The following is a 72,089-nucleotide window of genomic DNA, read 5'->3' as shown; positions in this document are numbered from 1 at the left end:
CTGAGAGAGATAAGAAGGACTTGAAGATACACAGCAACAAGAGAGAAAGGGGACCCTTTACACTCTCGTTGAAAACTGGAGAAATTGAACCCAGTCCAAGTAAATTTCCCTGTGTTTGAAATGGCAGGAGTGGGAAAGGAATCTCTCTCTTTCTCTGGGAATATTTCGGTAGGAATCTTGGCATTGACCGCAAAGGGGGAAAGCAGGTTTTGAAATGTCTAATTCTCCTATAGGGCGATGCATTTTCACCCCACTTTATCTGCCGGTGCTCAATGCTATGGAAGCCCGAGATTTAGGCCCCTTCCACACAGCTAAATAAAATCCCAAATTATCTGTTTTGAATTGGAATATATGGCAATGTGGACTTAGATAACCCAATTCAAAGCAGATATTGTGGGATTTTCTGGATTATAGAGCTGTGCGGAAGGGCCCTTATATGTAAAATGAAAACTCCCCGGATTCTTTAGCATTGGCCCACGAGAACTGAAGTGGTATGAAACTGTATTTAAATTCCGCAGTGTCGATTCGCCCACAGTGGATCCCGTGGGGTGTTGTTTCACCAAGGGCCCTTCCACCCAGCCTTATAACCCGGAATATCAATGTAGAAAATCCCACAATATCTGCTTTGAACTGGAGTAGCTGAGTCCACACTGCCATATATTCCAGTTCAAAACAGGTAATGTGGGATTTTATTCAGCTGTGTGGAAGGGACCAAATTCTTTAGCCTTCTCTGCTAAAGAGGACTAGTGCCTCAACAAACTACAACTCCCACGATCCCATACTGTATGTGTGTGAGAGAGAAGGGGGAGTAGACTTTGGACCCTTTTCTGTGCAAGTACCTTGACTCTGGATCCCAACTGAAAGGTCCTTCGACTGGAGGAGCCTGTTTTCCCTCTTCTCTCCACCCTTCGACCTCCTCTCTCTCTCTCTCTCTCTCTCTTTCCTTCTCCTCTCTCTTCCTCGACGAAGCGTGCAGGTCCTGAGCAAACACTCCCCTGTTTTCTCTGGGAGGGAGGGAGGGAGGCCGGAGGTGGGCCCCGCCGCCAGCGTTTCCAAAAGGAGCAACAAAAAGGTTACTGTCCGTCCACAGCGTGCTCTCAGCCCCAGCGAGACTCGGGTTGTTTGAACGTCGGTTTGGGGCCCGCAAATAGAGCAACTTGCGGTTCTCCCCTCCCTGAAAAGCTGGAGAAGGGCAGACCTTCCAGGAGAAGAATGTCTCAAAACAACACACTCTGCAATATCTAAAATAATAATAACACGCTCTCCTAGAAAGCGGGGAATAGTGTCATTTCCTCCCACGCTTTGGCCTCTGAACATCACAACTTTCTCCCGCAACAAACACACCCCTCTCTATGCCTTCCACTCTTCTCTTCAAGAGTGAAGGATCCTGACCATGAACTTTGGCTGGACTTTGGAGCCACACAGGGATAGACACACACCCATGGGACACCTTGGCCCTATCTGCACTGGCTATTTAATGCAGTTCAGAAGGAGCTTCACATTGCAGCGGCCAGATAACGAAACCGCCCGCAAAAAGGGCGCCAAAGAAAGCCCTTAACGCGCATCAGGCTCTGTGGTTTTGCCGACTAGACATCCCGACCTCCTCCAACCAGTTCCAGGATTTCCTATGGACTCTTCTGCACAGCGACGCTACTTTCTTCAAGATGGTTTCAAACTCCATAAAATACTTCAGGGGTCCTCAAACTAAGGCCGGATACGGCCCTCAAAGGTCATTTACCCGGCCCTCGCTCAGGGTCAACCTAAGTCTGAAACAAAAGCACACAACAACAACAACAACAACAACAACAACAATCCTATCTCATCAGCCAAAAGCAGGTCCACACTTCCCACTGAAATACTAATAAGTTTATATTTGTCAGAATTGTTCTTTATTTTAATTATGGTATTGTTTTAAGTGTTTTTTGCACTACAAATAAGATATGTGCAGTGTGCATAGGAACTAATTTATGTTTTTTTCAAATTAGAATCCGGCCCTCCAACAGTTTGAGGGACTGTGACCTGGCCGTCTGTTTAAAAAGTTTGAGGACCCCTGAAATACTCCATGTTTAAGGGGCCCTGGAGCCTGCTTCCTTTGAAGACCCAAAACGCATCCTTAATCCAGATCTTTCCCAAAACGCATCCTCAATTCAGATCAATCGTTAGCGACTAAGGCTGGATCTACACCAGGGGTTCTCAAACGTTTTTAACAGAGGGCCAGATCACAGTCCCTCAAACTGTTGGAGGGCCGCATTATAATTTGAAAAAAAAACATGAATGAATTCCTGTGCACACTGCATATATCTTATATGTAGTGCAAAAAACACTTAAAAACAATACAATAATTAAAATTAAGAACAATTTTAACAAATATAAACTTATTAGTATTTCATTGGGAAGTGTGGGCCTGCTTTTGGCTGATGAGATAGAATTGTTGTTGTGAGCGAGGGCCAGGTAAATGACCTTGGAGGGCTATATCCGGCCCTCCGGCCTTAGTTTAAGAACCCCTGATCTACACTATAGATCCAGCTTATATCCCAGTATATGATCTCAGATTATCTTATTAGAAGTGGATTAAATGAGTCTACACTGCCAGAAAGTCTGGGATAAGCAGATAACCCGAGGGCCCTTCCACACAGCCCTATATCCCAGGATATCAAGGCAGAAAATCCCACATTATCTGACTGTGGGCTCAAATAACCCAGTTCAAAGCAGATACTGTAGGATTGTCTGCCTTGATATCCTGGGATATAGGGTTGTGCAGAAGGGCCCTGGGATCAGATCCTGGGACATAACACAGTGTAGATCCAGCCTCATAACGCAGGACTTTCTGAAGGCAAGGAAATCTACTGCAATATATTACCAGCTCCTTTTCCATTCCAGCAGTTTTTGCTCTCCTGACTCTTTTCTGTCCATTGATCTATTCACTCATCTAGCCATCCATCTATCCATGCAAGACATCCTCCAACTCTCTTCAAAGCAATTAAGGCAACTCTAGTCTAACCAGTGTTTTGGACTGTCACTCCCAGGCACCCCAGTCAGCTTGGCCAACAGTCAGGAATTCTGGGAGTGGAAGTCCACATGAAGAATCAATGTTTGGGAGCCACTGGGAGAAGAGACCACTGCAAACCTGGAAGGCAGGATTTGAATCCCCGGGAATCAACTACACTGCCATATACAATGCAGATTATTTTCTTTGAACAGGATTGTATGGCAGTGTAGGCTCACAAAATTACTAGTTCAAAGCAGATAATGTGCATTATTCTGTTTGGATAATCTGGATTCTATGGTAGTGTAGAAGGGGCCTGAGTGACCCTGAGCAAGTCACACTCTCTCAACTTCAGTGGAGCTCAAGAACAAACCCCTTTTGAGCAAAGCTAGGAACTCAGACGACAAATGTCTTGAAAGCAGGCAACAAGAATGCACAAGAAGATCTAGATTTGCATCCCACCAATCTCGGCTACTTCTAATGAATCCATTGGGGTCAATGAATTCACTTGAATGTATGGATTGGAGTCGTTTCTCTTACAGCTTCATCACACTAGAGAAAAAATCCACTTAAAATCCGGTTTCTGCCTCCTGCAGGATTCTGGGGTTTGTAGTTTAGGGAGGAGCCTTTAACAGCCTCACTAAACTACAAACCTCAGAATTCTGCAGGAGGCAGAAACCGGATTTTAAGTGGATTTTTTCCTCTAGTGTGATGAAAAGCTTAGAATGTATTGAAAGAGAGCGCTCCCGAATTTCCTACACAGGATACACGTTTTCTCCTAAATCAACCATCTCCCCTTTCAACAAAATTATGTTTCCTCTCACTGTCAGAAATCACAGCCGAATTGTGTATATCTCCGTTAATCTCAGAAGTGCTGACATTGATCAACTTCCCTCTTTTTCAATAGAGTCAAGACAAGGAAAAAGTTTACTCCGTGGCCTACTGTTTATCTTCCTTTAACCTGATGTATAAGTCGATACCTTCCTCATATGAAACCGTTATAAAACAACACTGAAGTAGACGCAGATTAATTTACCTGTGAAAATATCCAAACACTTTGCAGGATTCTGCGGCTAACTGGTTTCCTCTGTAGGTCTGCACACTTAGTAGAAAAGGCAGAAAATAATCATAATAACAATAACAATAATATAAAAGCGATAGGGCCAAATAGCCTAAAAGCACCATATCCGGTATGATCTTGGAAGCCAAGGAGGTTTAGCCCTGGTTAGTATTTGGATGGGAGACCATCAATATATTGCTGTGAGTTTTCTTGGCTGTATGGACATGTTCCAGAAGCATTCTCTCCTGTCATTTCGCCCACAACTATGGCAGGCATTCTCAGAGGTTGTGAGATCAAGGTGGACAATTGCAACATTCACACTTGCATCACACAGATAAGAGTTGTATTGTGGAAGACTTTCATGACCGGAATCACTGGGTTGTTGTGAATTTTCAGGGCTGTGGACAAGCCCATACACCCCAGAAAACTCACAACAACCCAGACAAGAGTTCTTTCTCCCACCCTGGAGATTCCAAAGATATATTAACCCCACTTGCCTATTTTCCGGCAGACCTCACAACCTCTGAGGATGCTTGCCATAGATGTGGGTGAAGATTAGGAGAGAATGCTTCTGGAACATGGCCATACAGCCCAGAAAACTCACAGAAACCCAGTGATTCCGGCCATGAAAGCCTTTGACATCAATAAATTCCCGGATATGTAGGCTCTTTCGAAGGAACTGGCTAAACCAGAGTACTCCTTGCCTAAGAAAACCCTATAAAATACCTGGGTTCACCATAAGTCGACAGAAGACACATATCAATGCGATATAGATGGAAAAGGGAGACTAAAGCTCAGCTCTATTGGGAAAAGGGAAAAGAAAAGGCCAGAAGAAAACGTTGGGTGGACGGCGGGCGGAATATCAAGGCAGAAAATCCCACAATATCTGTTTTGAACTGGGTTATCTGAGTCCACACTGCCATATATTCCAGTTCAAAGCAGATAATGTGGGATTTTATTTAGCTGTGTGGAACAAATAGGCAGCACCGTGTTTCTCTTCCTGCCAGTCTCCTGTCGACTTATGGAAACCCCTGGAAAATAGGTTTCTATTCTAAATCTTGGCTAGTAGAGTGAGATCACATTTTGATCTACTATTTCCCAGACCAATGCAGTTGAACTGCATTATATAGCAATGTAGATGGGGTCTCAAAAATGGGAACGACTTTCGCTCCATCCATATGTTTGGAATTGCTGTTCCCGATATTATTCGGGTTTTCTGCAAGTAAGGAGAGAGAAAGTGAGCTCAAGAAGTGGGTCCCGAATATTTGCCTATGAAAATAAAAGTTGTCACGCCATATCTCGAAGCCACCAAGAGGCAAATTGGTGTAGTCATCGCCGAGCCACCCTTGAGGTGCCTTTCCTCAGGAGTGAGCCCCTCGGAGTTGAGCCGGACTAACTCCCAGGGAAGTGAACCAGGAAAGGGCCACCTTCAGCGCAAACACAGCTTTTCAAAGGAAACACACACTCGCACACACACGCACACAGAGCCTCCCCTTGCCATCCATCCCGAGCTGTAATTAAATGGCAAGGCCGCCTTGTAATTCTCCAATGGCTTTTGCAGAAGTTGCAGCGATCCAAAGTCAGGTTGCTGTGTCAGAGTGGCTCTTTTATTAATGAGAATACAAAAAAAAAAAAAAAAAAAAAAGGCTCGCATATTCTTAGCCCTGCTTCAATCCCGTTGCTTAGCAACCCGCTTCGGGTAATTCATCCGCGAAATTTAAATCTCGGAGAAAAGGGATCCTGCGTTGGGCTAAAGAAGAAAGAGGGAGAGGGGGAAGTACAGCCCCAAACAAAGCACCCGACACGCACAAAATAGCCCACAGCCCACGATGGGGAGAGAAAGAGCAGCTGGGAGGGTGGTCAAGGGGGTTCTCTGGGGTCTTGTGGAATCCTCAGCCCTACACGCGCTTGAGAAGGCGCTTCCTTGGTCCTTCTCCCCCTCCAGAGCCTCCGCAGCCCGGCTTCAGCTCTGGCAGCACCTTCCTTTCCTTTCCTTTCCTCTCCTTTCCTTTCCTCTCCATGGCGTCTCCTTCCGCTCCTCCTCCTCCCGCTCCGCGAGCGCCAAGGCCCATTACACCTCCAAGCAGCGCCATTCATCCCCTGATCGGAGCCGCCCATTACTCAAACGGCGGTGGAGGGGAATTCCTGCCGCCACCGCCGGTCCTCCAGGCCTGCCTCCCTCCCTCCCTCCCTCCTTTCCTTCCTCTCTCTCTTTCTGTTTCAGTCTCTCGGGGGCTTCCACACACTCCCACCTCGGGAGAGAAAGGAGAGGAGGATCCGGCAGACAGGCGCAAAGAAAGAAACCCCTTTCCTTCGGGAAGGAGGTTAATCCCGATTCAGAACCGCCCTGGGTCCTAGTCACAAAGGCCACCCGAGCTGGAAACTGGGAAGGCCCGCTCTTTCCGTTTGTGTGGCCCACAATGTGGCCAAAAGCCAGGAGAAAGGAAAATAAAGTCTCCTCACTCAGCTACACATTGCCATCCTAAATAATAAATCATTTCCCTTCAAAGAACTCCCTCCTAGCATTCCACAGAGCTTACCAATCACCGCACACCTGCCTGGCTTCATTTAAACTCAACACGACTGGGTTGCTGTGAGTTTTCCGGGCTGTATGGCCATCTTCCAGAAGCATCCTCTCCTGACGTCTTCAGGCATCCTCAGAGATTGTGAGGTCAAGGTCGTCAATTGCGACACAAGAGTTCTTTCTCCCACTCTGGACTTTCCACAGATAAATAAACCACAGATATATAAACAGAGGTTGTGAAGTCTAGTTTCCAACAGACTTCACAACCTCTGAGGATGCCTGCCATAGATGTGGGTGAAAGGTCAGGAGAGAATGCTTCTGGGGCATGCTCAGAAAACTCACAGCAACCCAGTGATTCCGGACATGAAAGCTTTCGAAAAAACCCTCAACACGACTGGTTTCTCCCAACTGGTGAGAACATTGGGTCAACAGAGTCAATCCCATAGAACTGAGACCAACTGATTCGAGGGGTTTGTTTTGTTTTCCAGTGGAAGGATCTCTTGAGAGATCCTGATTCTTATTGATGTTTATTAGGAGGAGGAAGGAGCAGCATGTTGCGCAACTTCGCCACTGAATTAAAGACAGGAAGGGACTCTGTCTTTATGGGTGGATGCCTCCAGTTAGCTACCATGCTAAGGGTTCATCGACACTATCGAATGAATGCAGTGTGGCTCCGCTTTCCAGGGCGCTATGCTATGGAGTTAGGGGTGTTGTGTTTTCTCAAGGCCTTCTCAGCCAAGGAGTGCCAAACTACAGACCTCAGGAGACTCTATAGCATTAAGCTGCCCAGTTCAAGCCATGTCCTGCTGTACTCATTCTACGGCGTGGAGGCACCCTCAACCTCTCCAGTTCCCGGATGAGAGGACTTCTGGAAGTCTTGGGAGTCGAGTGACGTCACCTCCGGACGTGGCCGGCGGGGGCTGCCCTTGCCTTTCGGGTCATGGCTCCAACTCTCCCGGGAGGTTTTGGTTCAGGAGAAGACTCTGAAGAGAAAGGTCCAACAAAGCCAAGAGGCTTCAAACTTCCCCTTTCCTACTGCTTTTGGGGTATCTGGGAGAGGGTGATGACCTGCCCTTCCTCAATCTGCTCAGCCTTTGGGTCGAGCAGGACGACTGCCTGGTTGATGACCTGCCTCTCAGCTATCTTAGGGTCTCCCTCCATCACCACCACCATAATCATCATCACATGAGATTTGCTTGGAAGGAGCGCATCCTTTTCAGCCTTCCTAGCAGCATCTCTTCCTCCTAATTTCCTTGCCTTTTTAGTCCTGCTTTTTGCCTCTGCCGCCCAATTTTCTTGGACCAGGAGTGAAGACAACGGGTCCTTCTCCTCAACCCTCCATTCTCAGCCTACTTGTTGCATCTCTTTTGGAAATTGATTAATCGCCTTGCAACTCATGCAAGCTGAACTGCGCGCTGCTCATGCTGCCGCCAGAAAGGAGGTCCCGGCTTTATCTCTACGAGGTGCCAGGCACAGATTTATTTTCTTCTTCTTCTATTTATATGCAAATACGGCCCGAATCTTAATACAAAGATACAACATATATATGTATATACATATCTGCAAAAATATAGGAGTGTCGCCTTGGCTTTCGTTTGAAGAGGCTGGTCATTTAATACAAAAATAAACGAAATAATACAACAATATACTGTTGCTTCCGACAGGATCCATATTTTACAAATATATCACCCCCTTAAAAAATAACACCAAACGTAAAAGTATGGAAAATATGACACGCATGGAGAAAAAGATTAAGAATAATAATAATAATACACACTGCATTTCTTATCAGAGCCGAAGGGCCAGCTGAAAACCACCCACACAAAACAAGTTTCAACCCTTGCAAGATGCAAAATCACTTTATATTACCATTGGAGGTAATCTCTTTAAAAAGGAAAAGGCCGAAGGGCTGCGATTTAAATAAAGGCAGGCTGGAGATTTTGGTTCCAGTTCTGAAAAATGACATTGAGATACTTGGAGAATTATGGAATGGCTGGGATTTGGATGAGAAGTTAGCTAGACAACTCCAAAGGTGGGAGAAGATTTGGGAAAAGACTGGGAAATATAGAAGGAGAGGGATGCAAAGGTGAAATGGTTAAAGACAACGCTGTAAAAATATTTTCCTTGCCTTTTCTACTTTCACCCAGAAAGGAAGACGGGGAAAATTACCAACAGTGCTATGCAATACATGTTTAGGAGAAATACACGAGGTTTACTTTCAGGTCAGTTTGGACAGAATGGCACACTAAATGGCCAGTCACAAAACACTGGGTTGATACTTATTTACACTGCTCAGAGTCATGAAGTGATATGGTGACACAGAATATGACTTCTCTTATCGACATGTTAGAAGCAATATATTGTCGAAGGCTTTCAAGGCCGGAATCACTGGGCTGTTGTGAGTTTTCCGGGCTGTATGGCCATGTTCCAGAAGCATATGTTTCGCCTGCATCTATGGCAGGCATCCCCAGAGGTTGTGAAACCTCACAACCCAGTCACAAACTCACAACAACCTAGTCTCACAATCTCTGAGGATGCCTGCCATAGATGCAGGCGAAACGTCAGAAGAAAATGCTTCTGGAACATGGCCATACAGCCCGGAAAACAACAAGCAAGCTTCTCCTCTAGGTGTATAAAAAGGTAATTCTTATAGCAACACCAGAGGCACTCCAAGTGCCCATCCACTGATCCAAGGACATTTAGTATAATGCCAATTTTTAAAACTTTGTGTTTTTAAATACATTCCAACTGTACCCTCAATTTGCTTCTGACATGATAAATAAATAATCTAGGTATATTTCGATGCCTGTTCTCATGGACTTGCAACCCTGAAACACATATTCTGAAGGATCGAGGAAGGGGTTGGGCTGAAGGAAAGGCAATGACCTCCTTGGCTTCACCTTTCGGTGCCAGAAGGACACAAAGGTGGGCTCATCTCGCAAACAGTTGCTTTCCAAAGTGGCGACCTAAAACTCAACCACCAAAGGTTACCTTAGCAAACAAAACAAAAGGGAGTTTGTGGTTTGCTGCTAGCTCTCTGTCGTCACCCACATCCTCAAGACAATAAACCTTATATTTTTGAAAGGGGAAAAAAAGATTTTTGTATTGTTCCCACCCTTCTTTTAGGGTGAAAAACAATAGCCTCCCACGTGCTAGGAGTCTCCAAAGCAATTTCATGACCCCAACACTGGAAAGCCTGCTTTCTTAGTTCACTTACAGAGAACAACAATTGTTGGTGCCTTTTCTCTTCTGGTGAGCAAATCCAAGCCTAGCTGGAAGAGCTAAAACAATGGCTCAAAGGAAAGAATGGCTCAGAGAAAAGAAACCCTGGGTTGCTGTTATGGCCATGTTCCAGAAGCATTCTCTCCTGAGGTTTCACCTGCATCTATGGCAGGCATCTCATAGATTCTGCGGGAAACTAGGAAAATGGTCTGTTGGAAGCATTTTCCTACTATCTAACAAACCTCACAACCTCTGAGGATGCTTGCCACAGATGCAGGCGAAATGCCAGGGGAGAATGCTTCTGGAACATGGCCACATAACCCGGAAAACTCACAACAACCCAGTGATTCCGGCCACGAAAGCCTTCGACAACACAAAAGAAGCCTTGCTCTGGCTTCCCTCCACACCTTTCCCCATCCCTCCCTCTTTGGATGCTGCCTCTCAACCTGGGGGTGGCATTTTTCTACTTTCATCTGGAGCAAGACGTCTGGTGAAGGAATTAAAATGGTTTCCTTGTTTCAAACCACGAGCCCACAGCATCAAGGGAAAGAAAAGGAGCTTAGCCGCCCATTGAAACCTTATATCCATCATCATTATCAGATTCACCGGCTCCTCCTTCCCACTGGGGTTTGTCGGGCTTGTTTTCCTGCCTGGACACCACAACATTGCCAAGGTGGCTTCAGAGCCCCCTTTCTGTGCCTTCCCAGGATTATTACGACGACAACAAAACAGTTAGGGACCCCACTTCTTGGAAGCAGGGCATCTATTTGCGCCCTTGATATAACAAACACTCACATTAAAATAAGAGGAGAGAAAACACGGAAAGATCTGCACACATACTACACACCAGTCCCTAAAGCCACACACCAGCTGCAAACTACCAGAGCCTTGACTAACACTGGGAATACTTTCTTCTCTGGATACACATCAACTTAGCAGCAAGCACCGTTTGTGAAACCACAGTGACGAATTAAATACATTTTGGGTGGTTGTCTATTCCCCCGAACGGTATGGCCATGTTCCAGAAGCATTCTCTCCTGATGTTTCGCCTGTATCTATGGCAGGCATCCTCGAAGGTGGTAAGGTCCTCTGAGGATGCCTGCCATAGATGCAGGTGAAACGTCAGGAGGGAATGCTTCTGGAACATGGTTACACAGCCCGGAAAACACACAACAACTCAGTGATTCCGGCCATGAAAGCCTTCGAGAATAAATAAATTTTGATAAGGCATAACTATCAAAGGTATTAAAGCAATCTATTGTCTTAAAACAGAATGGGTTACATTTTGGGGAAGCAGGGGAGAAAGAAAGGGGATAGATGGATGGATGGATAGATAGATAGATTCTCACCTGGATGGGAATTGTGCTAAATCTGGATCTCGAATAAGGAATTCGACAGTGTATTGTTGAAAGCTTTCATGTCAGGAATCACTGGGTTGTTGTAAGTTTTTCGGGCTGTATGGCCATGTTCCAGAAGCATTCTCTCCTGACGTTTCGCCTGCATCTATGGCAGGCATCCTCAGGGGTTGTGAGGTCTATTCTGCTTTATCTTCCCGTTATACACGCTCAGGACATTGATCTAGGTTGTGGAATTGAATATGGATTGCTACTTCCAAAAAAGCTACCCTGGATAATACCAGGAGAAGTGGGGATTCCCTCTCTTTCCCCTCGCACACAAGCACAGGCCAAAACACCATAAACAGGCCACAGAAAGCAGGTTTCTTCTCCTCTCTCGGTGATCCCAGGACCGAGAAGGTTTCCAGGATCTTCAGGAGGGAACTTATTGGACAGACACCATTTGTGTTTCGTAGGCACCAGACAAAAGACTATTTCATTCTAACAAATTTATTTTTTCTCAATCAGCTCTTACGGAATCACTACTCAAATTAAATTACAATCAAATTATCACATCAAAAGATACCCTTATTACCTAATAGCTGTCCGTAGTGTTTTTTTTTAATTTCATTTTTTTAAATTTGTGCTCGTCTGAAAAAAACACGTAATACAAGATCTGGGGAAAAAATAAATTACCGTTTTGCAGCAGTTCATAGGTATTCTGAATAAAATATTAAAAGAAGTCATTTAATGAAAATATAAAGCAAATATTTTTTTTAGATCAACAACGGATCTAAACATTTTCTCTATTGCCGTCTTTTTTTCTTTTTTCTTTTTTTTTGTTTGCTGAAAAGTTCTGTTTATTAAAACCTACCAAAAACACTGCGAGGAAATGGCAGTATTAGAGACTCCCCCTCCACCGCAGCAGCACCCATTCAATCAAGTTGGCAAACGGAGCGAGGGGAGGAGGAGGAGGAGGAGGAGAAGTTCAGAGAAGTGCAGCTGCAGGAGCCCAGTCCTTGGGAAACCCCCCCCCCCTCTCTCTCTCTCGGATTAGTCCAGAAATTAAAAAAAATAATTGAAAAATTAGCAGTAAACTCTTTTTTGGGGGAAATTAATCTTCCAGGATGACTGGCAGCCTTCAGAAGCATAACTGGGACAGCCCTGAATTATGACTCCTTTTCTGTTGCTCTTTCTCTTAATTCCTGCCAATCCTACAGGGCTCTCGCTTTTAAAATCAACCACCTCGCTTTGTTTACCCTCTCTCACACTTTTTTATATTTTTTTCTATTTGCAGAGGTTTCTTTCTCCCCCCCTTTCTTTTTTCTTACTTTCTCCTCTCTTTCTCCTTTCCCCCCTAATTCGTCACAGTTTTGCTTTTTCTTGGTTTGTTTTGTGTATGTTGTATTTCAGTGCTGCTAACCTGACTTTTCCTTCCTTTCCTATCTTGCAAAAATAAAATAAAATAAAAAATAAAATGGAGCCCTTTCCTTTTGGCAGAACCCTGCTTCTTTTTGATTTATTTATTGTTCCCTCTCCAAAGGAGAGAGGCCGCCTTCTTCTCTACCAAAACAATGCAGTTTGGCCAAAGCAGTGGGGAAAGGAGGAATAAAAGGACAACTAAAGTTCAGGAAAGGAGCAAGTGTAAAAACAAGGTAATGCTTTTGCTTCCCTCTTTGACCCTTCTGGCACCGAGTGCGTGCGAGTGTGAGACTTGAGGCTATCTATGGGAGACAGAAACCTTTCTAGGGATTTGTAGGGCGATCCATTTGCGGGTGGCGAGTGGGTGGGTGGGTGGCTGGTGGGTGGGAGTAGGTCTGAGCAGAGACAGAGATGGAGAGGGAAGAGAAAGCGAGAGAGAGAGTTTGTGAGAGAGGAGAGGTAGCTGCTCCTTCATGGCGGCAATCCCAGCCACTGTAGGGCATCCGTGGGGAGAGTGTTTGGTCAGGGTGCTGCAAGGGGGAAGAGCTATGGATCTGCGTGTGTAGGAAGGCAAACTGGACTGGGCAACTCCAATGTGGTCCGGATCTGGGGGCATTACAAGTGTTGGGGAATCTGAGCGGTTAGGCTCAACATAACCCTCAGTTGGGGTGATTCCCCCATAGATCTAGCAGAGTACCAGAAGTAAACAAGGCAGTGGGGAAGCCGGTGCGTGCGGGTGTGGGCCGGAGGGATGTGTGCATGGCGTGGCCGTGTGGCGCTGGGTCGTTGCCTGCCTCCTTCTCCTTTTCCCTCTCTCCCTTCTTTCCCTTTGGTGCCTGCCTGCCTGCCTGCCCCTTTCTCCCTCTCTCTCTCTCCCTGCCTCCCTCTCACTGCACGCCGCCCTGGAGTCCATGGTGCGGGGGCGGCGTGTCCGCGCTGACGTTCCCGACCTGGGAGTAGACGTCGTCGGGCGCCTGCTGCGGGATGCCCGGCGGGGTCATGCGCTTCTCCTTCTGCCGCCGGTTGCAGAACCAGACGCGGACGACCTCCTTCTCCAGCTGGAGGCTGTCGGCCAGCGAGGTGATCTCCTGGGCCGAGGGCTTGGGGCACTTGAGGAAGTGGCTCTCCAGGGCGCCCTTGACACTCACCTCGATGGAGGTCCGCTTCTTGCGCTTCCGGCCCTGAGCCGCGATCTTGTCGATGCTGGTGGGGCTGCCCGTGGAGGAGTCGGCCTCCTCCAGCCACTTGTTCAGCAGCGGCTTCAGCTTGCACATGTTCTTGAAGCTCAGCTGCAGGGCCTCGAAGCGGCAGATGGTGGTCTGCGAGAAGACGTTGCCGTAGAGCGTCCCCAGCGCCAGGCCCACGTCGGCCTGCGTGAAGCCCAGCTTGATGCGCCGCTGCTTGAACTGCTTGGCGAACTGCTCCAGGTCGTCGGAGGTCGGCGTGTCCTCGTCGGAGTGCGGGTCGTGGCTGTTGAGGCCCCCTCCCCCGCCGCCGCCGCCGCCTCCCCCGCCTCCGCCGTGGTGCGCGTGCGGGTGGTGGTGGTGGTGCTGGTGGTGGTGATGGTGGCCCGGGTGCTCGCCCAGCTCCGGCGTGTCTCCGCGCACCAAGCCCGGGTGCACGCCAAGGCCCTGGCTGCCCGGCGGAGGGCTCAGCATGCCGTTCACCGTGAAGCCGCCGGGCTGCGAGTAGAGGAGCGGCGCCTGCTGCGGTTGCTGCTGCTGCTGCTGCCCGGCCATGGCGCCCCAGTGGCCCTGGTGGGGGGGCGGCGGCGGTGGCGGGCCCAGGTGGGGCGGGCGGTGGTGCAGCAAGTCCTCCCGCCCGCCGCCGCCACCCTTCACGTCGGGCTGCTGTTGTTGCTGTTGTTGCTGTTGCTGTTGCGGGCTGCCGCTCATGCTGGACCACGGCGACCCGGCTTCGGCGGCGGCGGCGGCTGCGGCGGCTGCAGCGGCGGCGGCAGCGTGGGGCAAGGCGGTGACCCACTGGTGGGCATGGCTCAGCATATGGCCGCCATTGCTCTGGACCATGAAGTCGCTCTGGACCATCTTCACCGAGGAAGGGTCGCCCCGGTATCCGTTGTTGCCGTTGTTCGCGCCGCCGTTGCCCCCTCCGCCCCCGCCGCCTCCTCCTCCTCCGCCTCCTCCTCCCCCTCCGCCGGCGACGGAGGTGACGGCCACGCTGCCCGGCTGCATGCCCGCGGCGTCCGAGTGGACGATGGCGCCGGCCGCCGAGAGGAGGCTGTTGCTGGGCAGGTAGGGGTTGGAGGCCGCCGTGGCCATGCTCGCCACCGTCGACGCCGCCGCCGCCGCTGCTGGCCTTCCGGCGCCCCCTCCACCGCGCCCTCCGCCAGCCTCCGCCGCCCAGAAATGCGTGAGGAGAATCCTCGCCCCTCCGCCCGGCCGCCTGCCAGCCTCCCTCGGCCGGCGGGCGACGGGCGAGACCTCCGACGAGGCGCCCTCCGAAGAGAGGATGGGTGGCCGGCGCTCACGCCGCCGCGGGAAAGGGCGCCCTCGCCCTCGCCCTCGCTGCTGCTGCTGCTCCTGATGCCTCCGCCGCCGCTGCCTTCAGTCCCATTCACCTGCTCGGCATGGCAGGGGAGGCCGGGCAGAGGAAAGAGCGCCAAGCCGGAGAGGAGCTTCCAGTCCAGTCCGAGGGGGTCTCTCCCTCTCTTTCCCTTTCTCTCTTTCTTCTTTTCCGCCACAGAGAAACTTTCTCCCCCTCCTTCCCCTCCTTGGAAGGCTTTGTATGGCGTGAATGAGGTGCGTGTGGGCTCCTTTTCTTTCGCCCCTCTCTCTCTCTCACTCGCGCGCACTGCCTCTCTCTCTCTCTCTCTGACTCTCTTCCCCCCTTCCCCCCCCCCTCTCGCTTTAAGCGCGCAAGTTTTGTTTACGTCCTAAGAAAACTTCTGGCGAAAGAGTCGGCGGAGAGAGAGCTGCGAGGGAAGCAGAAGCGTCGCTCTTCAAAGTTGCCGGGTTCCCTTCGGAGAGGGGAGTCCTCCGGGAGCCGCCTTGGGGAGCAGCCGGCCTGAAGAAGAAGGCATGCCCATGCTTGGGGGAAGGCTCCTCTCTTCCTCCCCGCCTCGCCTTCCGAGCCCCAGCTCACATGGCTTGCTTGAGGGGGAAGAAACCCCAAAGAAGGAGGAGAGCAGCAAATGTCCACGGAAAAGTTGAGAAGGCTCCGCTCTGCAAACAGGACGAAGAAGAGGGTGAGAGAGCGAGAGAGCCTGGCTGGAAGGCTGTGGGCGCGCAGAGATGGTTCTCCTCAAGTAGCGCTTCCTCTGCCCTGGCGCTGCCTCCTCTGTTGCCGCCTCCTCCTCCTTCTCCTCTTCCTCCTCTCCTCCCCCTCCTCGCTTCCTTTCTCTCTCTCTCTCTTCTCTCTCTCTCTCTCCTTCTGACAGTTCTGCCTCTGTGTCCCTCCCTCTCGGAGCGGGGACTGGCGAGCGAGTGTTTACCCTCCGCCGAGGGCGCGCGCACCACCGCCGCCGCCACCCCACTTTCCCAAATACAAGGAAGTCGAGCGCGAGGGCCCCCGCTGATTGGCTGCCTGCTGCGTGATTGGCAGGCCCGGAATGACTGGCTCAGGACCGGAGGCCCCCCCTTCCGGCCGTTCCGATTGGTTGCTTTTTAATTTAGGCGAAAGCGTCAAAAGTGGAGGCTGGAAAAGATGCCCTGCCTCTCCCGCGCCCCCTCCTCCCCCTCCCTCCCTCGTCATGTTAACTCTTCGCAGCCCGCGTCCCCTCCGCGCTGAAGCTGAGCTGGCCAGAGGGAGGCGGGAGAGCGTGTGTGTATATGTGTATATGTTGTGGAGGGAGGGAGGGAGAGGAAACACGCGGGGATGCCCGCCAGGAGGGTGGGCGGTGGTCACCGAGGAAGGCCTTTTCCGGAAAGCCTTGGGCTCGCCTCGATTGCCTCTGAGGGGCCCTTTCCGGAGGGAGGCGAGACGCGCGGAAAGGAGCGCGCTCAAACTTCGTCCCCCTTTTCCTTTATTCTCCCCTTTAGCCTGGGTGAGCAAAGATGTGAAGGCCAAGGCCCTCCCACGAGAGAAACCCGCCCTGAGAGGAGGCCATGAGGTAGCATGGGTGAGCGGCAGAGTGACTTCTCCCACTGGCCTTTGTTTGGCTGCCCTCCGCTCATCCATCTCTCTCTGTGCGCCTCTTTCCTCGCCTCGGAAAGAAAATAAGAATAAATTGGTTGTGGTAGGTTTTTCGGGCTGTATGGCCGTATTCCAGAAGCACTCTCTCCTGACGTTTCGCCTGCACCTACGGCAGGCATCCTCAGAGGTTGTGAGACCTCATCCTCAGAGGTTGTGAGACCTCACAACTTCTGAGGATGCCTGCCATAGATGCAGGCGAAACGTCAAGAGAGAATGCTTCTGGAACATGAACATGCAGCTCGGAAAACTCACAACAACCCAGTCTCACAACGTCTGAGGATGCCTGCCATAGATGCAGGCGAAATGTCAGGAGAGAATGCTTCTAAAACATAGCTATCTAACACCCCCCCCCCCCCCAAAAAAACCCCACAACAACCCTGTGATTCCGACCACGAAAGCCTTCGACGATACAATAATAAGAATACAAATAAGCCCAATTCGGGACGCTCTGGGGTTTCTCTGTGCCACACCAAAACTTAGTCAAGCATCTGCCCCTTATTGTTTCTAATTATGTCAAGGCACGGTTGTTTTTTCCCCCTCCTTCCTTCCCTGGTTTCAAAACACCTTTGAATGAGTCTGATTTCCAACCAATAAATATTAAAGCAGGAGTCCACGCGCGATCGCGATCTGGCGGCATCCTTGTGCGTGGCTCTCTCTCTCTCTAGCGGCGTGGAAGCTTGGATGGCTGGCTGCTAGTCCGGCGGAAAAGAGTTAAGGTGGGCGGGAGGGAGAGGGAGGAGAATGGGAGAGGGAGAGAGAAAGAGAAGGAGGGAGAGAAGGAGAGAGGAAGGGGGAGGGAGAGAAAACGAGGCGCCCAAGCGGAAACGCAGCACAGAGGCAACCTCAGTGAACCAAGGAAAAAGAGAAAGTGGCAACCCAAACAAGGGCAAATTGAACACTCCGGGGGGATTTCGAAGGAAAGAGCTCCGTTCGGACCTTCAGGGGAGACACCTTGGCTCACCCTCTCTGCCTCTGTGTGCGCTGTGTGTGTTGAGATATCTGGACCAAGCCTCCTTTCCCATTTCAGAAGGCGCTTCCTGCATCTCCCCCTCTCCACCCCTTTGGGTCACAATCTTCTCCGGTGTGTGTGTGTGTGTGTGTGTTTACACGCAGCCTTGCAACGCACCGCCTTCCTGCTCCCCCCCCCTCCCCACCGCAGAAAAGGGCATTTCGGGGAAGGTGTGGGGGGCAGGCAGGCAGGCAGGCAGGCGCGATGGGGAGCTTTAGAGCGCATTTGTTTAGGACCCGGTCCAGCGCCTGCTTCCTCAGTCCAAAGATACCATCTCTGGTGGGTTTAGAGAAAGGAGCTGGAGCTGGAGAGACGCCTCCCTCTCCCTCTCCAACCTCCCCCTTCGTTTTGTTTCCCCTGACAGAGGTTCCCCCTTTTTTGGAGGGGGGGGGGGCTCACGAAGGATCGAACACAAATTGCACTGAATAGTAATAGTAATAATAATAATAATAATAATAATAATAATAATAATAATAATAATAATATATAAAGAAAGCCCCGAGATCTCCAGGTGCAGCCGCTTGAACGGCCCCGGTGCCAGAAACCCCATGTTTTCTTTTCCAGCCGATTTTGCTTGGATCAGGCTCAAAATCCGAGTGAGTCTCGTGGTTTTGTTTACACTGAATGGGGAGGATAGGAAGGCTGCCATGGGGCCGTCTTTCATTAATATACAGTGAGGATTTTGTCTAAATTACTGCTATGAATTTCACAGTGCACGCTTTCAAAAGCCGTCTCAGGTGGCCTGAGGAAACGTGATCGCTCCTCTTCCCAGAGCCACCGAGGTAGCAGCAGCAGAAGAAGAAGAAGAAAAAATCAGAACAACAACAAATACATCAATAATAATAAATAATAATAATACTAATATGGGAGTTCAAAGCCTGCTCCTGGAATACGGTGTATGTATCCACAAAACAAAGCCGCCTTACAAGCAGAGTGTGGCGTTTTTATCCCACCCCTGATTTTAATTTTTTTTAATAAAGGCAAACTTAATCCTTGCCCCCATCCCCCAATGATCCATTTCCATTCCCATTCCCCCCCACATCCCACCCCGCTTTCCTGTAGAATGTGATTGCTTTGTCTGGGGGGAAAAATCCAAAGTATAACAAGGGGAGAACAGTTAGTGCTGATTTTCATTTGCATAAATTTTCATATATTTTGGTGAAAATAATAGACTAGTGGAGAGCTGGGCTTCGTGGAGTCAGTGCAAAGGGAAATCTTACCCTGGATCGGTTGGGGCTGCAGAGGAGGACCCGAACTCTCCTCTCCCTCCAACTTTAGCGGCAGTAAAACACTTTGAGAAATAATAATAATCCGAATTCTCTCAAGCCAGGACCTCCTTTGGGTAAGTGCTTTTATTTTTTTCCCCCTTTCCCCTCCCTGCATTTAATTTTTATTATAGTGAGTGTGTCCGTCCGCAGGAAACTGTTTGAAAAGGGAGAATAATAATAATAATAATAATAATAATAATAATAATAATAATAATAATAATAATGCCAGCATAGTGATCTTGTTTGTTGTGTACTAATCTGGCTCTGTGTCAAATAATAATTTATTATTATTATTATTATTATTATTATTATTAATCCACCACCCTTTCTTCTCACATGGAGGTGAAAGATGAACTTGGGAATCATTCCAAGGAGTTCTTAGGTGCCAGTTTGGGGCAACATTTTCGACAATTTTGGTTTGGAAGGGATGAATAAGAGACTGGGAAAGGGAGATTTAGGAACCTAGATTGGAAGATGAGCCAGCTATTAGCAATGTTTACTGTATTGTGGAAGGCTTTCATGGGCGGAATCACTGAGTTGTGAGTTTTCCGGGCTGTGTGGTCATGCTCCAGGAGCATTCTCTTCTGACATTTCGCCTGCATCTGTGGCAGGCACCTTCAGAGGTTGTGAGATCTGTTTCATAGCTTCCAACAGACCTCACAACCCCTGAGGATGCCTGCCATAGATGCAGGCGAAACGTCAGGAGAGAATGCTTCTGGAGCATGGCCATACAGTCCGGAAAACTCACAACTACCCAATGTTTATTGTTTCTCCATGATCTTCAGGACGAGGAGGTGGTAGTCCTCCTCCCTCCTTTTGCACAGTCACCTAGTTTTTAAGCATTGCATTAAAAGAGTGATAGTTGTGGAGGGAAAGGAAAGGGTGATATAGTGAAATTGGGGGGTGTTTTTTTGGAGGGGGGGCAACAAGGTCAGTTGTTAGGGTAGGGCTGGACCCAGGGGGTTAATGTTGCAACCAAAGTGCAGACAGTGAAGCCAAACATCCCCAGCTCTGAAGGGAAAGTGGCTCATCCATCAAAACTAAGCAGGACACCCTTTCCTTTTATTGTCCAAGAAGGCGAAGGGGTCGAGGCCTTTCGAAGGGCACTGTGCTTCTCCCCATGTTGTCTGAACCCCACTTCGCCTTTTCTTTGCACCCAAACAACAGCAGCAACAACAACGCATGGTGGTGTGGCGGTGGAGGAAAAAACTTTAGGTGGAAAGGGAGGGTTTTTTCTCTCCCTCCCTCCCTCCCCCTCACGCCTCTTTCAGGGAGAATAGATGTATGTATCTCTCTTCTTTCCTGGTCAGTTTGGAGGGTCGGATTTCTCCCCCTTCCTTCTCCCTCGGCCTCCCAAAGAAGTGTGCAAGGAGGCGGCGAGGGGCGAGGGAAGGCGTCCCGGGCAGGCGGGTTTGTCCCGTGGGGGTTTGGCCCGCTTTTCCCGCGCGGCTTCCCTCGGCAAGGAGGAGGGCCCTCCCGGGTTCACTCTGCCTGCTCCCTTGGAACAGATGCCGCCCCAAGCTGCTCCCTCCCTCCCCATCATTTGTTTCCTTGATGGGGGAACATTGCTGAGCGGAACCTCTCGGTTGCCATAGCGAGGGGAAGAAAGGGGAGAACACTAGTCACATTAAGCTATATGTTTGTGCACTGGGCTTTAGATAAAAGGGCCCGGGCACGGAGGGGACAAGCCAAATGGCAGCCAAGCCCAGGCCCAGGCCCAGGCACAGGCACAGGCAGGCGCGCGCATTCAAAAACCCGCGCTTGATTGGCCGCCTGCGCGGGAAGAAAGCTTTTGTTTTGCATTATTATTGCGCAGGAGATGGACTTTTAGAGCCCTAACCTCGGCGCGGAATATTTTTTATGGGGCGTCGTTAATTGTATCCTGAGCAAAATGCAACTTTTCTCCAAGGTTTCGAGGAGAGCGCGGCTCTGGCCGGCAGGGGGCGCTCTGGCGCGGCTCTGAGAGAGAGAGAGAGAGAGAGAGAGAGAGAGAGAGAGGAGGCGCTTTGGAAAAGTAGTTGTGTCCCTCCAAAAGTTGTTAGGAAAGAGGGGAGGGAAAGGGAAATAAAACTAGGTAGTCCCCACATTCGGTGTGTATTTTGATGCCCCTTTATTTCCTCTCCCTGGGCGCACGGGGGAAAGAGTTAGGACAGCCAAAGGAAAGGCCAGGGGAACATGCCTTGTCTAAATCACCCTAACCTTTGGGTGCATTTATAGTGCAGTTCTGAGGACACTTCAACTGCCAAGCCTCCATGCAATGGGATCCTGGGGGTTGTCGTCTGGTGAGGCCTCAGCAAGAAAGGCTAAAGACCTTGCAAAATTACAATTCCCAGGATCCCATAGCATCCAGCAGTTGAAGTGGTGTCAAGCTGCACTGATTCTACAGAGTGGATCAGGCATCCTCAAACTGCGGCCCTCCAGTTGTTTTGCCCCCAACTTCCAGAATTTCTGACCATTGAACACGCTGGCTGGGGCTTCTGGGAGTTGGAGGCCCAAACAGCTGGAGGGCAACGGTTTGAGGACGCCTGGGATAGATGTACCTCTAGACTGTTGATGGGACCTTCCTAACTTAAGTAGTTCCTGGTCAAAGTGGTCCCTCGTGAAAAAAAGGTTGGGAACCACTGGTGTGCACAGTTCAAAGTGCATGATAGGACAGTGTAGATCCATCCACATAGTGCATTGCAAGTCAATATGCTGGGCTGGGCCACCTCTCGCTTCCAAACTGCGTTAGGATTGTGTTGTCGAAGGATTTCGCAACCGGAAACACTGGGTTGCTGTGAGTTTTCCGGGTTGTGTGGCCATGTTTCAGAAGCATTCTCCCCCTTTCAGTGCTAATGAAGGTGATCAATTTCAGCATCCACACTTGCCTCAAGCAGACAAGAGTTCTTTCTCCCACCCTGGACCTTCCACAGATATATAAACACTACTTGCCTAGTTTCTAATAGACCCCTGAACATCTGAGGATGCCTGCCATAGATGTGGGCGAAAACGTCAGGAGAGAACGCTTCTGGAACATGGCCACACAGCCCAGAAAACACAGCAACCCAACAGCAGAACTGCAGCCGAAATGGGAAAGTTGTGGGGAGCTTCTCAGAGCTTTCTTGAAGGCGAAGATTTGGGTTTTGCGGTTCCTTTCACCCAATTCAAGGAGGCCAGCTGAAATGTTCAGGAGGTACACGGGGAAAGGTGTGCCAACGTCCTATAAATGACCTCGGAAATAAAACAAATCTTAAGTATTTTTATTTTACGTTCATGACTTGCTATTGCAACCCTCTTCCCGCCCTCGAAGTCGAAAGGTTTCCTAAGTAGCGAAAGGATGATGGAGATGGGGGGAAGGGGGGAGGAGAAGAGGCTGAAGGTCCGGGCGGAGAAAGGGACATCCCTCCCGCAGACTTCAAGGGAGTTTGAGAAGTGACCCTTAACTTCTCGGGGGCGCGGAGTCCTTTTGTGGCTTGGAAAGGGCCTCAAAGGCTGCCCCGCTCCGCTCCGCTGCCTGGATCCGTGCCTCGGAGGATCGATACTTTCCCACAAGGGCCTTGGAGCTGAACCTCCAGCCGCCACGCCGTTTGAAACTCTCCCAAGGGCCCAATTGGGGACTGGCTTGAGATTTCACGGGGGGAATTTAACCCAGGACCCCCAAAATGACCCAAGACGAAGCAAGGACTGTGGACTATCGCCGTTGTTGTTGAGCCGCTAAGTCCTTGCTTCATCTTGGGCCGTGTTGCCCTTCTGGCCCCTCTTCAGACACCTGCCAAATTGTCAGAGACCCTGAGATCTCTTGGGGATCCCCCTTCCCTTTGCACACCCACACAGCAAGGTCTTCTGTGGGCCCACAACAGCCTCCCAGGCCTCTCAATCTCGTCTCCTAAACCTCTCGCCAGACTTTCTAGGCAGGAGCGAATGTGTGTGTGTGTAGTGTTTCTTTTGCTTTACATCCCATTGAACAGTCGGCGTTGGACAGAAGCGAAATGACACCCACTGAGACCTGATTGCACCACATTAGAGTCTCTAAAATGGCCACATGATGCAGTCCCAAACTGCATTATGTGGCAGTGTAGACAGAGCCTTAGGCCTGAGGCAAATTCAGACCTAATCTCTTGGCGTTTCAAAGCGACCAAGTCAAGGTGAAGACTTCTTAGAAGGGCGCGTTAGGAAGAAATACTTGGGGTTCAGTTACAAACCGGGATTGAAGAAAGTGCTTGTGCGGATGATTCCATAGGAAATTCTAGAACCAGTTGGAGGCCTGAGTGGCAATGGCACAAACCACAGAGCACTGACTCGCATTACAGACTTGCTTTCACGCGTTTTTGTGGGAGTTTGTTTGTGTCTCGCTGCCACAGTTTGAAGCCAGCTTCGAACTGCATTAACTGGTCAGTGCAGCTGGGGCCGTAGACTGAGCCACTAGAGAATCTCGCTAGAGAATGAATCGGGTTTCCGCCTCCTGCAGAATTGTGGGGTTTGTAGTTTAGTGAGACTGTCAAAGACTCCTTCCTAAACTACAAACCCCACAATTCTGCAGGAGGCGGAAACCGGATTTAAAGTGGATTCATTCTCTAGTGTGATGAGGTCTGCAGGAGTCGAGTCCCCACTTGGATACTGAAGCCCACCTTGGCAAGTCACAAACTCTCAGCTCCAGAGGAAAGCAAGGGCAAACTCTTGGGAAGACACCACGGGGAGAGATTCCCCTTCAGGTCGCCCAAAAGCCGGAAAGGACTAGTAAGGCAGGCAACCTGTGCAGGCAACTGAAAACTGCCACATGGATGAGTTGGCTGGGAAAGCAAGGACAAGGCCCCAGACAATTGTGGTCTGTTTCCAGAGCGCCCGTGGGGTTCCCAGCCCCTCCTCATCATTACCACATCATATTTCATCTATCGTTAATTATGCATTCTGGAGTGAGTGCCATTCTGGGCATGCAATTGTGAAAGGGAGATTTTTTTTAATTTTTTTAAAAAATAGAATATACATATCTCTGAGCTCTGGAAAACGCAGGCCTCTCTTCCATTTCTGCCCCCCCCCCCTTCCACTCTTGTCACTCTTCTTCCCCCTTCTGCTTTGCCGCCATCCAGTGAAACTTGAGGGTTTTTTAATTTTAGGAAGGGAGAGAGGAGAACCCACAAATCCTTTAGTTTTTGGCTGTTGATCTCAGAAAAGAGGGAGACTTTAAAAAGGAGCAACAAGTATAAATGTGCATTTACACCTCTACCGGGTTAACGCTTCAAGTGCCGGTGTTTGTGATTTTTTGATCCCTTTGCGAGACCAATAGTTGGAAGGATATCTGTGGCATTTAGTATCCGCCTAGTTCTATATTTCAGCTCCCTCAGTGGCACGGAAGGGATCAATGGCGCAAAAAGGATTCCGGAAAAACAGTGACTCATCAGTGTCTGTTTTCAAGAATATTTTTTGCGCCATTGGAGGTTGACCGAGGCCAGCGGGTCTTGTGGCTCCGCTTCCCAACTCTGGAGCCCATTCTTGTGAAAGGCCTTTTCTTCCTGGGCCTTCCATGAGATCCCTAGGAGAATCGGAAAGAGGGGGGCGCTGGGAGAGAAAGCCTATGTGTCTCCGTGTGGCTCAGGCCCCCTCAGAGGACAACTGTGGGGGAAGGCCCTCTTCTTCCCCTCCCCCCATTGCATGGTGAGGGCCTCCAAGCTCGGCTTTGTTTATTGTTTGGAGGCGAACAAAAGCCTTTCGGGTCGACTCATAAATTAGGAGTAGGGAGGCAAGAGCAGAGCAAGGCCACCTCAGCTTAGGCCTGGAGAGGAGGAGGAGAGGCGGAAGAAGAAGAGGAAGAGGAAGAAGAATAGGAGGAGGATGAAGAGGAGTATGAAGAAGAAGAGGAAGGAAGGAGAGGAGTAAGAAGAAGAAGAGAAGGAGGAGGAAGAAGAAAAATAGGAAGAGGAGGATGAAGAGAAAGAGAGGAAGGAGAGGAGGAGAGAAGTAAGAAGGAGGAGGAGGAGGAGAGGAGTAAGAAGAAGAAGAGGGGGAGGAGGAAGAAATGGAGGAGAAGGAGGAGGAGAGGAGTAAGAAGAAGGAGAGGAGGAGGAGATGGAGGAGGAGGAAGCATTTTGGGGGAGATGGCCGCTCTTCTTCCTGACGACTATTGTTCTAGGGGAGGAGGGTTGGAGGGGGAGGAAGAAGGGAAAGGAAAAGGAGGAGAAGGGCAGGAAGACTTTCGCTTTTGAAGCGGGGCAAAGTGAAGGCAGGGACCTTTTTCTGCTTCTGCCCAAAATCTAGAGGGTGAACGAGGAGCGGATTTGGGAGTATCCATATCTATCTGAAACCTTGTCAGGGTCGAGGGCAATGGTGGTTTACGAGCCCTATATAACACGACTGCATTTTGAAGAGGTTGTTTTGTAAAGGGGCAGGCAAGCCAGTAGTCCGAAATGTAGTTCTGAGCAGGGTCTCCCTCCCTCCCTCCCTCCCTCCTCCTCCTCCTTGAGTCAGGCTAGAAAACAGAGACACGGAGGAGCAGGGAGGCAGCTCCGCTTGCTATTCTTCGATTTTTTTTTAATTTGACATTTGAACTTGTCTATTGTCTGAGCGCCTCGGTGCAGATTGCAGTAGGTCAAGCCAAAGGCTGCTCTTTTTGGATTTTCACACCAACAGCGCCCAGGCCAACGCCGACGCCTCGAGCAAAGGCGGTCGCGCTGCTCTTGCGGGGATATTGGGGGTGGGTGGGATGAGGGTCCCCCTTTTTTCAACCCCTGGAATTACCCGATAACACGGGGATATTCTGAATGCTGCCCTTTGCCCTGCTCTTCTCCCTCTCTCCTTGCCTCGGCGGGGCTGGTGGCGCTCCCCTTTCTTCGCCCGCCCCACATCCTCCCTCCCGCTCTTTGTATCTTCCCCGAGAAAGGCGAGAGAGAGAGAGACATGGATATGATAAACCTCCACGAAGCTTACTCGCTCAACGAGAGGAGGACTTGGGGAAAAAGGCAGAGGGAGAGGATATAGTAGTGACTGGAGGCCTTTCCCACTACGTAGTGATAGAGAGAGATGTATGTATACCCCAGTGAATGTATTGACCATCAATAAAAGCGACCTTAAGGTGTGAGCACAAAATCACAACAAGAAACCGGCGATTAGCAGGAGGTTTGATGATTTTCTAATGTATGTAAGAGTGGCAACATCCAACCCCCTAAGGCTTGCATCGTGGCTCCTATTTAATGATATATTTATATATTATTCCTAACCATTCATCAGTCCAGATGCCAGTGTAAAGGTGAGCAGGAGTGTGAGTGGGGCTTTTGAGAGCAGAGGTTGAGGCCTACTAGGCCTCTTCTCTCTCCAGCCCTCTTCGCTTCCCTCCGAACTGCTCTCTTCTGCTTCTTCCCTTCGGGCCACGTCTCCATCTTTCTTTCAGGCCCGCCATTTTGATCCCATTAGGCGAGTGTTGTCTTTGGTGTGGAAGACTAGAGAGAGAGAGAGAGAGAGAGAGAGAGAGAGGGAAGACTGCAAGGGGCGAGGAAAATGTATTGTCGAAGGCTTCCAAGGCCGGAATCGCTGGGTTGCTGAGAGTTTTCCAGGCTGTATGGTCAGGAGAGAATGCTTCTGGAACATGGCCATACAGCCCGGAAAACTCTCAGCAACCCGAGCGAGGAAAACCCAGGGCGCATCAGACCAAGTCTTTCCCAGGGAATCATTCCTGGCGGCAGGAAGGAAGGCAACAAACAATACCAGCTTGCCTTGCTAGGCCACCTTTGGGGCCCATTAATTCCAAGTTGGGGGATTTTACCGATTGGATAGGCCGGCCTCCATGGATGGCAACTTTGAGACTTCCCTGCTCTTGGATTGTGTGCCTCTGAGGTTGAGCCTGTAAAACCTTATATTCGTGTCAGGATATATTCGTGTCAGGAGCGACTTGAGAAACTGCAAGTTTTTAATGTTTTACCATCCTTGTGGGAGGCTTCTCTCATGTCCCCGCACGGGGAGCTGGAGCTGACAGAGGGAGCTCATCCGCGCTCTCCCAGGATTCGAACCTTTGACCTGTTGTCTTCAGTCCTACCGGCACAAGGGTTTAACCCATTGTGCTACCGAGGGCTTCTTTAAAAATAGATGTGTGCGAGAAAAAGAAGAACGAATTGGCTGCTCCTCTTAACATGTTTTGTCCTCACTTTCCACTCCCTGAGTGTACTCTCCCAGCTGGAGTGGAAGGCATCGACTTTTCTTCATGCAAGATGGCCATGGCTCGTGGTCCTTTTCTGGGCTAGGAAGGAGGGCTGTGATCCTTCCGTGGGGCTTGTCTGGAGGGGGAGGGACCCACTGGGGAATGGGCCGGAGACAGGCCGGGGGCAAGGCAGGGGGAGGCACTTTGGGGGTCACAGTTCTTGGGGTCGCCGCCTGGCTGCGCTGATGGCCACTTGCCTGAGTCGCCAGAAGGGCCAGGCGGGCTTGCTCCAGACCCCTGCCCCGAGCTCTAAGCCTTTCCCTGCCTCTCTTCCCCGTTTCCCGAAGGCGGGGAGGGCAGATTGCAAGAGTTGCGGCTCTGCTTGGTGCCCCCTCCCTCTTCCCTTTCCCCTTCCCCTTCCCCTTCGGTCGGGTTTGTTTGTCAAACAGGAGGCTCCTCCTGGGAGAGAGGCATTTGTGGCGGATCCCAGCCCAGGATTACGTTAATCAAGGCCTTATTTCCCTAGGGAGGCGGGCCACAAATGAGAGTAAATCCTAATAAAATTGGATCGCCAGCCTCCCAGTCGCCTGCTCCTCCTGCGCTTTCCTTTCTTTGTGTTTTGTTTTGTTTGGAAGGACCGGCCCAAAAGGTTGGTTCCTCGTGATTTGTGGAGAGAGGCTGTCCTCTTGTTCTTTCTGAGCCTCCAGTTGGAAGGCAGCTCCACTTCTTCACATGGAGAGCCATCAGCTCTGCCTCCTTTCTCTCGGCTTCCAGTCGAGCCCTTTCCCCTCTCCAGGAGTGCATCTCTACACCGGGGAATGAATGGATGCAGCCTCCGCCTGGCAGCCCTTTGCTTGCCTTGCCTCCGCGCTATGGGATCCTGGATCCTGTAGTTTGGCCAGGTACCAGCAACGGGGGCTGGAGACCTTTCCAAAATGCAGCGCCGGTGGTTCCAAAGCGTCAGGCCTTGGCAGGTGTCGAGGGCTCAGGCGGCGTTTATCCCATGGCTAAGGAGAGCAAGGGCCGCAGAAGCCAGCCAAGGCCAAGGCGCTCCTTGGCCTCAGAGTTCAGAGCAGCAGTGGAGGCGGGGAAGGAGGACTCCGCCTGGGCTTCCCTTGATAAGAGAGGGGAGCGCCTCGTCTTCCTATTGGGGGGGGGGGGGGGGCTTGATTTCTGTGGCCGGAGGAGGGAGAAGGGTCGGAGGCTGACTCCGGGGCGTGTGTATGTTGATGTGTGGGGCATCATCTTAGTGCTCCAACCCCAGAGAAAAGGGGAGGAAGGGAAGGAAGGAATCGGCAACCCCAGAGAAGGAAGGGAGGAAGGGACCTCGGGGAGCTGGTACTGCCCAGACCTCCTCCTCCTCCTCCTCCTCCCCCTCCTCCTCCTCTTCCTCTTCCTCGGAGGGGCGGCAGATGCGGCTCTAATTGCTTTCCTAGACCCTTCCTGGAGGCTTTGGGGTTGAGGCGGAGAAAGAGGGAAGGAAGGAAGGAGGGGAAGGAAAAGGAGGAGGAGGAGTGGCAGGCTGGCTAGTCCCGTCCACTCCACACCACCTCAGCGGAGGGAGGGGAAAGTCGTCCATACACACACACACACACACACACACACACACACACACACAGAGCCAGGTAGCCTCTCCCAATCCCGCGCCAGCCCTTCCTCCTCCCTCCTCCGCCATTCCGACGTGTGGCGTGTTTCCCTGGCATCCCTTCCCTCCCACGCAACCCATTGGCCAAGCTGAGTCTCCCACTTGGGCTGGTTGACTTTCCAGAGTTCAGGTCTCTCCCACCTTCCTTCCTTCTTTGCCATACCACCCCCCCCCCTTCATAACACTCCTGCCCCCTCCTCTTTCCTGCCTCCCTCCCTCCCTCCCTCCCTGGCCCTTCTCTCCATCTACCCATCCATCCCTTCCAGCCCTCTCCCCTTCGCTCCCCACCTGTCCCTCTGGCGAGCCTAATTCCCTCCCGACGAGGCAAAAACACGGCCGCGGGTGGGGAGAGGAAGAGTCTTTGAATGTTCAAAGAGAGGGCAGCAAGGGGTGTATGTGTGTGTATGTGTGAGTGTGTTGGGGAGGGGAGGAAGGCTCGGCGAAGAGTGAGTGAGTGAGTGCCTGGAGGAAGCTCCCTCGCCCACGCCGCCCTCCCGCCTTCCCTCCGCTCAGTCGCCGAAGGACAGCAGTTCTGCTTGCCTGGCTGGTTGGCTGGCTGGAGGCTTCCTTCCTTGCCTCCCGATATACTCAGCCGGGAGAGCCTGCCGATGCCGTTTACGAGCTCATCTAGAAGGGGAGCCCTGAGCAGACAGTCGCCCAGCCATGGCCCCGGAGAAAGGGACTCTCCGTCCCCTTCTTTGGTCTCTTTCTCTTCCTTCCTCAGAGGATGGGGGGGGGGGGGGGGTGAGAGGGAGGGAGGGAGGGAGGGAGGGGGTGGGTGGGTGAGTGGATGCATGAGATGATGGCGATTGAGTCTCTCCTCGGCAAGACCAAAAAAATGGGCTCACACTGGAGGGTAGAATTCCCTTCCTTCCTTCCTTCCTTCCTTCCTTCCTTCCTTCCTTCCTTCCTTCCTTCCTTCCTTCCTTCCTTCCCTCCCCCCCTCTCCCAGCCCCCTTGCCCCCCTCTTTTCCACCCCCGCCCCTCAACCCCACTCCTTGCTCCCCAGCTGCGTGGATCAAAAATATCAAAGGAGACTTCTTCACTTGTCTCCCCTTGACAGGGCTGATCCCTTCACCCGCGAACACTGAGGAGGCTGGAAAACTCTTCCCTGCCTAGGCGAGCAGTAAGTTTTTCTTCTATCTAAAGCACCCCCTTCCTCTCAGTTCATTCTACCTTGATGTGTTTGTTTTGATGCTGAGGTATGGCAACATATATATGTATATATAGCCAATATATATATGCATATATAGTCAATTTATATGTATCTATGTATACAAACACACACACATATATATCTATATCGAGAGAGTTGTTAAAACCTCACAATAAAGCAGCATTGTTTTTTTTTTACTAAACTATGGTGTAATTGGTGGTAACCTGCATTTTTTTGTTTATTTCATTTCAAATTAAATCGTTGACTATATTTTCAATTTTGTGGCATTTGCAGATTGCATTCTCTACTCTGGGTCTAGCTAGTCCTATTAAAAACACTCTCAGCCTTTTGCAATGAAATATATAATTTCCTTACTCTCTAAACCTCAATTTGTGTTGCTTATGGATATATATGTGGATGCATGATCTGTGTAGTTTTGAGTCATTGCAAAAAAAAATATGCTGGCTTACCTGAGACACATTTAATACAATTGATTTTTTATTATTATTTAATACAATTTAATATAATTGATGTTGAGCCAAATCAAAGATATACATATTTGTAATACTATTTGCATGACACTTTCTAGCAACAATGGACAGATAGATTGATAATTTATCTATTGTTCAGTTGTAACAATACTTAGTGAACAGCTATGTGTTTTTGCTGGCACATGTTCACAGGTGATTTTGTAGGTGTTTGCTGTTGTATGTGATTTTCAGTGTGTTGCTGAACCAACATAACTTTTTATCACTCATTTTTTCCCATCTGGTAGTATGTCAAGGAATCTTACTCTCTTGATATCTATTTTCTTATCACTTTATTTAGAAATTTAGTATTATTTACCTTCAATGCATCATCAACAAAGATCTTAACTGAATTGCTATTGAATTATTAAAAACCTTATTCTGTTTTGGAGTTCTATATTTGAGGCATGAGCTACAACTGAACAGTTCTGGGGGAGAGACGTAGTAATGCATGCAACAATCTGCTCATTTAGTAAACTAAGTGGAAATGAGAGGAGGACATTCATATTTATAAGTAGTTGACTCATTCATATCAAGTGGTTCACTCATAGAAGGTTTCTTCAAAAATGTGTTTCCTACTTCCACCTAAACACATTTAAAATTATTATAGCTGGATTAGTAATATTGAGGAGGGAGGAAATGAAGTATAAGACAATAATTCATTCATTCATTGTTTTTCTGGAATAAGACATTTGGTAGTATTCTATCTGTTGGAACCATGAGATATTTTATGAAATACATTAATTGAATAGTTAGTTGCACAAAGAGAAATGCATTTCCCCTTTGAATTATAAAGTGTGAGTGAGTTGAAATGACACATGAACGTCACTGAATAAATTATGGGCCATATTAATATTTGAAAATATGTATTATGCACTAATAGATGTTTAAAATTAATCTGATCTTCTGTCTCATCTTAGCTATGCTTTTTTTTAAAAAATCGGTAAATAAGTAACCTTACAATTTATTTTCACATTTTGTCACATATTGAAGCTAGGATCTTGACACCCTGATCCTAGCACTTTGAATTGGAAGCAGTCTCCTTGGATGTAAATGAAATATTTTTGTAAGTCAATTGACTAAAATCAACAACTTCTTAAAAAATAAATAAAACCCCAAAGTATTTGAAATTCAGAATGTGATTTGCAGTTCTAGAAACAATAAAAAATTCTGGCCACAGTCCAGCACAGAGCTTGGCAGACTGAAATCAACAGGGGAAAAATCCCAGTTGGATAGTGAGTAGAAGATTTCCTTTACATTTTATTGGGAGGAAAAGAAGTTAGAGCAGCTGCTTATCAGGAAGAAGCAAATGAAAGCACATTTTCTTAAAGATCTGTATTCTATTTGTGACATAAATGATAATCGTTGTATTTCAGGTATATTACACAATTATGGGGAAAGGATAGAAGTGTATTTGTTTGTGTAATCCATTATATCCCCTTCAATGTGTTGTACATTATATATAGTTGTGCATGATGTATGTAGCACATTATGCATGTATACCATTGGGATGCTGTCTGCCTTTGTATTACAACTGTCTCCAAGAAATGTAAAACTTGAGGATTTTATTTCCATTAATGTATGTTATTTTTATGTGGGGTTATTCTGGACTTGTTCTTGTTGTTATTGAAGCAGTGCATGTTTGCCCTTTTGTTGTTGGAATCTGCTCTGAGTCCCCCAGGGGAGATAAAGCGGAATATAAATAAAATTATTATTATTATTATTATTATTATTATTATTATTATTATTATTTCACACCAAATGTAAAAAAAATCATATAAGTTTTATTGCTTTCAATGAGTTGAACATTTTTCCTATTACAAAAAAACTAACATAACTATGTACAAATAAAAAAAAATCCAAGTTTCCATTCCGCCATCCGAATGGCAACTAATATTTTTGCCATTGGTCCCAATAGGACAGAGAACGAGGCCTTGGTTCTTTTTAAAAAATATGCAATTCTTACCTATTTCAACATTTTCTGGCCTCCTTGGTCCTGCAGAATGTAACCTTTTTAAACCTCTCTTTTGTATGTATACATTCATTCGGCAGGACCAGGTTCCTCTGCCTTTGACTATTGAAAGCAACATGATACTTCTTTGAACAGTCAGGAAAACTTTTGGTTTCACTCAGCACTGTGGCCAAAATGTTTCCATAAGGTCGCAGCTGGGGCCTTATCTTTACACTGCTGCTTTCTGTAAGAAATGTGTCTTGTGATATGGCAAAATCAGTTATAAACATATGTATCTCAAAACTAAGCAGTACAGATTTTAATTCTAAGCATTTCTGGTATTTCATGTGTTAAGGCTACACATTAAGAACTCATGGCCGTGTTCACTCTGAGTTATTTGCACATATAATACTAGTCTGCTGTGTTTACTTAATTCACATAATAATGTGACTTTTTAAAAAGCAGAAATAAAAAATGGGAACACAGGCAAAAGTCTTCAAAAGAAATACAAATGCATATGCAAAAAATATAGGCAGTGTGTTATGTGAGATGCCCTCTAAGAAAAGCATACTTTTATAAAATCATTTATGGTATGGATAAAAATAGTGAATATTATAGTATTTTATATTTCAGGTTGCTGGGACCAATGACCCATATTTAGAAAACATAGATTTAATTAATACAATTGATTTAAATGGGATTTGGCTTAACTGGATTGTTAAAACTGGGATATTTTTAAAAAGTTCAAGCGTATCTTTATTTTTTTCTTATTGGCCTTGCTATGAAATCAAACTAAACATTTCGAATGTTTAAATGTATAGATTCATGATAGGTATTTAAACATTTATTATTGCAATTCTGGCAAAGAGAATTCATGCAGACTTTTAAAAATGTGCGCGCAATCCTGTTAACTAGAATTGGAATTAAAATGGTAGGCCATAAGATAATAACAATAAGACTCTACAGTATTTTTTCTGTCTTTCCATCAATGTGATTATAGACGTATTCCCATATGTATGCACACATAGATTTGTAAACTAGGATTTTTTATTGTGATTTGCTGTATGTTCTTAAAATTAATATATTAAAATAATATCTATAAGACATTCTGGACAAACCCTGTTGAGAAGTAGGGAAATAATAATTTATTCCAAACCAATGAGTAAAAAGAGAATTCACATTCTAACACTTTAACACCTGGAAAAAAAATTTAAGCTGCATACATTAAGGAAGGAAAATCCATAGGAACTTTGTCAACTGACATCCAAAACTTCAGTTTATATTCACCTATATTGTTCAAATGAGAAAAGTATTGTATGAATTAAAATGATAGAAAATATGATTTAAACAGAAGTTCTGTTTCCATTTGCCAATCCATAACTGAAAACAAAAAAAAAAATCCATCCTGTATTAGACTTTTTGTGCAGAAAAATAAAACAGTAATATAAGAAAACAATCTATTTGAAAGCTATTCTATGTTAAGGTAATTTCTCTTCTGGTACTCATCAATGCCCAGCTACATTAATTTCAAGCTCCTGGCTTTAACTTACAACAGTTTGAGAGCTATATTCCTTTGGGTTTATCTTTTTCCATCTGATTATCGAGCTCTGTAGAGGTAGATCTCAATAATCATAAGCCTCATATATTTGTGGGAGGGCATGAAATTAATGAAAGGGCTACTGTTTAAAGGCATTTGGTTGGCTTCTGTAGCAAGTGAATACTGGACCAGACTGGTCTTCAGATGGATCCAGCACAGCATTTCTTATGTTCTCTATTAGGGTCCAACTGAGGAATTCCTTCCTTGGGTAACTAACCGAGTTCAGTGGCCTTAATATTCAGAAATTTGAAAATGCACTAAATTGGTATAGCTGTTGTTAACTTGTTATGGATTTGTGTTTTTAGTGTATTATCTATTTTCTGCTAGCATTATTATTACCATAATGTTTACAGTTGGTTAGTAAGCCTGGGTATAATATAAATCGCACAAACACCCTGTAGTTCAAACGTTCCAGTTATGAAGAATTTCCCCAAAATTCAGAATCCCTGCATTAATGTATAGACTGAGTAAACATTGGTTAGCTTAATTTCTTGCTTGTACCAGTGCAATTCAGAATTTCCAAAGAGGACAAACAAATGCCAAATATGAATATTGTAATCTAATATTATGTACTTTTGTTTACAGGATGACGGCTTAGAAATCCTATTTAGTATTTCCAGCTTGGTTCTAGATAATGTTAACTTGAAGGCATGTCTTAGGTTGCAATTCTGGATCCCTTTACCTGGGATAAGTCACACTGACCTTAGTGGGTCTTACTTCTGAGGAGATGGGTTGCGGACTAAAGTGTTCATACTTTTAGTGGATCATGTTTCTAAAGAAAAGTAAAGAAGCTGCTTAGCTTAGGACAACTGAAGTAAGTCCCACTGAGTTGAACTGAAATTGTACCTAAGAAAATACATGTAGGTCTGCCAGTTGGTTCAGAGCAACAGCATAATAATAATAATAATAATAATAATAATAATAATAATAATAAAACTCGACAAATAATAAATAAGTTGTGTTATAATAAATAAGTTGTGTTAAATTCATCTTGACACTTTTAAAGCCAAATGTTTTATTTCTCTGATAAAGTAACAAAGGTAAAATTGCATATGAAATTTTTGATACTTACCTCAATTTTCTGGAGAGTTTTCCGGACTGTATGGCCGTGTTCCAGAAACATTCATTCCTGATATTTCATTCTGAGGATGCCTGCCATAGATGTGGGCAAAATGTCAGGAGAGAATGCTTCTGGAACATGGCCATATAGCCTGGAAAACTCACAACAACCCAGTGATTCCAGCCATGAAGCCTTTGACAACACATTGGATTGAAGATTGTTAGCTGTGTTTTAAAATGCCACCCACGCCCCCAAATTATGCCAGAGTTTTGTCCTGTTAATAAATATCCAATAATAAGCATTCCGCTAGGAATCTAAAACTGGAAAAATAAAGTTTTATAATTAATGTTGCATAGATAATTCTTATTTGTTTAGGCGATAATCTCAGTACCTCCTACTTGAGAGCACTGAACTCAATAGGACTTACTTTGGAGTACATACACATACAAGTCCACAGCAATGTTATAATTCTGTACAAACATGGAATGTTTACATCCTACACAAGAGAAGGATGGCAAAACATCTGGGTGTCTCCAGGGCAACATCCTTGCAGATGGCCAATTCTCTCACATCAGAAGCAACTTGCAGTTTCTCAAGTCATTCCTGACATTTTTTTTAAAAAAATTCTATCAAAATACTGGTCTTCAACCAGTCTTTATCTGAAAAAATTGCAGGCCTTGTAGCTTTTTATTTTAGTTAGATGCTTCAGCTCTGAGTTTCTGTACATGTACATGTTTACGGGAGAGCTAAGAAATGTGAAGAAAAAAGTCATGCATCACATAGTATATGGTATATGGTTGGACTTAAACTATGAATATTCAAAGAATAGCTTTATGAAATACTGTTTAATTCATAAAGCTATGAAATACTGTTTAAGTGTTTGGGTTTATAGAAGTATATTTTAAACAATTGCCACTGAATAGGTACTAAGACCTGAAATGTGCTTATCGTCTTCAGAAAAATCTGAAAAAAAAACCCCACCCTGCTACTTCAGTACAGGTTTTTTATGAAGCCAGTTGTGCATTCTGGGCCTCCTCTCAAATCTTGTCAAAATGTCTTGTTCAAAACAAAACTGATCAGTGTGATCCATCAGTTATTCTTCATTGCTAGGTTGCCTGGAAAACCATGCTTCTGCAAAAATCCTGAGACCAGATTCGAATGTATTATCGAAGGCCTTGTGTTTTCCCAGCATGATCTGGGATCCCACCTCCCCGCTCCTTTGAAGAGAAAAGCCATGTGCAATATGCCAAGTACAGTAGCTTCACCAGTGGGCTTGAGTCATGATAGCTAAATCAATCTTGAGCTACAGGTCTAATACCTCAGACATCTGTGCAGAGTTTGGAAAGTTTCTCTAAAAAAGAAACAAAAAAGTAATTTGTCAATTGACTATGGTATGAGTCAATGCTAATGATCAAGGCTTTCCTCTGAAGAAGTCCAGAATCTTGGACGTTATTTAGAAACTAAACTTCAGATATCCTGTTTGTATAAGACATGTATTATTTATTAAATGCTGAAAAGTAACTTCTTGCATTGGTTGATGCATTTGTTATTTTTTTTTAAAATTGAAACACAACAACTTAGGACTGCTAGGAGAATGGAATAAAAGTTGAAAAATCACTGACAACGTTTCCCCAAATTCCCTTAAAAATCTCCTTTAAAAGTAACAAGAAAACCTTGTTACAGAGCTAGAGATTGAGATCCTGTAGGCATTTTCCTGGGCATGAGCACACTTACCAACAGGACTTACAAATAAAATTACATAGACTTATACCAACAACAATATTTATTATGGTCCATAGACTCAGTAAAAGCAACAGTCATTATAATATTACATATTATTGTTGTTGTTGCTGTTGTTGACTTACACTGTAAATCACCAAATGCTAAATCATATTAACTTGTGGGTAATTGTTGCTCAGTTACTGGACATTATTTTCAAGTTAATGGTAAGAGGCTTGTTGTCCTCCTAACTAGGAGGGCTATCTACATGTTAGAGGACTGCAGTTCCCAGCATAGTCTATAGTGTGGAATGATGGGTGCTGCAGTTCAACAATATCTGGAGGGTATATTTGCCTACATCTGATATTCATATATTTAAAACAGTTTCAGGGTATAAAGTATATTCAGTTCTGGGCAGTATATTGAAGTGAAGATCCTCAACAAAGTTTATGCATTAAAAGAAGAAAAATATAAACATCAGGACAGTAAATAAAGAACAACACTATAAAAGCAGGGGGATTCCAGACAAGAAATGATCAGGGCCAGCTAACGTCTCCCAACAAAGGATCCCCCCAGGCAGGAAGCAACCAGGCTTTGAAGTTGCAAGGCCATTCAAAATTAATCAAGCTGGGCAATTGCAACATTCACACTTGCCTCAACCAGACAAGAGTTCTTTCTCCCATCCTGGAGAGAAAGTGGGGTTTATTTATCTGTGGAACGTCCAGGGTGGGAGAAAGAACTCTTGTCTGCCTGAGGCAAGTGCAAATGTTGCAATTGGCCACCTTGATTAGTACTGAATAGCCTTATAGCTTCAAAGTCTGGCTGGTTGCTGCCTGGGGGAATCCTTTGTTGGGAGGTAATAGCTGGCCCTGATTGTTTCATGTCAGAAAGTCCCCTGTTTTATTTTAGTATCCCTCTTTATTTACTGTCCTGATTTTAGAGTTTTTTAAATACTGGTAAACTCCCACCCTGGACATTCCACAGACATATAAACCCCACTTGCCTAGTTTCCAACAGATCTCATAACCTCTGGGAATGCCTGCTATAGATGTGGGTGAAACGTCAGGAGAGAACATGGCCAAACAGTCCGGAAAACTCACAACAACCTATTCCCTGTTTTTTTTTTTTTTCATTTTTGAAGATTTGCATTTATGAATGGGGGCAGAAATGACTCTCCATCTGAAACATACATTTACCAAGTGTTCACTGCAAACAAACTCATCAAGTCTAGAATTTCTCTCTCTCTCAAATTCCTTTGGCTGAAGAAGTCACTTATTACTTTTCACATCAGTGGGATTTCTACAAAACGAGACATAAATATAATTTTAACGCTGGTACTTTTTAACATGATGTTTGAAGAATTGTCTTGACGAAAAATGCATGCAGCACATTGTTCTTTCCTGATACATTATTTTTAGTAATGTAACTTGTCCTTTTTGCATTCAAAGTCCATACAATTGCTCCTTTTTATTGTAATAATAACAACTGTCAAACAGAGTTGCTTTCTGTCCATTTTACTGATGAGAAACTAAACCTGAGAAGTCATGATTTCCCCAGTGCTACTCTGGATCTTTAGCTGAAATGAAATTGGAACTCACATTTTCTAATACACCTAATACTGTGTCCTTTGTAACAGATACACTGATATTTCTGCTCCATAATTTGATTTATATTAGTTATATTTGGGGTTTGGAGGTGCCAAACAAATATGAAATATTCAGAAGAAATATCATATCCACCAAAAATTATTCTAACTTGAGATAAAATAGGGTAAAACCACAAGTTACTTATTTTAAACAGATCTCATATTGTAGTTGTTTTAAAATAAAATGGTTTAAAGCTGCTCTGTGTGATATTTTACAATGGAGGTCAATCTACATGTGATAAAATTATGGTCTTGTATGAAATGCAATGTAAAGAATGAATTGTATCTACTGTTGTATTAGTCAGTCTAATCTATTTACTAGTTTCATACATGCATATGCTTTATCACTATTTGGAAAGCATGATGTAAGTGAAAGTGAAGAGGTCTTGAGCTTTTTGAACATTACATTTCTTTTAGCTATTTATATTGATATTTTCTGTGGTTTTTTTCACCAAAAGCCCTTGAAACAGACATGCAACACAAAATTTTGAACAGAAGCAGCAAAACATACTGTGGAAAATAATCTAAAAAAAATAATGCAAATGTATGACTCAGATCAGATCCACTGAAATAAGTATGATTTACATTAATTATATAAACATATGTCCCAAGGATGACAAAGTATGGATCTAATGGTGTGTGTATATCTGTAGGTATTTGTGTACATATGGATATAACTCTTGTGTATACACACAAACACAGATGAATTATACCCTGTGCTCCTGTTGCAATTTAAACAACAATTTCTCTCTCTCTTATTTTATTTAATGTTAGAATATCTTTTTTTAATTGATATTTTTTCTGAATTTTTCCTATTTGTGTGACATTCCAAATGCAAGTTTTTTTAATACTCCCAAATATAATGGATATAAATTTTAATATGGGGCAATAATATCAGTGTATTTGTTGTAAAGGACACAAAGGAAACGCGGGCTCCAGTGTCATTTCGGTCATGGATCCATAGTAACGTAAACACAGCAAACGAACAGAAAGTAACTTCAAATAAAAGACAAAGCTCATTTGTTTTCAATGAATACAGGAAAGCCAATGAAGCTGAATCCAATGAAACTTGCCAGGAGATGAAATTAGAAGTTAGTTTGTTAAATCGCTGAGCTGCTGAACTTGCTGACTAAAAGGTTGGCAGTTTGAATCTGGGGAGCAAGGTGAGCTCCTGCTCTTAGCCCCAACTTTTGCTAATCTAGCAGTTCGAAAACATGTGAATGTGAGTAGATCAACAGGTACCGCTTCAGTGGGCAGGTAAAGGCACTCCATGCAGTCATGCTTGCCACAAGACCTTGGAGGCGTCTGCAAACAATGCCGGCTCTTCAGCTTAGAAATGGAGATGAGCACCCCCCCCCCCCCCCAGAATTGGACACAACTAGTCTTAATGTCAGGGGAAAATATTTTCCTTTACTTTGTGCACCATAAAGATGCTATCTGCTCTTCTCCAATTTTAAGTCGGTAGAAGGGAGGAGAGGGAGTGAGTGTGATGTAATAGTTTGCTTGTTGTATTATGATTCTTGGGGCCAGGGTTTGAATCCTCTCTCAATCATGAAAAACTAGAGAAAGATGTTGGGCAAGTCACACTCAGCTCAGAAAAAGGCAAAGATTTGTCTTTCAGGACAGATCATACCAAGTAAACCTTGTGATGGGGTTGCCACAAATTGGAAAGGACTTGAAGACACACAACAGCAGCAGCAGCAACAACAGAGGAACAAGGGGAGGACTGACTCACAACATTTTAATGACAGACTGCTTAGTTACCATTTTCAGGAGCAGAAATACATAACTTTCCCAGCACAGTGTGAACTTTGTATTTGAGGGTGGTGGAACGTAGCACTAACTGATGGACTTAGTAGGCAAGCAAGTTTATGTGTCAGAGGGTGATCTTTTAAATATCCTGGTTCTGAACCACATATGACTTCAAACATCATGGCCAGCACTTTGTATTGTGCTTAAAAAGAAAAAAAGAAAAGAAAATTAAACAATACCGATCTGGTTGTCTCACACAGAGGCAGCAACCTCTTTGGAGTCATATCTGTGTTACTCCTGGTTCACCTCTGATAACGGAGACACAAGTACCTATGTCCTTTACCTATCTCCTGCAATTACCAGCTGTATTTAACTTTCCCCCAAGTAAGTTATTTCAGCGAATTGCTTTCAGCAAAGGCTGCTTCACAGCACTAGAGCAGAACCAAGCTACAAAAGAATATTAATCGAATGCATTCCAAAATCCAAAATCCAAATCCATGTGATTAATAAGCATTATCTATAAATAAGGCCAAAATGATTCTTTGCCAATGTTGTAAACATAAGAATCAGATGCAATTATTGTCATTATTGTTCTGCTAGTTCTTCCTGTGCATACCAAATGATATTGTTGTCCAGTTACTTGGCAAATATATATCTTGTAACAAAACAGATGTCAGCCAGCTCAGTCTGCCTTCAATTACACTTGCCCAAATGCACCGAATGTGTAAAGGAAGAAGAAAACTAATTTATTGGAGGCAAATAACCTGCTGGTTGAAACTGTCTCCCAGTCCTTATTAACCCACTTAAAGCGTAAGTTTTACAGTAATGCCAGAGAAGTCATTTTCATCACCCTGTGAAGCAAACTGGATGTGCAATGACCATGATTATTAGTACCGAATGGACATTTGACTCATGGATGGATGGGCAGATAAGACAGATCCACATCAGGGAAATTTATCTGTGCCTTATCTGATATGTGCAGTGGAAAACTGTAATGGAGGGTGGAGTATAAAAGCTGTATATTAGTAGATTATGAGAAGTATGCCAACTGTGTTACTACAAAAGATGCATATTATATTATATTTATATTATAATGTAATGCAATATAATACTAATACTAATAATAATAATAATATGATATTATAATTATATATTTATATTACATGTAATATTACTAATAATATTACAATATAATTGGTATAGTATAATATAGCAGTATTTAAAACTGATGTTGTACTATGCTAATAATATAATATATTGTATGTATATATACCTTGTAAGCCACTCTGAGTCCCCTTTGGGGTGAGAAGGGTGGCATATAAATGTCGTAAATAAATAAATAAATAAATAAATGCAGGTCAGATTTTCTGTAGGATGTACTGATTTTAATCTTGTGTTTTTTGTTATTCCAGCACAGAAGACTTCCAGTTGGATCTGTCTTGTTAAACCACTTACTCCTTTTAACATGCAAAGTATGGCACATTTTTTGTAATGTTTACTCTTAACCATATTTTGAGGAATGTCTTTGTAAATTCCCATTTCATGGGCAGGAATACAGCAAGGGACTCTGAATAGCCAAGCATGTTTATTTTAATGTGCAGATAGCATGCATTCTGAACTTTGTGGCATATCTGCCTTGGCAAAAATAATGTGCCAAGGCCACCCTTCAAACACTGAACAGTGTTTGTATTTTGGCATCCATTCTATTTTGGAGTTATATACATGAACCTTATTTTTATGAGCTCACTTCATCCTGTTTCCTCTTCTGGTGAATCTATAGAAAGATTAAAAGCTTTTGCTTAAGTTTTCAACTAACCTATAGCAGCTAGTAACTCTATGCCAGTGGTTCCCAACCTTTGGTCCTCCAAGTGTTTTGGACTTCAACACCTGGAAAACCCAGCCAGCTTACCCACTGTTATGAATTGTGGGAGTTGAAGTCCAAAACAGTTGGAGGACCAAAGGTTGGAAACAACTGCTCTATGCTAAAGGTGAAGGGAATCCATTCCAGGTTTTTACTTAAACTTAAAGGAACTATCCCAGGTGCTGAAATTATTTTGGGATTGGGTCGGATTTGAGACTTTAGCTTCTTCAAAAGTTCAAGTGACTATTCAAAGCAGATCCATTGCTTACTAACATGGAAGCCATAAACCGTCACGGCAATAAACTAGACTTACTTGGCTGTGTCTGGATCCTGACAGATTGTGGTGAGATTTATCCATGGTCTAGGAAAACAAGCCAGCTTCAGATTATGGCTCATGAATCTGTTTCTCTGAAAACATTTTAAAGATCATACACGATTCCATATTTAAATCCAGGTTAATTGAAAAAAGAAGTAAACATTTCTCTTTCACTCTGGGTTCCCCATTGTGTGTATGCACACGTGTGCCCTTGTGAATGCATGCACATATATCCAAAACCTGTGCCCATGGCACTGACTAAGCTGCAATTTAGTGTTCTGTTCAGACCAGGTCATTGCTTCTACCTTTCACCTGAAAAGCCAGGCATATTCTGTGATTTCAGGGATCTCACCCACACACATCCATTATTTTCCTATATTGTAATAACTGTATCACCTTTTTCACATTAAAATCTGTATTGACAATTTCACCTTTGATGTCTCAAATGATAGTTCTCAAGGCCAACAGTCAAAATTTCATTAAGATTTCCCTTAATTTGTTGATGGGATTTTCTCCTGCAGTTTTGTAAAGGTGTGTTAAAAACTGTGCAAAGCTTTAAAGACAGGTTTATTCTGTGTTTGTGGGAGAAAATAAAATTTCTGAAGTGTTCTCCACCGCCAACTCTGTCAAAGTGCGAGCAGAGGCCTGGAATCTGGTTATTTTCCTGAGGGTGCTCCTCTTATCTTTTCTTGATCTGCCTTCTGAGCCACAGCTTTACAACCAGGTTTCCTTTTGTGAGGTGAATAGCTTCGGAAGCAGAAAGTGATTTCAACTGAGAAAATAGTATAAGGAGAAGTAGAGTTTAAAAGTTTCTTTTTCTGGATTACAGCTCCCAAAATCCCTCAACCAGTGGGCATTCTGGCTGTGGGGAATTCTAAACTGATAATTTCTGAGCTCTGCAAGTGCTGATCTTCCTTTCACCAGTATCAAACCTTCCTCTGGGTAGGTTCTAGTGTTTGAAACTAGAGGTATAAAATAGGCAACCACATACTTAGTCAGATCATTGGTCCATTTGCTTTGGACAGGATTTTAAGACAGGGTTCTACCTGATATGCTAGAGCAGCGACTCTCAGCCTGTGGGTCCCCAGATGTTTTGGTCTTCAGCTCCCAGAAATCTTAATTATATGGAACCCAGGAAAGAATGAACATGGAATGGCTTGACAATGTCTTTGGAAAATGAGCTAATAGGGAGTTACTGGTGTTTTATGCCTTTAATGCTTTTACAAGATCTTTTTAATGTATTTTAATTATTTTAATTTTGTTTTAATTTTGTTTATGTTCATTGTGGCATCGAATCATGCTAGTGTAAGCTGCCTTGAGTTGCCTTCGGGCTGAGAAAGGTGGCATAGAAATGCAGGAAATAAATAAATAAATAAATAACAGCAGGTAAACTGGCTGGGATTTCTGCGAGTTGTAGACCAAAACACCTGGGGACCGACAAGTTAAGAACCACTGTGCTAGAGACTGAATTTAGGATGAGTGCCAATCAGAGCAGTGTCTTTATTCTTAAAGGGGAATGGAAGTCATGCAGCCTTCCAAATATTGTTGGATTGGATCCCCCACCAGCCTTAGCCAGCATAGCCAAGGAAGGCAACATGATTCTTCTACCTGATCTAGAAGATGAGATTGTATTATAAATGGTCTACCAATGGAACTCTCTGCCCTGGAGTGTGGTGGAGGCTCCTTCTTTGGAGGCTGTTAAACAGAAACTGGATGGCCATCTGTCAGGAGTGCTTTGAATGCAATTTTCCTGCTTCTTGGCAGGGGGTTGGACTGGATGGCCCACGAGGTCTTTTCCATCTCTATGATTCTATGAGAAGCACAAATCTGCCTTGACCTAACTGAGACATATAGTCTCCCTTTGTCTTTCCAACCTTCATACAGAGCAATTCTGAAACACCAGTGTTTTAATTTTAATCTGATTTAGATGGTTCTTTGGATGTTTTCAAATATGTATATAGGAGGATCATACATGAGTGAAAGAGTCTATGAACCTGGATTTAGAATCCTATTGGGAAATGAAGAAAATATAAATTTTATGTTAAGTATGTGGTGAATTCTGCCTCGCTGACATTTTGAGCAAGTAGCATGAGTTGTACTAAACAAACTTTTTTGCATTCATAGGTATCACATTTGCTTAATTTGTGGCATCAAAGGCACACTTAAGGTATAGAGAAAAGTCAGTGCACAGGTTTCCTGCTTCTTCACCCTCTATCATATTCAGCCTTCCATTCTCCAAACATAATGTTAATTTGTTTACTATGATATTTTATTTCATTGAAACTGAAGGTGTGAAACTGAAGATATGTAGGAATCTTTCTAGGAAATGGGGTGGTCGCTGTGATTTATAAAACAGTCAAATAAAGACAATAGCAAAAACTCCAACTAGGGTAGATAGGTAAGCAAATAAACTGAAACACTAATGATAAACAGGATGAATATAATTCCTGTACTTCTTATTTAGCTCAGTTGTTTCCTGATGTCATAACGACACAGATTTCAATTTTCTGGTTACAATTGAGTTTTGAAGCAAAATTGTTTTTTGCTACTATCAAGAGCAGGTATTTGTTATATACTCATTGGGCCACCTACAGTCTGGTCCAAGTAAGTTTTGTGCAGGAGCCATGGGATATGTACTTATTTTGGCAAGGCACTGAGCATTAAAAACACCCATGTGTGCATTCAAGTCGCATAATAACCTATGGTGACCCCATTAATTTCATAGGTTTTCTTAGGCAAGGAATACTCAGAGGTGGTTTTGCCAATTCCTTTCTCTGAAATATATCCCACAGCATCTGATATTGATTGACTGTTTCCACTGAAGCACTAACTAGAATTGGCCCTCTTCAGCTTCTATGAGATTGATTCTGGTGGCTTTAGGATATTGAGTCACAGCGTATTATTTGTTCAAGTCTGGAGCTGCGGTGGTGCAATGGGTTAAACCCTTGTGCTGGCTGAACTGCTGACCTGAAGGTTGGCGGTTCGAATCCACGAGATGGGGTGAGCTCCTGTCTGTCAGCTCCAGCTTCCCACAGGATGGTTACACAACCAGGCATCCCCTGGGCAACATAGCTGCAGATGGCAAATTCTCTCACACCAGTTTCTCAAGTTGCCTCTGACACAATAAAAAAGTTCAAACTTCTTATCAATAGAATCTATGGACTCCTTGCCCAGAAATAGGACCCTTTTCCATCAAAGGGTACTAACCTTCCAGTTACTAAGGTATGTTGAGGATTACTGAATTTGATAGTTTCAGAAGAAGATGAGAAAAATTATGAAGGATGGCATGTACAAGGTTTGGAAAAATTATCTTTTGGATCACAGCTCCACAAATCCCTCAGTCAGCATAACCAAAGTACTGGTACTTCCTCAGGTTCTGCAAAAATTTGGAAGGGCAATTTGCAAAGGACCTATATGAATTATCAACTCAAATTTATCTTAATTATCTGCATTTAGATAAGCAAAGCCAATAGATAGAATGATAGATTGATAAGCAAATTAGATAAATAGGTAGATAGGTAAGCAAATAAGCTGAAACACTGATGCAAAGTACTAGATGCTCTTTAACATGCCAATTATTGACTCAATAGATTGTTACGGCTTCCAAGCTATTAAGGTCTGCTGTGTCAATGTGTACTTGGGGACTGTTTAATATGCAGACAGATGACATGACAGGCCACAACTACAAATGTCTATCACATCAGAAGAAAAACATTTGTGCATAGGGTGCACTCTTATTAATGGTGCTGTATGCACATAAATGTTTTTAGGGAATTAAAAAACTCTAGCATTTATTGTGATTTATTTTTAGACTCTGAATCAAGTCCTTTTTCAGGGATTGAGATCATCATTTAGTGTACTGCAGAGTAACCTAGGAATACAGTTCCTTCCTATCAGTTCTTCTAAAATTAAATATATCATCTGTATAAGTGCAATCCTATTTTCAGTTGGAAATGTAGTTTTGTTATGTGATAGAATAGAGGACAGGATCACTTCTTTATTTACTCTGTAATCTTATTCAGAAGTAATTAAATAAGCTTATGCTACCTAAGAGATGTGTTAATACAAGATAAATAGCATGACATTTTTGTAGAAGAAGAAGAAGAAAAACTCCACCGAATAAGTCTTTGATTGTTTACTATGTTGTGATATCTGCTACTTGCCTTTAAAAAAAGTAAAGTATAAGATAACAACATGAAAGCCCCATTTGATCATCATAAGGGGGTAAAATCAGGACTTCTGATTTGTTTTTTTAACAACTCATTTTTAATGAAAATAGGCAGAACCAAGTGTTCGTTTAATAAGAGACACTCTTCTAATTTGCATGCCGACTATAAAAGTGTAATGAAAGGAGAGTGAAAAAAACTCTTGACATTAGTTGCCGAAAAGGTCTCTGAAGGATGTGAATGTCTAGGAAACTGATGATATGGATTTCTTTGTCTACTAGGCTCTTTCATCCGACATGTGAATCCATCTCCATGTATATCTAGCTCCAGATGGACACAGACAGAAACACAGATGTAATTTGAGAACATCTGAAAAAGAGGGAGAAGTGAGAGCGTTTTCAGGAGGCCAACTCTCTCTCTCTGTAAGGTTGGCCCTAAGGCATATTACTGAAGGGTTGGGATGATAATGTGGCACCCTTTTATTTTGACTTAAAAAAATTATCTATAGTGGCAGGTAAATCTTACTTTAACAATGGCAATAGTATGGTGTCTCAACTTCACCAGAAGACAGGAAGCTGCTTGATAGACTGCAGGACTTGTTCCATAGTACAAGCTGAGTGGCTGCAATGGAGATTGCCTCACTTTGCCTTATAGGATGGCTGATCTTTTATCTGTGTGAAACTTCACCAGACAGACTCTCCTGAACATCTTTCTTGGCCAAACAACAATGGAATGGGAAAAATATTTCCTTGATTAAAGCATCTGTTATAAGGGGATGATAATTCATCGAATCCCAAAGCAGTGTCCATCACACTAGAGAAGAAATCCACTTAAAATCCAGTTTCTGCCTCCTGCAGAATTCTGGGGTTTGTAGTTTAGGGAGGCTGTTAAAGGCTCCTCCCTAAACTACAATCCCCAGAATTCTGCTGGAGGTAGAAACCGGATTTTAAGTGGATTTTTTCCTCTATTATGATGAGGCCGAAATGGCAAGTAAGAACAGATTACCTTTCTTTCCCCTCCAGTGATCAATAGGTACCCATCACACTGAAGAAGTCCAAAAGATCCTTTCAATATGAATCTGCTTAGATGGTCTGTTAAAAAACTGTAGATTGTACTTTTTACATTTGGATGATATCTTTGACTGCTGCTCTGTCCTCTTGGCAAAAAATTACACGGATGTGTCCACACTACAGAACTAGAACAGTTTGATAGTACTTTAAATTTAATGGCTCCATTCTTCAAAATCTTGGGATCTGTTGTTGGTGAGAGACCAGAACTGTTTGACAAACAACTCTAAAGAGCTCATTGTTGTTGTTATATTCTCCCAAATTTAAGGCAAACCTATCTTGGTAAATAAACAGGAACACTCAAAAAGCAGGTGAATTCCTGACAGGAAACAACCAGGGCCCGCTAACACATCCCAACAAAGGATTCCACCAGTCAGGAAGCAGTCAGGCTTTGAAGATGCAAGGCCAATGCTAATCAAGCAGACAAGAATTCTTTCTCCCACCCTGGACATTATTCCACAGATATATAAATCTCACTTGCCTAGTTTACAACAGACATCACAGCCTGCCATAGATGTGGGTGAAACGTCAGGAGAGAATGCTTCTGGAACATGGCCAGACAATCTGGAAAACTCACAGCAACCCAACCTATCTTGGAGTTTTCCTGGCAAGTTTTGTTGAATGTGGAGTTTGCTGTTGCTTTCATCTGACACAGAGAGAGGGTGATTTACCTAGTGTCACCCAGTGGGATTCCATGGTCAAGAAAGGATTTGAGCACTTCTCTTCTGGAATACTAGCCCAACACTCAAACCTGTACACCTTACTATCTCTGGCCAAATACTTCATAGAACTAGAAATCCTAGGATTTCATAGACTAGACCCATGGCAGTTCCAATGGTAGCAAACTGCTAAAATTGTGAGGTGTCAATACTTCATTGCCACTTGGATAAGTTATAAAGAAGAAGAAAGAAAAACACTTTGGGTTCATTTAACCATGTTTCTGAATTACTTTTGGCAGTTGGTGGGTGCCATTCTTTTGTTGCTTTCAGGTTTTACTTTAAAATCTGATATTTCGAAAGGTGAGGAATAAATGTTTTTATATATCAATTGTAAAGGACCAACACCCATTTTTATTGGAAAGAGAAATACATTTATGGCAGATGTCATTAATATATATTTTAAAACCACCAATGGTGAAGCACTATGGCTTTAGTTGCTCAGTGGAAAAGAAAAAGCATAGACTCTGCATAGACTCAGAAGTACTGCCTGCTTTCTTATGGTTTCCAATGTTTGCAGCATTCCATATGGATTCTGTGGGAGGTTCCTGGCAAATGAGGTTCAAATTAAGTTGCGTGAGGTGCCAACGAGATTCATGAAGCACTGCTGGGAGCCCCTAACACTTCAGCATAGAATATTCAGTCCCCTACAATAAAGTTCAGAATTGATGATGAAAACCAGGAAAGGATTCAGAGAAGAATAAAAAACATGATTAAATGTCTTGGGTGGTAGTGAACTGGGAGGATGCTGGGCTGGAGGGTGAGGGAATATCTTTAGCACGCGCATACACACAATGGAAAAAAGACTGACGAAAGAAGGCATGCTGAAATATTAAAATAGTTTAAAAGATGTCATAAGTGGAAAGTTTGGAAAAAGTTTTCTAAAACCACTAAAGAGAAGGAATAATCACAGTTTTAATCACATAAAGGAATCTACACTGTAAAATTAATGCAGTTTGACACCACTTTAACCACCATGGCTCAATGCTGTGGAATCACGGGGGTTGTAGTTTAGTGAGTCACCAGCAATATTTGGCAGAAAAAGCGAAAGACCGTATAAAACTGCAACTCCCATGGTTCTATAGTATTGAGACATGGCATTTAAAGCAGGAACAAACAGTATTAATTCCACAGTGTAGATCAGTGTTTATCAATCTGGGAGTTGGGACCCTTGGGGGGTCATGAGGGGGTGTCAGAGGGGTCACCAAAGACCATCAGAAAACACAATATTTTCTGTTGGGTCATTGGGGTTCTGTGTGGGAAGTTTGGCCCAATTCTATCGTGGGTGGGGTTCAGAATGCTCTTTGATTGTATGTGACCTATAAATCCCAGCAACTACAACTCCCAAATGTCAAATCTCTTTTCCCCAAGCTCCACCGGTGTTCACATTTGGGCATATTGAGTATTCATGTCAAGTTTGGCCTAGATTCATCGTTGCTTGAGTCCACAGTGCTCCTTGGATGTAGGCAAACTACAACTCTAAAACTCAAGGTCAATGACCAACAAACTATTCCAATATTTTCTGCTGGTCATGGGAGTTTTGTGTGTCACGTTTGGTTCAATTCCATTGTTGGTGGCATTCAGAATGCTCTTTGATTGTTAACTATAAATCCCAGCAACTACAACTCCCAAATGACAAAATCATCCCCCCCCCTCCCAACCCCACCGGAACATGAGGTACTGTATTAAGGGGTCGAGGCATTAGGAAGGTTGAGAAACACTGGTGTAGATGGATCCTGAGATGAGATGTTACAAAGAAATCAAAATCAAAATCAATCAGTCAAAGTCATACCTCTCAGTTTCCAGTTATTCAGTAGGAGGTTATCTTTTGCTCGAGATTCTTCTGTGTTGCTTTCTGATTCAGTGTTTCAGAGCGTGGATTTCAGTATCTGTGAACAATTTAAAACTAAGCCTTGTGTAGAACAAACTCCCTGAGAATCATGGCTAATCCTCTCTTGTTGGTGGTTCACACTGAAATACAACAAGGTACATTCAGAGCATTTTGCCTTAGGACTTTGGGTTTGGAGGAACCGATGTTCAATGAAATCCTTCCAAATGTTAAGGTTCCAGGGGAAATAATTCTCAGCATTTTCAGGGAATACATCTAACCAGTCTGCAAATCTCCTCCCAACATGCATTTTCTCTATGGCTGCTTCCTATGGGTCCCTCTGCTGAATTATTATCATATTCTCAAGATGTTACGCCCAACATATAATAATTCACTGCATATGGATGAATGATATCCATTTGCTTGTTTGAAATAAAATTGCTTGGGGAAACAAGCAAGGTGGAGTGAGGACTAAACGCCCCTCTTCCAATGTCTGCAAAACTGGCAGCAAAGGTCAGTTTTTTCTCCTTTTCAGATTGAAGCATCACAGACATGCAAAGAAATACTGAAGTTAAGACAAAGAAGGGATTATGATGCAAATGATCAATTACATTTAACTTTAAAATTGGACTTTTAATGTGTTAGATACAGCCTACTGTATATCATACTGTAGAGCAGGGGTTCCCAAACCTTTAAAGGAGAGGGCCAGTTCATGGTTCCCCAGATTGTTGAACCAGACTGTAGATTGAAAATAATAATAATAATAATAATAATAATAATAATAAATCTTTATTTATTCCCCACCGCCATCTCCCCTCAGGGACTTAGGGCAGCTAACATGAGGCCAAGCCCAACAAATACAATAAACAAATAAGATACATACAGCAAATAATAAGTAAAATTTAAATTTAAATCACAATAAAATTAAAATAAAGTACATCAATAAAACAATACAAACAATAAAAGGAATTAACATAATGGGATATAACACCGGGTATGAAATAAAACAAGATTAGGGATAAGGAGTTAATCAGAATGTGCTGGGCCAAGATGCAAAGATAAAAACAGGGGACATAGGACAAGATAGGATAACCTAAGCAATTTAGCTGGTGGGAGGTACAAGGGGGACAAGCTATGGGATTTAATTACTCACTAGGAATAGGGTGAGGTGCATCAAGAGGACAAGTATATGCTGGGGTGGTCATGGTATGGAAATTATTGTTCATAAAAAAATGAATAAATTCCTATGCATGCTGCATATATCTTATTTGCAGTGCAAAAAAGAAAGAAAGAAAAATACAATATTTTAAATAAAGAATAATTTTAACTAGCATAAACTTACCAATATTTCAATGGGACATGTGGGCCTGTTTTGGGCTAATGACACAGTCAAGTTAATTAGAATTGTTGTTGTTGTTGTTGCTGCTGCTGCTGCTGCTGCTGCTGCTGTTGTTGTTGTTGTTGTTGTGTGCTTTCAAGTCATTTTAGGCATAGGGAAACCCTTGGAGGGCCACATCCGGTCTGAGGACCTTTTAGGACCTCATCATACTAGGGAATGAATCCACTTTAATTCTGGTTTCTGCCTTCAGAACTCTGGAATTTGTAGTTTAGGGAGGAGGCTTTAATAGCCTCACTAAACTACAAGCCCCAGAATTCTGCAGGAGGCAGAAACCAGATTTTAAGTGGATTCATTCTCTAATGCAGTCTTTCTCAACCTTCCTAATGTCACGACCCCTTAATACACTTCCTCATGTTGTGGTGACCCCCAACCATAATATTATTTTCGTTGCTGTTTCATAACTGTAGTTTTGTTGCTGTTATTAACTGTCATGTAAATATCCAATATGAAGGATGGATTTCCATTCACTGGACCAAATTTGGCACAAATACCCAAAACACCCAAATTTGAATACTACTGGGATTGGCGGGGGATTATGTCATTTGGGAGTTGTAGTTGCTTTCATTTATAGTTCACCTACAATCAAAGAGCATTCTGAACTCCACCAACAATGCAGTTGAAACAAACTTGGCACACAGAACTCCCACGACCAACAGAAAATAGTGGAAGGGTTTGGTGGGCATTGACCTTGAGTTTGGGAGTTGTAGTTCACCTACATCCAGAGAGCCCTGTGGACTCAAAATGATAGATCTAGACCAAACTTGGCAAGAATACTCAATATACCCAAATGTGAACACTGGTGACATTTGCAGAAAATAGACATTGACAGTTGGGAGTTGTAGTTGCTGGGATTTATAGTTCACCTACAATTAAAGAGCGTTCTGAACCCCACCAAACTTTCCACACAGAACCCTCATGACCAACAGAAAATACTGTGTTTTCTGATGGTCTTTGGCAACCCCTCTGACACCCCCTCACGACCCCCCAGGGGTCCTGACCCCCAGGTTGAGAACCACTGCTCTAGTGTGATGAAGTAGTTAGTTTGGGGACCCCTGTTGTAGAGTATTATATATGCAAGACTTGCAAAACCAATGTGATGAAGGCAAGAAATCAAGGTTTGAATTCTTGCTATGCTGTGGAAACCCTTTGGGTAGCTTTAAGCAAGTCACAATCTCTCAGCCTTGGAGGAACACAAAGACACTCCCCCATAACAAATCACACCAAGAAAACTGTGATATGGTTTGCCATAACAGAGAAATAACCTGAAGGCACACCACAACAAACACTGTAGAGTATCATTTTTTTTTTAAAAAAATCGGATTTGTCCTCCACATTTCCTTTGAAGTCACATGCTACTTGAAATAAATAACTATGGTAAAGACCACCTATAGCAGGAAATTCAGTTTAACACAGAATTTCTTTGTTCCTGTGCATCTCAGCTATATTATATGTGAAGTTACATGGATTTGGGAGAATCTAAATGTATCTGATTTAATAACTAATACGATCTAGCATATATATATGTATATATATGTGTGTGTGTGTGTGTATATATATATATATATATATATATATATATATATATATATAAACCCTATCATCTGAGCATTAAAATAATGAATGCAAAAATCACCCTAAAGCATTGTGTGTTTCCGTACTTCCCTGCACTGCTGAAACAGGGATGGATTTTTAATAATTTATTTCAGAGGCTCCTCTCTAGGGAATAGTTGCCAAAGGCTTTTCATTTTGTGTTCGATGCTTGCATTAGGAGCGTACAAAAGATGCACACCCAATTTGTGCACATCCAGTATGGCACTTGAAAGGGCATCTTTTCGCAGAATACACATACATAAATCTGAGTTTAGGGAGGGCAAAAGCAAAAGAGGGCTGGCACAGTAAATACTCTGTTCAGATAACATCCCCAGAAAGCGATTTCGGCTTGCTTCTGTGTAATGTGTCTAGATATTAATCTGTCTAGTGTGTACAAGTAAATTGGGAAGTTAATCTGTGTGGTGAGTGGACTTCAAATACAGCCTATCTTTTCCACTGATAGGTTCTTCTTCCTCTGTGCCTCTGCCCAAAGGTTAGTGTCATTTGCCACTTTAATATATGCATATTACTGGTGACAGGGCAGATAATAAATCTCTCCTGATGTTACTAGGGTGAATAATACGTGAAAGAAACCACTTTAAAAAAAAACCTGAAAGCAATGTTATAGACAGGATAGTTTATTGCAAGAAAAAAACCCTACACCCAATAAGAAAACAACAAAGACAAAGACTACTAACACATTCATTGTGGGATAATATTTCATAGAATCATAGAATCCTAAAGTTTGAAGAGACCTCAAGGGGCATCCAGTCCAACCTCCTGCCAAGAAGCAGGAGAATTGCATTCAAAGCACCCCTAACAGATGGCTATCCAGCCTCTGCTTAAAAGCCTCCAAAGGAGCCTCCACCACACTCCAGAGAAGAGAGTTCCACTGCTGAACAGCTCTCACCCTGACTGTCATGTTCAGTTGGAATTCCCTTTCCTGTAGTTTGAAGCCACGTCCTAGTCTCCAGGGCAGCAGAAAACAAGCTTGTTCTCTTTCCCCATGACTTTCCCTCACATGTTTAAACATGGCCATCATGTCTCCTCTCAGCCTTCTCTTCTGCAGGCTAAACATGCACACTTCTGTTCTTTGAATCAGAATGTCTCATTTCTGGCTCTGTGTGTTTGCACACCTTATTTGATCAAATGCATCCTTCACTTCCAGTATATCCTAGTGCAAATGTGGCTGAATACAGTACTCCAAATGCTGAAAAAAAGAGTCAAAGATTTAACATTTGCACAATTTATTCTATTGTATGAATGTTTGTTCCTTTTATTTATTTTATTCCCCACCCCAAATGTATCAAGTTTGTGGAGATTGTGCAAAATATGGTGTGCTGAGATCAGGTCATTTTCTTTTGGGAATGCTTATTAATGTTTTGAGGTGTTCACTGAGAACCAGACTATAACTTCTGTAGAAGATCTACTGTTATCGTGTCTCCAAAAGCTTATGTTTGTTTGTTCACCTACTCCATTGAGGAAATAGCAAATTAGGGAAACAGTGCAGGAAAAAGAAATAAACTCCTATCTTGTATCATTTTTGTTAAGAACTTGGGTTTGGAAACATTTGTCCTGGGAGAAATCAGACAAGTTATTTTTCTAGAGTGCTGTTTGGGTGATTCCCTAGTCAGCACAGACATTGAAGCTTTGAGCTCCTAGTAAAAATGGAAAGACAAAGAGGAACCAAGGGGCTATATCTGGGGCTGTGGCGGAAGACTTATCAGTGAGCTCTTCTTTGGGAAATACTGTAATTTTTCACTTATGTTGATGTTCTGCAGCAACTCTACTCATTATTTATATATGAAACAGAGACTGGAAGCTTCCTTATGCTGAATCAGACCATTGGCTTATCTAACCTGGTAATGCTACATTGAATTGCAGCAGTTCTGCAAGGTCTCAAGCAGTAGTCTACAGCTGGGTTGCTGTGGGTTTTCCAGGCTGTATGGCCATGTCCCTGAAGCATTCTCTCCTGATGTTTTGCCTGCATCTATGGCAGGCATCCTCAGAGGTTGTGAGGTCTGTTAGGAACTAGGAAAGTGGGGTTTATATATCTGTGGGATGCCCAGGGTGGGAGAAAGAACTCTTGCCTGTTCGAGGCAGGTTTGAATGTTGCAATTGGCCACCTTGATTAGCATTTAATGGCTTTTCAGCTTCAAGGTCTAACTGCTTACTGCCTGGGGGAATCCTTTGTTGAGAGGTGATTACCTGGCCCTGATTGTTTCTAGAATTCCCGTTTTTGAGTGTTGTTCTTTATTGACTCTTTTGATTTTAGAGGATTTTTTAAAAATGGTAGCCAGATTTTGTTCATTTTCATGGGTTCTCCTTTCTGTTGAAATTTTCCACATGCTTGTGGATTTCAATGGCTTCTATGTAATGTTTGTACATCAGATCATTATTAAAACTGGATGTTCTGAGGACTGAACCCGTTCTTTATACACAGCATGCACTCTGCCCCTGGCCATGGCTTCTTTTCACATCCACCCTCCTTGTCTTTTCAGCACAAGTCCTGCTGCCAAAGCAAAACAGATGCTGAATGATGGTATGGGAATAGAAACACACCTTTTGGATATCTTTCTCAACAGAGGATAGAGGTATGTATTCTAGGTAGATGCCCTATGTCCCGTAAGTTATTCTCTACTCCTATGTATAGAGAATGTTGTTTCATCACCACTACTGAAATAAGACCCAACTCCTTTTTTTTTTTAAATGCAGGATTTCTTGGGCCGGTGCATTAGCATTCTCCTCTTATACCATTCGTCTCATTTGAAGATTGCATTTTAAAAATATAATTCAGAATAGAAAGAACCTATATATCATGTGGTCCTGTATATCAAGGCTGCACAAGATTCCTGCACAAGACTTCCTCAAGTTTAAAATATAATAGTGAACAATTTTATATGCTTTAATGTGCATTTAATTTTTAACTTATGCATTTTTAACTGTTTGTTGTCCAAAGGCATGGGATGGTTGCCAATGTTAAGCTTCCTTGAGTCTCCTTCAGAGTAAAGAAAGACAGGATACAAATAGAGTTAATAAATAAACAAATAAATAGAGTGTGGGTGGATAGAATCCATTGTTGCAAGTATAGCAGGGAATGCTGTACATGAGGTTGAAATATTTCTTCCTGACTTCCTTGATGAACATTTGCTCCTTATTTTTGAAGCTACCTGCTGTTTTAACTGTCAGGGTTCCCAAGTCTAGCACACAGATTTCACTCCTATTATAGAGTCATCGCTTGTCAGACTGAATTTTCTATAAATGCATAAGCATGAGAGAAAATATCTTCAATCAACATGAAAAAAAATCATGTTTGTCTGCCTCTAAAATTGTTTGATGGGCTGTTTTTCACTTTGAGTTGCTTTTCAGAAATCTGGGATTGATGTTTTTCTCTAACCAAAATTTCTACAGGGAATAAATTTCTTTACCAACCAAGCTATAATATGAGTTGTTGTTGTTGTTTGAAAGGCTCCTGACTTCATTGTTATAGTCAGAAACAGTTGTTACAACCTACATTGTATCATTCGTTAAGCAATTAAGTTACTGATAGGCTCTTTACATTATTTACCATGATGGAAAGATATATTTACTTAACCTGAGTGCAAATCAACGTGGAGAGGCAGAAGTTCAGAGTAAATTTGACTAATGATGTTGTGTTTTCATCCTTGGAAGTAAGGTGTGTGTGTGTGTGTGTGTGAGGGGAGGGGAGACTTCCTGCTTTTGATGCTATTTTGTTTCTGTGGGAAGAGATCTGAAATGATCCAAGCTGTCATGTGAGAGCTCAGTGAAGCTGAGATCCCCTTTGATTGTCTCTGAATGTCTCTCTCAGTGAGCGATTGCCTCCCAAACAGAGGCACAGCACACAACACTTCAGGATGTTTACAGAATCATATTTTTACCTTTCAGATATTCATGTTTTCACACTGAAATTGTTAAAGTAAAATATAGTGGAAAAGGTTTCCTTTGATAAGAATTGTATGGAGACCTCAGTGTGGAAATCAAGTCCATTTCAGGTAGAATTTGGGCTACAATATGGATCATTTCCTTCTCTTGTTCGATAACTAAATCTCTGAGTCCCTTCAGGGAGAGAGGGCAGGTTAAAATATACTACTACTACTACTACTACTACTACTACTACTATTGTTATCACCATCATCAAACCTTTTAATCTCTATTATTATTTCTGACTGGACATTCCAGCTTTTTAAATAATTTATTGATTGATTGATTTAAAACATTTATATTCCGCCCTTCTCATCCCAAAGGGGACTCAGGGAAGAGCACAGCATATATATGGCAAATATTCAATGCCAGGAAATGACTTCATTATATGCATACATACATATATGTTAAAAACATTTGTCTCAATATTAAAATACACTGTTTAAAACTGTCTTGATCATCTTAGTCTAATCTAATTGGCCTGGTAGGGTTTCCTATCGCAACTTTATTGCACTGTCCCAAAAGCTTGGTCCCACAGTTAAGTCTTTACCATCCTTCTGAAGGACAGGAGGGAGGGTGCCAATCTGGTCTCACCAGGAAGGGAGTTCCATAGCAGGGGGGCAATCACCGAGAAGGCCTTCTCTCTCATCCCCACCAATTGCGCCTGTGACAATGGTGGGACGGAGAGCAGGGCCTCCTCTGAGGATCTTAATCTCCACGATGGTTCATAGGAGGAGATGTATTTGGACAGGTAAATTGGGCCAGGGCAATTTAGGGCATTATAGGCCAAAGCCAGCACTTTGAATTGTGCCTGGTAGCAAACTGGCAGCCAGTGGAGCTGGCGTAACATGGAAATTGTATGCCCCCTGTATGCTGCCCCAGTTATTAACCTGGCTGCCTCTTGTTGGATGATTTGAAGCTTCCAAGCAGTCTTCAAAGACAACCCCATGTAGAGTCTGTTGCAGTAATCTATCCTGGATGTAACAAGAGCATGGACCATGCTGTGACTTCTGTTCATGCAATTAATGATTATATATGTATAATTTGAATGTTTTTTAAAATAATCCTTTCCAAAATGCATGCCTATTTGGGTTTATTATTTTTCTCTTTCAAAAAGCAGCATCTTTCAGTCCTTAGTCCAATTGACTTTAAAGGGATTGACACTCTAATTCCGAATGTATGTCCTAACAAATCAATTTCCTTGACTTCAGTACACCTTAATTTACTTAAGGGCCTAATTACTAGTTCATGTAGCCCTCCTGATAGCCCTCCTGATATCATGTAGCCCTCCTGATAGCCCTCCTGATATCATGGGAACAGAAGTCACAGCATTTCTTACCATTGACTATGCTGGTTACATATTGTGAGTGTCAACAACATCTGGAGAACTTCATTTGATCCCAGTGGTAGGCAATGCATGATGTTCCATACTCCCCTTCCTTTACATGTCCACCTGAGCAGGCTACCTGAAAAGGTGGACAAAATGTTCTATCATTTCTTCAACCAGTCAAAGCCATCTGTCTCAATGTCCCATTCACTTCTTTTTCTTTTTATCTTCACAGGTAGAAAACACACTGGTAAGGTATACAGTTTTGATTGTGCAATGGCAAGAAGAGCCAAGGCTGAGCTACCTTTTCTCATCTTCTGAGTACTCTTCCATTCTAACAAACAATTGCCAAAAGGCTGCTTTTCAGTAAAAGCAAGCAAAGAACAGACATAAAACACTGTCTCGTTCTGCTTAGCCATGTCATTCAGCAGTCGTATAGCTTCAATATCTAGGAAAGTTACTTTTTTGGACTGCAGTTCCAGAAACCCTCGTCATGGACAGTGGTAAAAAAAAAAAAAAACAACTTTCCAAAAGTCTATATAGCATTAATTTTAGATGTTACAGTTAGATCTTGATTGTAACTGCAAGTCTGTTTATTTGGGAGTAAATATTAGCAGTCATGTGTAGTATAGGGCAAGGTTTATACCATTGTAGAAATAGTTCATACAATTTACTTCCTTGTCACATGTTTAATTCCAGGTGCAAATGTGCGTTAGAGCTGCAGAAACACAAGGTATCACACATGCACACACTGATATATAAGCATTAGCTGACTGTGCTCGTATTAATTACTATGTGTCGCAATGAAGATTAAATTTGATTTCCATTTAAGCAATATTAAAATCTTAAGAGCACAGAGAATATAGTTTCAGTCTGACTGGAATTGGGTAATTTATTCTTAAATTGCATTATAATACGTATGCCTCATTTTTTGAAAAAAGAGCTGTGCCTTCTGGGAAACTTAGGGCTGATTCCAACTATCTGTCTTAAGTACATCCAAGAAATGTTTGCATGAAGCTCGATGCCGGAAGCCAGAAGGCCTTTCTTAGGCACACTTGTGTGATGAGTCGTCTCCTCCTTGTCACAAAGCTGCATCATTCTTGGCTTTGGGCACAGTATTTTTGGAATGTAGAATTAAGAGGAAATAATTGGCCAATTCTGAATTTTAGCCAAGAATTTTGAACTCCTACCTAACTCTTGTCTTTTTCCTTCATGCTTATCATTTCAATCTGGCAGTATTTTGGTCTTCCTGCCTGATTTGATATGGAAAAAAATTTGATATGGAAAAAAATTGAACAAGATATCTGAGTAATTTTGTTCACATGATATCTGGCAAATATTTCAGGCAAGGGGGTGGGGACTGAAAATGATTCTGCAGCCAAGCATTTGTTCAGGCATTATTCATTACCTGAAGCCCTTTCACACTGTCAGTTATGGCAATATGATTACACTTTAACTGCCATGTCTGCATCCTATGGAATCCTGTGGATTGTAGTTTGGTCAGAGGCACAAAAAAGTCCCCTGGCTGAGAATTATAAGCGTTCCTCTCCAAACTACAAATTCCAGAATTCCACCAGGTGTTGGCACTGCAGCCGAAATAGAATCACAGTGCTGTAACTTTTTTTGCGTCAGGAGTGACTTGAGAAACTGCAAGTCGCTCCTGGTGTGAGAGAATTGGCTGTCTGCAAGGACATTGCCCAGGGGATGCCCGGATGTTTTAGCATCCTTGTGGGAGGCTTCTCTCATGATGAGCTGACAGAGGGAGCTCATCTGCACTCTCCCCGGATTCGAACCTGCAACCTGTTGGTCTTCAGTCCTGCCAGCACAAGGGTTTAACCCATTGCACCAGTGCTGTAGCTATGCAGTGTGAAAGCAGCCCTGGAGCTGCTCCATTGCATAACGCTAAGCAGGAGCACAACCCACCTGATTTCTGTGCATATTTATTCAGATGTAAATCCAACAATACTTGAGAGGGCTTGGGGCTCATTCACAATACACAATTACTGTATTTCAATATCAAGGTAATACGAGTGTATGGTAGGTATAGTATGGGATATAGTATTAGGTCTATTTTTAATAGTGACTCTCAAATAATCAGAAACTACAGTGTTCCCTCACTTATCATGGGGGTTGTTCCAGGACCACCCGCAATAAGTGAAAATCTGCAAAGTAGGACGCCATATTAATTTTAATATTTATACATCATTTTATATATTTGGTATATTACTTTCTTACCCGCACTTCCTTACCCACCTCCTGGCCCATCCCAACGGTGCCTGCCTGCCTCCCTCGCACCCACAGACTCCGGCAGATCCTCTAGAGCCACGCAGGCAACAGCAGGCCAGGGAGGCAGGCCTTCCCCACTGTGCCTCAGCCCGCCACACTTCTGGGGTCTGTGGACATAAATATTTTATACACACACACACACACACTGCATTTATATACCATCCCTCTCAGCCCACAGGCAACTCGGGACAGTTTACAGTTGGTACCAAGACCATAAAATACAATTTCAATATAGGAAAACAAAAAAATAAAACCATAACAGAATCAATAAAATTAATAAAAACAACTCCCAAATGACAAAAATCAATCCCACCCAACCCCATAAAATATTTTATATTTTTTATTAATAATTTCAAAAACCCGTGAAACAGTGAGTTTGCTAAAAGCAAACATGGCATCTATGAATCTCCATGGATGCCAGTTAATGACAGTCTGCTGTACTATCATTTCACATTAACTACTGTGGCTCATCCTCCACCCAATGGCATCCTGGAGTTTGTAGTTCAGCGAGGCACTACAACACTCTGGCTGAGAATGCTCAGTGCCCTTCCCTTAACTGCCAATCCCACAGTTTCATCGGAATGAACTGCAAGAGTTAAATTGGAATCATAGCAATATAATTCTATAGTGTGAAGGAGCCCTTATTCCTTAGAAAAAGCATGTAAGATTACATATCTTTGGTCTGCCAGGTGAACTGCACTCTGTGGTTAATTCACTAGTTTTAATATTTCATTTCAGTCTGTTTCAGGTGAAGCATTGCTGTGTAACAATGAAATAGAGCAACCTGACAATTAAACCCGTTGTAAAAGAAATTGGGACCAGCTTTTTCAAATCTCATGTGGTTGGACAAAACCAACAGGAAGGGCAAAAGAAGGAGATGAAACAGACTTGGTTCTGGCTTTTTACAGCATTGATAATAAGGGGAAAGAATCCAAGCTTGATGTAAAACTGAACATGTGCAGCTTTTGTAGGTTGTACATTAAAACAATATGATTCACTCACTGCCTTTAAACATGAGAGCTAAGGCTGTACTAATTCCCAGCTGTGCATAATGCCAATTAGATACTCATTAAATTAACATTGATAGCCTATCTGATGGGAGCCACAGTGCCAGATTAGTGCTATTGCACTAAATTAGAAGGGCAGGGAGCAGTTCCATGGTTTTGTACCATCATTTCGCACAACAAACATTTCTGCAGACAGCTCACCCACAGTTCCCCAACTTGTGGCCTAGCAGAGAGGTGAGAACAGTTGCTCTATAACATGCGAAGAATTGAATGCATTGAGTCAGGACATTTAAGATATCTTTCATCCAAATCCTGTGTTGAAGGTGACATCATTCAAGAAAAAGATACAGGAAAGGATCCGGTAAGATTGTTTTTCTCTGAAGATAGGTTTAAGAGAACGTTGTTGATTGGTATATTTGAACTGGGAATTCAAGCAATGCCAACAACATGATATGTATCAATATATGCATTTTTTTACATTCTTAATTAAGATGGGCACAAGTGGTGCATAACAAGGTTGCAAAATAAACCTTGAAAGTGAGAACCTTGACAGCTGTCAGTTATTGGCTTTGTAATACACTATGTTGTTCGTTGAATCTAATTAGTTGAACTTGGCTCAGTGGAACTGAATCATAAGGCCCATGTGCACGGCTGCTGCTTACCAAAATAATAAATTATCATTCTAAATTGCAGCACACACTCCTTTTAACTATGCAGCCGTTTACAATTCAGGATTATTTCTGCTCCTGTTCCCCTTCCTTATGCTTGATTTATGAAAGAGCATTAATCACAAACCAACACACAGTGGAAGATAGCATGATGATAACTAAACATTTGATCTGGGTGGTAGGGCTGTGTGTGGGTGGAAATGAAATATGGAGTCAGAACTTCAGTTTCTTGTAATCTTAGCTCGGTTATTTCATGGAGGAGTCTTTGGAATGAGTGTAGTTTTGGGACGGAGAAACACTGGATAACATAACCAGAGTACAGCCTGAATAAGCTTTGAAGAAATTAACTTAGTCCTCAACAACATGATAGAGTTGGAAGAGACCACGTGGGCCATCTAGCCAACCCCTGCCATGCAGGGAAAGCACAATCAAAGTACCTCCTGACAGATGGACATCCAGACTCTGTTTAAAAGCCTTCAAAGAAGGAGCTTCCACCAACAGTTTCACTGTTGAACAGCTCTTACTGACCATTGTTATTATGTGATTGCATTTTGCTGTTATAACATTTTAATTAAATATGTTATATGATGTTTTTAATTATTGTTTTGTGATTTTATTGTTGGAAACTGTCCCGAGTCCCCTGATAGAGGGGAGAAGACCGGTATACAAAATTGCTAAATAATAAATAAATAAATAAATAAATACTGTCAGGAAGTTCTTGTAATGTTCAAGTGGAATCTCCTTTCCTATCATTTGACCTCATTGTATATGGTCCACCCATGTTTTTAGTCACAGATTTTGTTGTAGGTGCTTCTACTATTTCAACTTAGCCAAAGTTGAAGGGAAAAAAGGTGACAAAGAGCTTCTTATTTGTGATGACACAAACAAATAAGGGTTTCTGAATTCACAGTGTGAGTTATAAGACTGAATAATAACCTTGAATTCCCAGCTCAAATATACCAATCAGCAACATTCTCTTAAACTTACCTTCAGAGAAAAACAAGAGTTTTGGGGCTCTTGGCCTTGGGCTTCTGGGAACCACTGACAGCATAGGGAAGCTGATGAGGAAACACAACATACAAACTATCTACAGACCCACCAAGAACATCCAACAAATGCTACATTCAGGAAAGGACAAGAGGGATCCTCTCGCTTCTGCAGGAGTCTACCATATACCATGCAGCTGTGGACAAGTCTACATAGGGACCACCAAACGCAGCGCCCAAACACGAATCAAGGAACATGAAAGGCACTGCAGACTACTACAACCAGAGAAAACAGCCATAGCAGAGCACCTGATGAACCAACCTGGACATAACATATTATTTGAGAACACAGAAATGCTGGACCACTCTCACAACCACCATGTCAGACTACACAGAGAAGCCATTGAAATACACAAGCATGTGGACAATTTCAACAGAAAGGAGGAAACCATGAAAATGAACAAAATCTGGCTACCAGTAGTAAAAAACTCTAAAATTGCAACAGCACAACAACAGAGAGGAAGCAGGCAGGGACATCTAATCACCTCTCAACAAAAGATTGCCCCAGGCACTGCCAGGCCATCAAATGCTAATCAAGGTGGTCAGTTGAAACATTCACACCTAGCTCCAGCAGACAAGAGTTCTTTGTCTCACCCTGGTCATTCCATAGATATATAAACCCATTTTCCTAGTTCCAACAGACCTCACTACCTCTGAGGATGCTTGCAAAACGTCAGGAGAGAATGCCTCTAGAACATGGCCATATAGCCTGAAAAAACCTACAACAACCCAGTGATTCCGGCCATGAAAGCCTTTGACAATACATTGAATCATAACCTACTTTGGATTTCAGCTGCACATTCAAAAAAGCAATCACTCACCTTCATTCTGAGGTGGTCTCTTGCAGCATGTCCCTGTGTCATGTTACTTCATTTGTGCCCTGTGGAATTTGGCCTTTGTTAGCTTTTCTAACCACCATGGGTTTTCTCACAAAGGACCCTATGTGCATAGTTAGAGGAATATAAAGTTTTAGTACTTTTGCTGGAGTTGCTGTAAAACTATAACTGATATAGGTTTTTAGTATAGGTCAAGTTTTCATTGCACTCAGAGGGTTTGCTTTTGAGGACAAAACCTAAAATTTCCTATCTATTCCTAGAAACTCTGTGTTTCCCATTGACAATGTTTGGGAATTCCTTTATGGGACGTACAGGAATGGGGCACAGCATATAAAGCCCTCCAGAGATTATTGTCAAGGTTTAGACAAACAACCTTTCTAGTTTCTAAGTGTCCTTTCACACAGCCTTATGTCCTAGAATATCAAGGCAGAAAATTCCATATTATCTGAGTATGGACTCAGATAACCCTGTTCACAGCAGATATTGTGGGATTTTCTGCCTTGATGTTCTGGGATATAGGACTGCGTGAAAGGGCCCTAAGTCCCCGTTTAGTTTCTCAAATATTTTAGTAATAATCCCCTTCAGTATTCTTCTTCATTGATGGGATGATGGGACAGATTAAAAGGTGTCCATACCCTCAATACAGAGCCAACAGTGAAACCAATGAAACTTAGCCATAAACAGAGAATGTGGACACGCCTACACTTCATGCAGTTTGAAAGCAGTTTGGGACCATGGTATTTACATGAAGCATGTTGTGAATGTGCATAGCAATACACATTAATTACTTTAAACCAAGATAAGCAAAGTCAGGGATACTCTGAAATAAAGCTTGCAATGCTCATCAGCATGCCTAAGTGTAAACCACACCGCATGGGAAACTGATTGAGGGACAGATGCTCTGGTGATTCACATATTCACATTGGGGGAACCAGTGCTGAGAAAACTTGAACCTTCCATGGCCATGAAGCTGTGGATATTGCAAATGGGGGAACCAGGTTGAAGCTGACCTCTTCAGTGTATATAAGCACTCAACCTAGTCGCAGTGCTTTCCATGTAATCACCCCCACACTGAAATCACTTCCTCCTCTGCTAGTATCATAACAACCTAAGTGGTCAATGTAGATGTGCCCTGTGTTCTGGGACAGGACACAGTCATCATGCAGATGTGAAAGGACGCAGGTTCTATGCCTGGCACCTCCAGTGAGACCAAGTGATGGGAAAGACATTTCTGCTTGAGCCCCTGAAAAGCCACTCAGTATTGCCAGAGTAGAGAGTACTGAGCTAGGTGCACAGCTTCTGCCAATCTAGCAGTTCAAATGCAAATGTGAGTAGATCAATAGGTACCACCTTGGTGGGAAGGTAATGGCACTCCTTGCAGTCATGACCTTGGTATCTATGCACAACACCAGCTTTTTGGCTTAGAAATGGAGATGAGCACCACCCCCCAGAGCAGGATGTGACTAGACTTAATGTCAGGGGAAACCTTTACCCTTCCCTTTAGAGAGTACTGAGCTAGGTGCATAATTAGTCTGAGTTAGAATAAAGGCATCTCCTTTACATTTTTTAAACTTTTCACTTTTCACTCTCAAAAAGAACCCAGAACAAGGACATAAACCAGGCCTGTAGCCAGGATTTCATTTCGGGGGGGGGGGGGTGTGATTTTTTTTCAGGGGGGAGTTTCGGGGGGGGGGGCTGAGTCTGAGTGAAAGAGGGTCTAGCCTAGCAAACCTTTTGTATCATTACCCCAATACCCCCATGCATATGGGATATATTGAGTATGGTGATCAGATCATGATATGAATAAACATAACAGTTTAAATAATGCACCAGTAAGGCCTTTTCGCGAACCACCATGAGAATTTCGGGGGGGGGGGGGGCTGAAGCCCCTCAAGCCCCCCCCCCCCCCCCCGGCTACATGCCTGACATAAACAAAAGCATAGTGTGGACACTAGTGATTCTCCTGGTGCCATGGTGTGACTGACCAATGGACTGAATACTCAGGAGTTCCACTTGAACACACACTGTGTCGCTCATTAGTCAATGATCCTATGTGGAAATGTCACTCAAGACAGCAAGGGCAATTTGTAACAAAGCATGCAATGCGAGTGCTGAATATATATAAAAGAACCTTTTCTAATGCCAGGTATCAGTTCTTTATTCTAGTAAAAATACCTGGGATTAGAAAGAAATATGCACACTATAGTCTCAAAGGAAATACTAATCTGATTGCTGTTCTGGCGTCTAACTGGTCGTTAAGAGAAAGACAACATGGCATTATTCTCTCTAAGCTATCAACAAAATAAAGCCACCTTCCTTTCAGTGCAATTTTCTAAATAATAAGGAAAACATTAATCTCTGCTAAGCTCTCCACCGCTCTGGTATGATCTGGCGTGATCAAGAAAAACATCTCTCTTACCTATAGTTATCTGTGCTTTTTGTGGTAAATGCAATCAGAGACTCTTGCTCATTGGAGCAATTTGTAGACAGGTTAAGTAAATTAAATCACTCAGTCTTTTTTTTTTTACAACAGCTGTAAAGTTAAAAGTAATCTGCAAAGAAAATACACAGTTTCAATTGGTTTGTAATATGCACTAATGATCTTGAGTAAAAAATTCTGATAACACACTACAATTCCCCCAGGGACAGTTTTCTGAATAAGTGGATTTTTAAAAAAAATGCTGAGATGTCATTAGTTAGTGATTTCTTTGAAATCAAAAGCTGTTAAAGCATGAATTGCATAGATACATCAGTGAACATGAATAGCATTTTTATGAACTGTACACACTGTCACACACACACACACAAAACAATGGTTAAAAGTTTCGAATAGAGACCACAAATCTAAGGATCACAGTTGGCATAATGTTTCTTTTACGGAGCTATTTTAGAGGCAGAAGGCATGTTCCAATGACAACATCATCCACCTGGCTAGAGTGAAGGAGCCCTTGCTTCCCCTGCCTTTGGTGGATTCGGTCAAATATCTGATCAGAGGGTATGTATACCAATTCCATCCCTTATGTGAGTGTGTCTCTGTATGGGGATTTCTTTAGAGGTTTGTTTGAGCTCACGAAGGTCAGAACCATTGGGGCATATTCCTGGTTTCACTCTGTGTACTCAAATGTACAACTAATCATAATCTGAAGAGAATTATGAAGTGTAACAAATAATTTCTAAATCTAGCCACTTTTCTCTGATTTAGTTATTTTTAGGACAGAACTCTTTGTTCATATCTATTTAAAGTACAGTGGGGCCTTGGTATCTGCTGTGGGTTGATTCCAGTACTCCCTATTGGTACCATATCATGTTCAAGTCCCATTATATACAATATTGCAAAAAAAAAAAATGCCCCTTATATAATATTATTTTGAATATTTTCAAGCCATGGATGGCTGAATCCATGGATGCAGACTCTATGGATATGGAGAATTTTCCTTATCCTTAAACCATTGGCTACCATTCAACTCAGAGCCAGGTACAATCTCAACTCATTTCCAGAATGACAAATTCTATGCTGAATTATGGCTTCTGAACATTTGAAATCAATAGTTCTGTCCTGTGCTGTGCCTTCTCTTCTTTGGCACCAGTGCTATCTTTAGCAATTGAAAATCACCTGAAAGTTAGAGCTAGTTTGGGTTGTTCTAGGTTTTTCGGGCTGCATGGCCATGTTCTAGAAGCATTCTCTCCTGATGTTTCACCTGGATCTATGGCAGGCATCCTCAGAGGTTATGAAGTTCACAACATCTGAGGATGCCTGCCATAGATACAGGTGAAACGTCAGGAGAGAATGCTTCTAGAACATGGCCATACAGCCCAAAAAACCTACAACAACCCAGTGATTCTGGCCACGAAAGCCTTCGACAATACATTAGAGCTAGTTTGCTGAATTACAGTAAAACCCATTCTATTTTGCATGTGTTTGTCTCACAATGGCTAGCTGGACAGTTCTTGCATGTTCTGATGCATGAATGGATTGCTCTGCCTCACAAGGACGTCTCTCATAAATTTAGTGTAACCGGATTTCCCTGAACAATGAGAAGAAAGCATGAAGTACTATCCTGGATGAAGTGAACTGAGAAATGGAAAACTCAAATGGCCAGTTTGACGGCATTTGGAGATTTGGAATAATTAAGAAAAGAGGTATCAGTGTGCTCAGGTGGAACCAGACTTTCAGAGTACACAATGTTTTCAGAAAAAAAAAAAAACATTAGGGAGTAGAACCCCATGGTAAGACTCATCCTACCTAACAGCAAATAAAGACCAAGTATGCTCTTTTGTAGAAATAGAAAGTTGCATCTCCGGCGAGGGTATATGACAGAACAGAGCTTACTGTAGGAAGGCCAGGTTGGCTGGAACAGCAAACAGCAGCAGACCATGTTGCAAAGTTTTCTTGCAGGTCCTACGAACATAAGAGATTTGATATAACTTATACTGAAACAATATACCACTTTAGTTGGTGAGAGCTCTCTAGGGTATCAGGTAGAAATCCTTCCAGGCCCGGCTACCTAATATCTCTTGAGTAACTATGCCAAAGAGAAATAATAAATAAATAAGATGGAGCTTGGGAGTTTTTCCGCATGAAATATGCCACCCCTACCAACTCACATTAATTCATTTTTATGTTTGGTGACAGTAATTAACATATGGCATAATGTGGACAACCTCCTTTAAACCCCAAATTGAATTTCTGCTTGCATACATAGAAGAAAACATTTTTATTCCTTTTGCCCCAATTTGATTATGTTCTCTTTAGCATCTTATATATAGCACCTAATTCTATCACTTGCTAAAAACCCTCTTTGCATGGTTTTGTATAAAATATTAAACGATACTAATGAATTACATGTTAACATATCCTAGTCAAAAGCCTTTTCAGGGATAAAAAAAAATCATAAATTCCCTGTTTATTTATTATTGATCACTGTTGCTTTTGAGGAAGACCTGATGCTTGTTTTGGGTGTTTTTAAATTCTCCCTAGACTCCCGTTCTTTGGGGTGGTGGTGGTGGTGTTCTTTTTTTGTATTGTAGTGATATATTCACATTTATTTCATTGGAACCCTCTTCTTTTGGTGCTTGATGGCACAATTGGAAAAAGAACCCACAGAACATATTGTCTTGTCTATTAAATAAATATAAACAGTGCTGCCATGGTGTGCTGCAAAAAGTAATTATATTGCTAGTCACCATCCTAACAGTTCACTTCAGGCAATAAATCCTGATCAACAAACAATACTTCTTCAGTGCTAAATTGGATCTCGGTTGTAATTGAATGTCCTTAACTTAGTATTCTCTTGGATTGGAGGAATATCATTTTCATGTACTCTCTTTAAATTTTCATTAAGGAAAGCTACAGCTACCTGCTGCCTCATCTGGTTGTGTTTAATGATAGTCTCTTCCTCCCTCTTTGTATCAGCATGAGCTTTCTCTAAATTGGTCAACTGGGTGGAACATTATTTCCATGAATTTAATTCAGTTCAAATTAGTCTTGTAAAAAGAATGATATAAAATGACAAAGGGTACTAGCCAACATGGCATTTCCATGGTGGAACGGTAGGATTCAGTAGAACTGGGAGGAGGATGGCCCCTCTTCCTACTGCAGGCCTAAGCATCCCTCACAGCTCTTTCAGAATCCTAGGAGACCTTCTGGAACCGGGTTTTAGGAGGCATTGTGGACTAATGGAAATTCTAACACTTTCCCCAGTAAAACTGAACTGAATATGATTCAATGTACACAACTCTATTTACATTATATAAGCAATTGCAATAAGGGAGAGTAATCCTTGCCCATTAATTTTATAGAACAAAGTGACAATACAGCTGACATCAAAGGGAAATAAACTGAAGATTTAAAAGGTTCTCAACCTTCCTTCTGTTACTGGCAGAGAATAGTAGATTCCAGTTTGGTGAGGAGCAATGCAGTGTCCATTCTGCAGAGGCCATGGGGACTGGTAGCTCCCATGTCAGTGGGGAGATGAAACTGCTCCAGGTTTAATTCTGAACTTTGAAGGAGCTCTCCAAGCATGAACCTATCTTAGTGATAAGATTTGGAAATCTCCTTTGAACTTCAGACTAAAACTCAGAGCAGATTCACTGAGGTCCCTTCCACACATCTGAATAAAACCCCAGATTATCTGCTTTGAACTGGAATATATGGCAGTGTGGACTCAGATATCCCAGTTCAAAGCAGATATTGTGGGATTTTCTGCCTTGATATTCTGGGTTATATGGCTATGTGGAAGGGCCCTGTCCCACTGTTATGGATATTTCCAGAGAGATATAGGTTTCCAAGACAACATACAATCATTTATTTATTTATTTATTTCCGTCACTTTTACCCCGCCCTTCTCACCCCCAAGGGGGGACTCAGGGCGGCTTACAGAGAAAGGCACAATTCGATGCCTTGTCACATATACATATATATATATAAGAGCAATTAAGCAATTACAAATTAACAATTAAATCATCAATACACAACAACACCATAAACACAGTAGTAGGCTAATCCTGAGCTCAGCATTCGGAGTTCCGTAAATCCATTCCGTCTTGTCCAGTTCCAGCTCGTCATCAAGTCTTTCTTTAGCTGCCAGAATGTCCAAATGCCTGGTCCCACATCCAGGTCTTCAACCTTTTCCTAAATGAAAGAAGGGACGTTGCTGATCTAATCTCCCCGGGGAGTGAGTTCCACAGGCGGGGGGCCACAACCGAGAAGGCCCTGCTCCTTGTCCCCGCCAATCTCACTTGTAATAGAGGCGGGGTCGAGAGCAGGGCCTCCCCAGAGGATCTTAGGTTCCGAGGTGGGACGTAGAGGGAGATCCGTTCGGATAGATACACTGGGCCGGAACCGTTTAGGGTTTTGTAGGTCAAAACCAGCACTTTGAATTGTGCTCGGAATTGGATCGGCAGCCAGTGGAGCTGACACAACAGGGGGGTGGTGTGCTCCCTGTATGTCACTCCAGTGAGCAGTCTGGCTGCCTCTCGCTGGACCAGTTGGAGTTTCCGAGCAGTCTTCAAAGGCAACCCCACGTAGAGTGCGTTGCAGTAATCCAGTCGGGATGTAATCATTCACACAATTCCTTCCACTCCTGCCTTCACTGTCCCAATGTACAATTCAACTAGCTTTTAAAAACATATTGAATCCATGTCTATATTATTTGTTTTCTATATGGCTGTTAATTTTGTAATGCAAATAAACAAAATAAAAAAAATGATATATTTGCAATAAAATGATTCTTTTATTTTAGCTTTCTTACATTGATTCACACATTTAAATACCATATGCTATGCTAGGAAAAAGTAAAGTTCTGTATCTCTATCAAAAACGCACATGTGGAAAAGCAAAACTGCATATCTGTATCTTTTTACCCAATTTATATTTGTAGACTGCTTCAACTGCTTAAAATTAGTCACACACCATTAACAGTTCACCCATATACCTGGATATTTGAATATATGTTTATATGAAGAGAAAGGATAGAAGTCTTCTCCCTCATTCATCATGTGGCCGGGTGGTTTGTGGCCACTGGGGCTCAAAATGGGGCACAGATGCTCTGTAGTTGCTGTGGATGGATGTGCCTCCATCCACCATAAGGGAAGCATGAATAATTTTATTTATTATTTAATATTTGCGGTATTTATATACCACCCTTCTCAATCCCAAAGAGGACTCAGGGTGGTTCACAGTATAGGCAACAAATCAATGCCAGCAATAAAAACCAGTATAAAACATCAAAATTGACCTTCCCCTGATAAAACATTAAGCATTTTTAAACACATCACACAAAAATAACATCACATATCACACAAAGACAGTTTTGATCTGAGGCACCTGTCCACAGCTCTAGTATTTACCCAACAGAAAGTAGTCTACACTTTCTTTGATAAGCTAGTTCTCAGGTTTACTT

At 43.4% G+C, this 72,089-nt stretch overlaps 1 protein-coding gene and 1 long non-coding RNA gene across 10 annotated transcripts; one reads left to right on the top strand and one right to left on the bottom strand.

Moving 5' to 3' along the window:
* Positions 1-13,343: 13,343 nt before the first annotated feature.
* POU3F3 (POU class 3 homeobox 3) lies at positions 13,344-14,917 on the bottom strand. Its single transcript, XM_060769728.2, has one exon. The coding sequence runs from the start codon at positions 14,825-14,827 to the stop codon at positions 13,436-13,438; it is 1,392 nt and encodes a 463-aa protein (XP_060625711.2). The 5' UTR covers positions 14,828-14,917; the 3' UTR covers positions 13,344-13,435.
* A 3,837-nt stretch (positions 14,918-18,754) lies between these two features.
* LOC132771561 (uncharacterized) lies at positions 18,755-59,206 on the top strand. 9 transcript variants are annotated; one of them, XR_009631084.2, is made up of 5 exons: positions 18,755-19,051; positions 29,790-29,852; positions 41,546-41,605; positions 55,578-55,670; positions 58,581-59,206. It is a non-coding gene; the product is annotated as an uncharacterized lncRNA (long non-coding RNA). The 9 variants fall into 9 exon arrangements; XR_010909683.1 differs by lacking the exon at positions 18,755-19,051 and adding an exon at positions 27,807-27,983; XR_009631085.2 differs by lacking the exon at positions 18,755-19,051 and adding an exon at positions 28,675-28,856.
* Positions 59,207-72,089: the final 12,883 nt, after the last annotated feature.

Source organism: Anolis sagrei, chromosome 3 (genome assembly GCF_037176765.1).
Source record: "Anolis sagrei isolate rAnoSag1 chromosome 3, rAnoSag1.mat, whole genome shotgun sequence".
Classification (NCBI taxonomy): Eukaryota; Metazoa; Chordata; class Lepidosauria; order Squamata; family Dactyloidae; genus Anolis; species Anolis sagrei.
Note: the sequence above shows the minus strand (reverse complement) of the source record. Positions and strands in the feature narration are given on the sequence as shown.

Excerpts from the sequence above, each read along its gene's own strand:
- POU3F3 (XM_060769728.2), bottom strand. The coding sequence starts at position 14,827 with ATGGCCACGGCGGCCTCCAACCCCTACCTGCCCAGCAACAGCCTCCTC.